The 60,948-nt window shown below is 43.0% G+C and overlaps 2 protein-coding genes across 2 annotated transcripts; both read right to left on the bottom strand.

Annotated features, from left to right (window-relative positions):
* Positions 1 to 920: 920 nt before the first annotated feature.
* On the bottom strand, positions 921 to 8,760 carry LOC112246803 (tumor necrosis factor alpha-induced protein 2-like). Its single transcript, XM_024415340.2, has 12 exons — positions 8,629 to 8,760; positions 7,999 to 8,211; positions 6,509 to 7,157; positions 6,299 to 6,410; positions 5,957 to 6,079; positions 4,839 to 4,933; positions 4,609 to 4,704; positions 2,560 to 2,686; positions 2,236 to 2,358; positions 1,991 to 2,146; positions 1,791 to 1,912; positions 921 to 1,553 (listed from the first exon to the last, which is right to left on the bottom strand). The coding sequence occupies exons 2-12, from the start codon at positions 8,207 to 8,209 to the stop codon at positions 1,403 to 1,405; spliced, it is 1,965 nt and encodes a 654-aa protein (XP_024271108.1). The 5' UTR covers positions 8,210 to 8,211; positions 8,629 to 8,760; the 3' UTR covers positions 921 to 1,402.
* A 4,301-nt stretch (positions 8,761 to 13,061) lies between these two features.
* On the bottom strand, positions 13,062 to 27,625 carry LOC112246808 (exocyst complex component 3-like protein 4). The gene is given in 15 exon segments (XM_024415352.2): positions 13,062 to 14,046; positions 14,737 to 14,858; positions 15,106 to 15,258; positions 17,290 to 17,412; positions 17,704 to 17,827; positions 23,389 to 23,487; positions 23,631 to 23,731; positions 23,890 to 24,018; positions 24,175 to 24,292; positions 24,655 to 24,998; positions 25,000 to 25,289; positions 25,496 to 25,711; positions 25,890 to 26,012; positions 26,540 to 26,911; positions 27,341 to 27,625. Coding segments are annotated over 14 exon segments (2,496 nt in total). The 5' UTR covers positions 26,865 to 26,911; positions 27,341 to 27,625; the 3' UTR covers positions 13,062 to 13,817.
* Between the last annotated feature and the right edge of the window lie 33,323 nt (positions 27,626 to 60,948).

Raw genomic sequence — 60,948 nt, 5'->3', positions numbered from 1 at the left:
TGCTGAGGGTGGGACGCCTCAGGTGGATGACCGCACTAAACATGACCTTCAAGTTCGCAACCGACCGCACAATATTTGGAGCTCTGTTTAAAAAGTTGGCAAAATATGTAAAGGTACTTATTATTTTTAATGTATCAAATATAAATAATAAGATATATCTGAAATTGGATAAAATCAAGTTTTTCGTTTTGAGGTCAAGTGTTTTAATCCTAAAACATGCCTTGTGGAATGACTTGTTCATGTGCAATGAGTGTATAACCAATAGTGCCCTGTAGATGGAGATAGGCAGTAAGGCTATTGGTCATTGCTCTTCTCCTGAGAAGGAGAAGCCCCGAACAGTCTGCTTGGCTTGTGGGAGTAGTTATCTAATATTGTAAATTCCAAAACGTATAGTAATTCACAACACATACAGTAATCAGTAACTCAATTTGAATGCGTTTTGGATGGTCCCATTAGAGACATAGGATGGAATTTAGCTTGTCTTTTTAAATTGAAAAGCCACCAACTGCATGCTTCCTCAATTGAATCCCAGGGGATATTATCATCAAGGTCTGGTGTTTCCCCTTAAATCCTTATCACAACATATTATCAAAACACTGACAGTCTTCCAGGGGAGCTAGAGACATTAACCTGGAAGTATTGGCAGCCTATCCTGTTAATGTTGTTTCCTTCCTCTTTCCAAAGTAATAGGCAGCTTACTGGTAATGTGAGCATTTACCTTGGAACTGATACACAAAACAAATCACAGTCGGCTAGACAAGTACTTAGTGGTGTACACTTCCCTTTGTCGTTGACAAAATAGTAACAATGACTTAGAATGGTTGACTAGCCAATTTGAGGGAAATCCTTGAGTAAGGAAGGAAACACTCAATAAACTCGTACTTCTTGAATCCATGAAGAAGAAATGACAGGGAACTATACAGAGGTGCCTTACAGATGTAATGCGTAGTCCTTTTTATTACATAAATAATTAAACATGCAAAATACAACATACAAATCTATAAGAAGCAATAAGAACACAGTATTCTCATGGAAGAAAAAACTGCAGTAACCTAAAATAACCGTATTGTACAATATAACAAATGTCTACTTTTCACAGCACCCTCAAAGGCTCATAAGACACAGCAATGTGAAATAAGTCCCTTTAAGAATGCCCATATACAAAAGGCAAGCTATTTTGCAACAATCTAATACACTACAGACTTGACTCAAGAATGTTCAACAATCATTTGACCTGTTGTCACTAGTTCCCACAGCCACAAAATCATAAACCATAACCATTTTTACAATTTCTCGTGTCAAAATATGATTTTAAAACTCTAGCCTTAACCTTAACCCTAACCACACTGCTAACCTCATGACTAACCCTAACATTACATTAAGACCAAAATGCTAGTGGTGACTAGTGGAAACCCAATACCTTGGAGAAAAAGGATGGGCCATCCTGGGAGCTGGTGGTGTCTTGGATATCCAGGAGGGTCTTCTTTATCCTCTTCACAGCTGAGGCAGAAAGGTTGGACTTGAGGCTAAGCAGGGCGGTCACCTGGACGTCACTGTGGGTCAAAGGGGAAAAGGGTGAGCTCATCTGTTGTTCAATTCAAACACAGAATCATCTGCAGTGTGTTATTGGCCTTGTGCAATGAACTTTAACTGAATTTAGCATTATGACCTGAATTATTTCTGTATCAATATCAGCCATCACTACATAGTATGCAAAGGAGATACAAAATCACATAGCGACAGTGTTGTGTAATAACAGTTTATGTGAGTAAGAAGTATGACAATTCAACCTGAGATCAGGGTAAGCTTGCCCCAGAGTTACTATTTCCAGCTGTATGGAGGAAATGTCTTGGAGTTTCAGCACTTCAGCAATCCTGGCCAGAATGTCACTCAGCCACTCCTCCCTGGAACCCTGTGAAAACAGTCTTAATGTTATTCTCCTGTGTGTGTGTGTGTGTGTGTGCGCGCGTCCGTGTACGTGTATTCTCACCGCTTCAGTGAAAAGTTGGTTTAGTCTCTGGCCATCCTCCCACACCGACCTGGCAGCCTGCTCCTGCATCTCTTTGTCTCTCAGCTTGATCTTCCTCTTCAGTAGCCTCCTCACGTACTCCACTGTCACCTCCAAGTGCAGCTGGCTCAGCAGCTCCTTCATAACCAGCCATTCAATCAATCAACTTCTCAATCTGTCAATAAATCAGCCATTACATCTTTCAATCGATCTGTCAATCAATTTACCTGATGGCAGGAGTCAGTCAGGCCCATAACATCCTGGGTGTGTTTGTTAATTCCTTCCAACAGCTTCTCAAACACATGTTTCTTCTCCAACCATATGGGCGTTCCCAGACTTCTGTACTGAGACTGTGTGTGTGTGTGGTGTGTGTGTGTGTGTGTGTGTGTGTGTGTGTGTGTGGGGAGAGGAAGAGGCAGATAGACAACAGATCAATATCAAGAACAATGACAGGCTAGTAGGTACATTCCACTTTATATGACTTCCTTTTCTCAGATGCAAAGTCAAACTTTTCACAAAGCCTGGATTTTAGATGTGTAAGTCAGCAATACCTTGAGGTCCTTGTGTATGGGGCTTGTTAAATATCTGTAGCCACAATTTTTCATATCAGCTACTATGGACAAACAGCATTCCTTTATATCCACTGGGAAGAGATCTGCTTTCTTCACAATATAGTCCCTGTGTGGAATCATACAGGTAGAATGACTTAATAAGACGGCTCTGAAGAGAATGGCTGATATTTTACATGCTCCTGACCAATTGTGCTATTTTGTTAGCTTTTTTGCGTTGTTTGTAACTTATTTTTTAACTTGATTTTGTACATAATGTTGCTGCTACCGTCTCTTAGGACCGAAAATATCTTCTGGACTTCAGAACAGCGATTACTCACGACGAACTGGAAGAAGCTTTTTCCTTCAACAAGACCGACGAGAAGGATATACTGCTCTCCCGTGAACAGGCCCAAATCCCTGTCATTTACGTGAAGAAAACACAGAGGAAAAGAGGACGCAGATCGGGCTGCCTTCTGAGATTCCGTAGGCGAGCGAGTAAACTTCTACTGCCTTCCGTTCTACTTGCTAACATGCAATCATGAAATTGATGACCTACGATTACGATTATCCTACCAACGGGACATTAGGAACTGTAATATCTTATGTTTCACTGAGTCGTGGTTGAACGAAGACACGGATAAAGAAGCGAAGGTAACCTGCCTAAATTATTACCACCACGTAGTACTCACGTCGGTAGCCACGACGTGCTTTGAAAGGCTGGTCATGGCTCACATCAACAGCACCCTCCCGGATACACTAGACCCACTCCAATTCACATATCGCTCCCACAATCTCAATTGCACTCCACACTGCCCTTTCCCACCTGGACAAAAGGAATATCTATGTGAGAATACTGTTCATTGTCTACAGCTCAGCGTTCAACACCATAGTGCTCACAAAGCTCATCACTAACCTAAGGACCCTGGGACTAAAAACCTTCTTCTGCATCTGGATCCTGGACTTCCTGACGGGCCGCCCTCAGGTGGTAAGGGTAGGCAACAACACGTCTGCCACGCTGATCATCAACCCTGGGGCCCCTCAGGGGTGTGTACTTAGTCCACTCCTGTACTCCCTGTTCACCCACGACAGCGTGGCCAAACACGACTCCAACACCATCATAAAGTTTGCTGACCATACAACAGTGGTAGGCCTGATCATCAACAACGATGAGAGCCTATAGGGAGGAGGTCAGAGAACTGGCAGTGTGGTGCCAGGACAACAACCTCTCCCTCAATGTGAGCAAGACAAAGGAGCTGATCGGAGACTACAGGAAAAGGCGGGCTGAACAGGTACCCATTAACATCAACAAGGCTGTAGTGGAACGGGTCGAGAGTTTCAAGTTCCTTGGTGTCCACATCACCAATGAACTTTCATGGTCCAAACACACCAAGACAGTCGTGAAGAGGGCACGACAAAACATTTTCCCCCTCAGGAGACTGAAAAGATTTGGCATGGGTCCCCAGATCCTCAAAATGTTCTACAGCTGCACCATCGAGAGCATCATGACCGGTTGCGTAACCGCCTGGTATGGCAACTACTCGGCATCTGACTGTAAAAGCGCTACAGAGGGTAGTGTGTAAGGCCCAGTACATCACTGGGGCCAAGCTTCCTGCTATCTAGGACCTATATAATAGGCGGTGTCAGAGGAAAGCCCATAAAATTGTCAGGGACTCCAGTCACCCAAGTCATATACTTTTTTCTCCGCTACTGCATGGCAAGCGGCACCGGAGTGCCAAGTCTAGGACCAAAAGACTGCTTAACAGCTTCTACCCCCAAGCCAAAAGACTGCTGGACAATTAATAAAATTGCCACCAGGCAATTACATTGACCCCCCAACCCCCATTTATTTTGGCAAATATTTTCATAACTCTTCTTGAACTGTACTGCTGGTTAAGGGCTTGTAAATAAGCATTTCCCGATAATGTCTACACTTGTATTCGGAGCATGTGACAAATAAAGTTTGATTTGATCAAATTAGATGACTAGATTATGTCATGGTGGTCCTATCAATTTGGACATCACATCACATAAAGAGAAAATAAAACATACCTAAATTGTTCAACACAGGAAAGATTGGCCATTATCACAGTTCTGCTGTTTCTATTGTTGCTTCCCTGGAGAACTTTCTCCTGGAATTTCTTGTAGCTGGAAGTGTGTAATTTGGTACATTAGTAATAGATCATCTTGATTTGATAGTATTTGGAGTAGAATACAACACAATGCATTGTTACTTCATGATTCATAACATGCAATTCTGTCCTGCAAATAGCTTATATTACCTATTCAAGAAGTCCTTCAACAGGCACGCAATCATCTGGACTTTGGACGTGTCTCCCAAAACTGTCTCTACTGATTCGAATGCAGCATGAACAAACTAAAGGGTGTTGGGGATGAATCAGAATTAGTTGGGTAACATAGATAAGATGTTTTATTTTCACAATATGCTTGTGAGATATTTGTTATTAGAATGTATCTCTTTGGACTATAGGGTTGGCAGTTTGCAGTTATCCCTTCCCAGCTAGGGCTCAGTTACTTGGGGCCCAGAGAGGGGAGAGGTCAGGCTTGTCTTATCTGTGAATGTGTGTAACTATTCCTAAACCATGTGAAGGGATGGCGTGATTAATGGGGAACCAGTTAGTTGGCTCCACAATGTCTGTACACCAGTCACTCCATACTTTTCCCATTTGGGGGAAGAGTATGGCAGTGTCTGGAACCATTGTATGTCCCCTCTGATGTTGCCCTTCTCTTGACCTAGTATAAGACCTAGAGGCTCACTCTCCTCTGTGAGCTTGTCCAGGAGGGGGTGTATTTGAGATGGGTGTATCTAGAATTGACAATTAATATGCCATTGGATGAGGTAATGTTTTGGTAATATGAAGTACCAAGAACGAGATTAGAACCTTATCTTAGAGAGAAAACTAAACGATAATGTATAAATAATGCTGTCTGGATATGGGATACTCCTCTCTCAAGTAAAAGTCTTCCTTTGTGCAGTTTTCCTAAGACCTGTGGTTTGTCATGTCGACTAGGGGGTGGATCTTTGCTATAAAAGATCTCAGTTGCCATTATGTTGACACTCAGAATTCATTTATAGACACTGAATTGATCTGAGAGTAAAAGGGCTATGGTGAAGCTCATATTATTCAAAGATGAAGTTTAAAGTATAACTCTGACTTGTGTGTGGTTTGTAAACTCTCCAATCACTTTGTAATACAGGAAATTACCACGACAAGGGACAGAGAAATAGAAAGTGAGCTGGTTAATTAAAGATGGAGAATAAGTGACCTTTCCATTTGAAATTCATCTCTGTTGAAATAAACAACGTAATTTGTGACTAACTGAATAGTAAGAGCAATATAGGCATGAAGATGCCAAATATTTCCTATATCATATCTACCTGAATGACATCGATGGCCAAGGGGCTAAAGTAACAGTTGTCTCTGAGCTCTGGCACAGATCCCTCCCTCCAGGCTTGCTCCTCTACATGCAGCACTTTGTTGATCAATGTCTGCACCTCTGTCTGAAAATAGAGCATAAACAAAACCATGCATTATCTAACAAGGGATATATTTATCTCTGGGATAATTACTGAAAATGTAACTTTAAAAAAAATTATCTACAATCAATTATTCACATCTAGGTGGGTAAAGCTAATATTTTTCTGTTCGAAAACATAAACACATGGGTCAGAAAGCTGTGCTCCAATTTGCAGGACACATTTATATTAAATAATATTTACCTCTTGGTGAGTAAGATATTGATTCTCCAGGTGTGTTGTTAACTCTTCAGTCAACAGCTTTCCCAACGCTTCAGGGTTTATCGCCTTGGTCAGTTCCAGATTTTGTAGAATCCTAAGACAAAAACCAGGAGTTACTATGTTAGTCAGTCATATCTCCTAACCTCCTTATATAGTATTTGAATAAGCAAACAAAAATAAGATATCACTCACTCTGGGTAGGCAACATTCACCCAATGCAGGAGGTAAGAACAGTCAATCATGTCCAGTCCATACTCTGCAATCTTTCTCATCCCTGCACTGAAGGCTTGGTGGTACATTTTTCCATACAGGTTGCAGATATCCATGTCCTCTGGATAACAGCCCTTCACATCCTTCACCACCATCAGCAGGTCCTCCTGCAGGCGTCTGCCCTTCCCACAGATGTCCCTCTGCAGGGAGGAGCGTAGCTTGTTGCTCTCTTTGGGGGGCAATTCGGCATTGACCATACACTCCTCCACCAGGCTCTGGATGACAGTGTCGTGGTGACGTCTACACTCACTGGGCCTCCAGAAAGGCTGTTTACTCTCCTGCTTCAGCCATCGCCTATCCTGCTCCTCCTCCTGTAGGATAGCCTTCACTGCAGACTTCAGAGCTTCCAGACGGTCTTTGTCCGGACTGAGAGAACTCTTCACAGCCAGGTCTATGTGGCTGAGGAGGGCTTTGCGATCTCTGGCGAGCTGCTCTTTCTCCTTCTCCCTCTCTGTGGTCGGCTGAACTACTTCTGAGATCCGTCCATATAGATGCTCCTCTCTGTCTATCAGCTGTTGGCCAGCAGCAGAGAGGCGATTTCTCTCAAGGTTCTGCTCAAAAGTCAGCAACTCTGAGGGAAAAGACAACAAAAACAGTGTTGTGTTTACAGTGTCTAAACTATTTGCCATAAAACATGTACATACGAATGTATGACGTGTTAGAACCAGTGGTGGAAAAAGTACCCAATTGTCATACTTGAGTAAAAGTATAGATACCTTAATATAAGGTTACTCAAGTAAAAGTGAAAGTCACCCAGCAAAATACTTACTTACTTGAGTAAAAGTCTAAAAGTATTTGTTTTAAACTATACTTAAGTATCAAAAGTAAATGTAATTGCTAAAATATACTTAGGTATCAGAAGTTAAAGTTGAAGCATAAATAATTTCAAAGTCCTTATATTAAGCAAAGCAGATGGCTCCATTTTCTTGTACACTCCAACCCTCAGACATTATTTACAAACAATGCACTTATATTTAGTAGGTATGACAGACCAGAGGCAGTAGGGATGACCACCTGTATTCTTGATAAGGGCATGAATTTGACAATTTTCCTGTCCTGATAAGCATTAATCATGTAACAAGTATTTTTGGGTGTCAGGGAAAATGTATGGAGTAAAAAGTACATTTTCTTTAGGAATGTAGTGAATTCCAAGTAAAAATGGTCAAAAAATATAAATAGTAAAGTAAAGTACAGCTACCCCAAAAAACTACTTAAGTAGTACTTTAAAGTACTTTTACATCATTGGTTAGAACTATCTACAGATGTGGTATACACAAATAAATCAGTAATGAGAAAAATGTACATTTAATATCTGGGATTTTTATGATAACCTAAGAATTATAACATGTTTTTTTTAAAAGACATGGAATTACAAATAGAGAAGGGGAGAACTCGTTGTAGGTTTCACTCACCCTTCTGGGGGGCAGCTATAAGACTAGATGTGTTGGGTACATCTGGAAAGGAGACGTGGCTGTTGCTCTTGGAATTCCGTCTAAGGATAGGGGGCAGTGTAAATTGTTTAAACTTTCTTCCAGCTGATGTTGTCTTTCCACTGTGTTCCACTGGAGATTCTGGTTTAGTGGATCCTATTCCTGGGGTGTTGCTGGTCCACAGGGTCCTCATTGCTACAAAGAGACAGATGGTCACTTACTACATTTGCAATGTGTTCTAAACTGATTGTGTTCAATCTGCTGCATTGTTAAATATTGTAGCGATATTAACCCAACACCTAGCGATCTCAGCAAGAGGTTTGGACCTCTTAGCATAACGGTTGAAGTATTGGTTTGACTATCGCTTGACCATGGTTCGAGTCTTGGTCTGGCCACATCCCGCCGGGTACTCTACAATATTTAAAGGCGTTTAATTGTCACATTATCTCTATCTACCATTAACAAAAATTGGGTAAAAGGTTAGAAATACAGTCGGCATTTATGTATATATATATATAAAATTGCCAAGTATATTTTGTAAATGAAAACATTTGACATCATAAGTAAACTTTCAGTATGCAGAGGCAAAATAAAGCATGCATAAAGACCTACCTGCTGAAGCCAGATAGAAAAATATGTGTGAACTGAAAGGAATCGATCTACTCTCATGACAGTACAGATCACGTCTGCATATCGTAAAAACACTTCCATTTATAGGCTGCAGCAGGACAGGGTGGGCTCGCGTGGCAGCCTGGTCTCATAGACTAGACGTAACAGTACACTTAAATCCAGGATACTCACATCATTATGATATGTTATGTTTGGTATGGTTGCATAAGACCACGGCCGACCCGCTCATTAGGCAGGATTAGGCGGACACATTGTCTGAGGTAAACTGAATAAGACGCACCTCCAACAACAAAACATAAAACCTTACACAATTCTGCCCCAAAACAATGACAATTTCTCTCAACCAGTGGCATATGGGGGTTTTAGGTGAGCGCTGATGCCGACCTGAGATAAGCAGTACCCACTTTGTAAAAGACAGGGGCGCAAAATATTTTGCTTGTCCATTCCCAGTGCTCTCACCAGGGTGCTGTTGGAGTGGCAAAGCTAAAATACCACCTCTGCAAAATGAACAACTTGACCCTGCCTACCCAATAGCAGTCAGTTATCCCTTGTCATTCATCCCCCAGATCTGATTGATGCCACTCTGCTTTACCACTGAGCTAGTTTACAGCTAGGGACTGTTCCTCAAACTCAACAGTAAGGGCCATATGGTAAAGTGGGCTATCCTCAGTGCCTAGTGCCTATGCTGCCTCGCTCTCATTCCACCAGGATCGTCCAGGCCAGAGCTTCCACCGTAGCCCACTATGAGAGGCCACTATTTCGTGGATTGACTAAGCCCAGAATCACCCCTCTTATGACGCTGACCAATGCACTCAGTACCTATAGTTCGGTCTCAGGTTCTTTTATTCCAGCAACTCGGGGTCACAATGGACAAATTAACCAATGCTAAAAATCCTCATTCAATCAAGTCAATCTCAGAAACCTAGAGTAAAACAACATGCACTTGTAAGACTATTTGATGACATAGGGTTTCAGAACAATAAAGCAAGTTTATTCAAAATTCCAGAAACAGGCATAAAAAGTCCCAGTTCAATCAATCAATATTGTGATAAGCAAAAGTTAGATACCTGGGTTTCACATGACTGAATAGATATGCATCTGTTAGTCACAGATACCTTAAAAAATGTAGCGGGGTGGATTAGAAAACCAGTCAGTATCTGGTGTGACCATTTGCCTCACGCAGCACGACAAGCTGTTGAATGTTATCCCACTCCTCTAAAATGTCTGGGCGAAATTGCTGGATATTGGCAGGAACTGGAACACGCTGTCGTACACATCATTCCAGAACATCCCAAACTGGCTCAATGTGTGACATGTCTGGTGAGTATTTAGGCCATGGTGTCACGTTCTGACCTTAGTTCTGTTATTATATCTTTGTTTTAGTATGGTGAGTTGGGTGGGTTGTCTATGTTCTTTTTTCTATAATTTGGGATTTCTGTGTTCGGCCTAGTATGGTTCTCAATCAGGGGCAGCTGTCAATCGTTGTCCCTGATTGAGAATCATACTTAGGTAGCCTGGTTTCACTTTTGAGTTGTGGGTGTTTATTTTCCGTGTCAGTGTTTGTGCCACACGGGACTGTTTAGTTTGTGTCGTTGAGTCATGTTTATTGTTTTGTATTTCCGTGTTAATTTTGATTAAACATTATGGACACTTACCACGCTGCGCATTGGTCCTCTGATCCTTCTCACTACTCCTCCTCAGAAGAGGAGGACGAGAACCCTTACAGAAACACCCACCAACCAAGGACCAAGCAGCGTGGTAGCGGGCAGCAGCGATCTCCGGACTCCTGGACATGGGAGGAGATACTTGACGGCAAGGGACACTGGGCACAGGCTGGGGAATATCGCCGGCAGAGCTGGAGGCAGCGAAAGCTGACTGTCGGCGATATGAGGAGGCAGCATGGCAGTGCGACAGGCACGAGAGGCAGCACCAACATTTTTTTGGGAGGGGGCACACGGGGAGTGGGGCAGAGTAAGGTTGGAGACCTGAGCCCACTCCTCGTGCTTATCGGAAGAAGCGCATTACTGGTCAGGCACCGTATTATGCGGTCAAATGTACGGTGTCGCCAGTACGCGCTCATAGCCCGGCGGGCTATAGGCCAGCCCCCCACAAGTGCCATGCGAGAGTAGGCATCCAGCCAGGGCGTGTTGTGCCAGCCCAGCGTGTTTGGTCTCCAGTACGCCGTTTCGGTCCAGGGTATCCTGCGCCGGCGCTGCGTGCTGTGTCTCCAAGGCGCTGGGAGGGTGCAGTGCGTTCTATGCCTGCGCTCCACCCGTGCCGGGCGAATGTGGGTATTGAGCCGAAGGGAGAGGTGTGAGTGGTATGCACCAGATCTCCAGTGCTTACCCACAGCCCGGTTCAACCTGTGCCTGCACTCGGGAGGGTCCGGGCTAAAGTGGTCATCCAGCCTGGAGGAGTGGTGCCAAGGCTGCGCACCAGAGCTCCAGTGCTCCCCCCACAGCCCGGTCCATCCGGTGCCTCCTCCATGCACCAGGCCTCCTGTAGGTCTCCCCAGCCTGGTGGGCCCCGTGGCAGCCCAACGCACCAGGCTGTCTCTCTGTCTCCTCCCTACAGGTGCTCCCGCCTGTCCGGCGCTGCCGGAGTCGTCCTTCACTCCGGTGCTGCCGGAGTCTCACGCCTCTCCGGCGCTGTCGGAATCTCCCGTCCATTCGGGACCCGTGGCGAGGGTCCCCAGTCCGAGGTCGGCGGCGAGGGGCGCCGCTCTTAAGAGGCCAATAGAATAGAGAGGTGGAGAAGGACTATGGTGGAGTGGGGTCCACGTCCCATGCCAGAGCCGCCACCGCGGACAGACACCCACCCAGACCCTCCCCTATAGGTTTAGGTTTTGCGGCCGGAGTCCGCACCTTTGGGGGGAGGGGGGGTACTGTCACGTTCTGACCTTAGTCCTGTTATTATATCTTTGTTTTAGTATGGTCAGGGCGTGAGTTGGGTGGGTTGTCTATGTTCGTTTTTCTATAATTTGGGATTTCTGTGTTCGGCCTAGTATGGTTCTCAGAGGCAGCTGTCAATCGTTGTCCCTGATTGAGAATCATACTTAGGTAGTCTGGTTTCACTTTTGAGTTGTGGGTGTTTATTTTCCGTGTCAGTGTTTGTGCCACACGGGACTGTTTAGTTTGTGTCGTTGATTCACGTTTATTGTTTTGTATTTCAGTGTTCATTTTGATTAAACATTATGGACACTTACCACGCTGAGTATTGGTCCTCCGATCCTTCTCGCTACTCCTCCTCAGAAGAGGAGGACGAGAATCCTTACACATGGATGAACTAGGACATTTTCAGCTTCCAGGAATTGTGTTCAGATCCTTGCGACATGGGGCCATGCATTATCATGCTGAAACATGAGGTGACGGCGGCAGATGAAATACACGACAAATGGGCCTCAGGATCTCATCATGGTATCTCTATGCATTCAAATTGCCCTTGATAAAATGCAATTGTGTTCGATGTCTGTAGCTTATGCCTGTTCATACCACAACAAAAATGTTCACAACATTTACATCAACAAACCGCTTGCCCAATAGATGCCATAGAGTTGAACCCGGGATTCATCCATGGGCTTCCGAGAGACACAGCAGTCTGAAGCACTGCATTTCAGTGCAAGAGGCGTCACTACAGTCCCTGGTTTGAATCCAGGCAGTATCACATCCGGCCGTGATTGGGAGTCCCATAGGGCGACACCCAATTGGCCCAGCGTCATCCGGGTTTAGCCTGGGATAGGCGTCATTGTAAATAAGAATTTGTTCTTTAGTGACTTGCCTAGTTAAATAAAAAACTTCAAAATCAATGAAGAGCACACTTCTCCAGCGTGCCAGTGGCCATTGAAGGTGAGCATTTGCCCACTGAAGTTGTTTACGATACTGAACTGCAGTCAGGTCAAGGCTCTGGTGAGGATGACGAGCATGTAGATGAGCTTTCCTGAGATGGTCTCTGACAGTTTGAGCAGAAATTCTTTGGCTGTGCAAAATCCAGTTTCCTCAGCTGTCTGGGTGGCTGGTCTCAGACGATCCCACAGGTGAAGAAACCGGATGTGGAGGTCCTGGGCTGGCGTGGTTACACGTGAGGCCGGTTAGACGTACTGACAAAATTCTCTAAAACGACATTGGAGGAGGCTTATGGTAGAGAAATTAACATTACATTCTCTGGCAACAGCTCTGGTGGACATTCCTGCAGTAACATGCAAATAGTGCGCTCCCTTAAAACTTGAGACTTCAGTGGCGTTGTGTGACAAAACTGCACATCTTAGAGAGGCCTTTTATTGTCCCCAGCACAAGGTGCTGTGTGATGATTATGCTGTTTAATCAGCTTCTTGATATGCCACACCTATCAGGTGGATGGATTATCTTGGCAAAGGAGAAATGCTCACTAACTGTAAGGACAGACGCTGGAGACGAGAAGCAAGTACAGGGAGCGAACATTTAATGAAAACACAGACATTAAACAGAACACGGACAGCGTCTGGACAGGGGAAACGTAAACGACAATAATGCTGACACGGGGAACGAACGGAAGAACAGACAGATATAAGGAAGGAGTCCAGTCCTGTCAAAGTGTCCAAAAATGATTCGAGGGGAACAAAAACTCTCACTTCCCTAACAACGGGAGAAACTTGTATTCGTTTGTGGTTTAATGACATTATCAGATGTGATATTTTGAAACCTTGTTCTGACCACAAAACAACAGGACCGTGGACTGTGGGACTTTCTAAGGGAGTCTTTTCTATGTTGACAAGTAATATGTGCACTACAGCGACACATTTGAATAGCTTGAAAATAGGTAAATCAATGGTAAAGTTCATTCAACACTGAACATACAGTTTGAGCCCTACCATGGAGTTCATTTAGCATCAGGCCCATTATTAATTATGTTCTCAGCTTTCTTTTGCAACAACAGTGGGCTAAAGTGACAATATATAAAAAATAAAAAAAGAAGGCTTAATCAATGAGGTGTCTTAAATAACCTCTGACTGCATGAACAAGATTTACCAGGTAAAGGTCCATTCACATTTAAATAATCATTAGACTGTTTGCTTTTTGCGTAGTGATCATACTGGTAATCATACAGTATGTCCTTCATAAGCCTCCTCAGGCCTTCTCAGACAGCTTGGTTAGGTTACCATCTCTGTGGTAGGCTTCTGTATCTAGGCCTGTAGATTAGCTGTCTGGGAGAAGAGAAGAGAGGCAGGAGAAAGGCATATTAGCCAGACAGTTTGTATTGGCGATGGTGACCTGCATATCAATGAAGAGGCCTCTTTTTTTATCTCCAGTGTTCCCTGCAGTTCCTAGTTTCTTCTTCAGCTCAGTGAGACACTGCAGGATTACCCGCTTCTCCCTGCCCCGCACCAAGCCCCTGAAGTACAGCACGGCCGATAGGTGCTTCTTACTGCAGACAGAGGGGAGAGAGGGTACAGAATATCACTCTTGGAGAATCTGCAGGAGAAATGAACCGTCAAAAGTTTTGTGAAATTAATTGGTCTAAAATTCCAGAATCTCAACACCCAGAACCAAATCAGATAGCTACTCAATTTTGTTAATGGGGCTGTCATGACAAATAATAATATATATATATTTTTTAAGATAACATTTTTAAAAATAAATAAAAATAATAATATTCTGTCAATCTTGATTTGGAGAAGTTAACTAGAGTTCAAATAAAAAATCGAATTAAATGGTTCACAAAAACCCAGACCAGGGAAATTGCCTGGGAAAGAACAGCACTTAAAGCCCTATTCCGAGAAACCAGGCGCAAGTGTTCACACCTCATCGGGGGTCTCCCACCTCTGTCTCTCTATCTCTCCCGGCTGGTCCTACCCCTCCTACATCCTGCTGTTGAACACGGCTCTCTATCATATTTGGAGCAGCACTATCTGGCTCTCAATCTGTCAGTGCCTAGTCAACACCCTTCCCCTGTCTGATGAACACTGCTGTCTTTATCTTTCACTGCTGTTCTTCTCAGTGCCATAACAGTCAGAGTAGAATTCATATGATGTGTTTTTACTCTGATTATATTTTGTAAAAAAAATCACCAAAATCAACAGTTACAAAATGTGGCCACAGGAAGATGCAGGATTACCTGATGTCTGGGTAGTCCGCTACTAAATGTTTCAGGTGGTTCTTGATGTCTCTCTTGTTCTTTTCCCCAATTATGTTACTCAGGTGGTCTCCTACTGGGTGGAGCCAGTCATGGGTTGTCTTCTACAAGAGGAAATTATTATGAGTGTGTCTACTAGTCATGAATGGTAATAACACATGTAATTTGTTTATGACAGCACTGAATTTTCAAAGTAGCATTCCTCAAAGCACAAAGGCATAACGCTGAGCCAAATTTATGTACTGTAGTATTTACAATTTTAGACAATGTTGAATGAACATGAAAAGTACAATTTGTGTGGATGTAAATTGGCCAAAATTCAGTTTGTAGTTCAGGATTAAGAAGTGTTACCATTTCCTCAAACAAATCATTGAGTTCATCCCACTGCACCCTCATCTTGGTGGCTGCTTTGTCATGCTTCCTGTTCTTACAGGAGTAGTTGTTTTTCATCAGCTGGGAGACATACTCTTTCACCACATAGTAGTGCAAGCTGCTCACAAACATCTGATGCAGAGGAACACAGGTCAGGCACAGTGGAGGCCAGAGAAAGGGATTACAAATAGACATGAAAGTCTTCTGTTTATTCTTTCGCTTTCAAGTGACTGCCATGACTAATCATCTGAGTGACACCCATCCTCCCTCTCTTTTCCTGCCATTTACTCCTATTGCCACATCAACTCAAATAATGTTCCATTCTATGTATGATCAAGCTCCAGTATGGTAAGGCCAGCAAATTATCAGGTCTTTTCCAGTAACTCCAACTTCCTATGGATCATCAGGGGCATGATTTCCTTCGCTTCCTTGAGTGTACAGTACCGGTCAAATGTTTGGACACATCCTACTCATTCAAGGGTTTTTCTTTATTTTTTACTATTTTCTACATTGTAGAATAATATCGAAGACATCAAAACTATGAAATAACACATATGGAATCATTTAGTAATAAAAAAAGTGTTAAACAAATCAAAGTATATTTTATATTTGAGATTCTTCAAAGTAGCTACCCTTTGCCTTGATGACAGCATTGCACACTCTTGGCATTCTCTCAACCAGCTTCACCTGCAATGCTTTTCCAACAGTCTTGAAGGAGTTTTCACATATGCTGAGCATTTACTGGCTGTTTATCCTTCACTCTGCGATCCAACTCATCCCAAACCAACTCAATTGGGTTGAGGTCGGGTGAATGTTGAGGCCAGGTCATCTGATGCAGGACTCCATCACTCTCCTTCTTGGTCAAATAGCCCTTACACAGCCTGGAAGTGTGTTGGGTCATTGTCCTGTTGAAAAACAAATGATAGTCCGACAAAGCACAAACCAGATGGGATGTTGTATCGCTGCAGTATGCTGTGATGGCCATGCTAGTTAAGTGTGCCTTGAATTCTAAATAAATCACAGACAGTGTCACCAGCAAAGCACCGCCACACCATCACACCTCCTCCATGCTTAATGGTACCAGCAAAGCACCGCCACACCATCACACCTCCTCCATGCTTAACGGTACCAGCAAAGCACCGCCACACCATCACACCTCCTCCATGCTTAACGGTACCAGCAAAGCACCGCCACACCATCACACCTCCTCCATGCTTAACGGTGGGAACCACACATGTGGAGATCATCCGTTCACCTACTCTGATTCCTACCAAGACGCGGCGGTTGGAACCAAAAATCTCAAATTTGAACTCATCAGACCAAAGGACAGATTTCCACCGGTCTAATGTCCATTGCTCATGTTTCTTGGCCCAAGCAAGTCTCTTCTTATTGGTGTCCTTTAGTAGTGGTTTCTTTGCAGCAATTTGACCATGAAGGCCTGATTCATGCAGTCTCCGCTTAACAGTTGATGTTGAGATGTGTCTGCTACTTAAACTCTGTGAAACATTTATTTGGGCTGCCATTTCTGAGGCTGGTAACTCTAATGAACTTATCCTCTGCAGCAGAGGTAACTCTGGGTCTTTTGCGACTGCACTTGAAGAAACTTTCAACGTTCTTGAAATTGTCCGTATTGATTGACCTTCATGTCTTAAAGTAATGATGAACTATCATTTCTCTTTGCTTATTTGAGCTGTTCTTGTCACAATATGGACTTGGTCTTTTACCAAATAGGGCTATCTTCTGTATACCACCCTTACTTTGTCACAACACAGCTGATTGGCTCAAACGCATTAAGAAGGAAAGAATTTCCACAAATTAACTTTTAACAAGGCACACCTGTAAATGGAACTGCATTCCAGGTGACTACCTCATGAAGCTGGTTGAGAGAATGCCAAGAGTGTGCAAAACTATTATCAAGGCAATGGCTGGCTATTTTGAAGAGTCTCAAATATAACATATATTTTTATTTGTTTAACACTTTTTTTGGTTACTACATGATTCCATGTGTTATTTCATAGTTTTGATGTCTTCACTATTATTCTACAATGTAGAAAATAGGGAAAAAAAGAAAAACCTTTGAATGAGTAGGTGTTCTAAAACTTTTGACTGGTATAGTATATCCTGCATTTAAAACAATATGAACAGCACTTACCCATTACTTACCTGTACATATGGATGTCTCATTTGTGAACAGCGCTGGGACAGCTTCTCTGTCCTGCTCAACAGCTGTTGGAAGTCCTCATCTGTGGAGAGCCACTTCCTCGTCATCATTCTCCTGAGGTAAGGCTGGAAAAAGCAACAGACACATATTAACCCATCTATTCACTCACTAATTTGTTCATTCATTAATTAATTTGTTTGTTCACCCATCCATAACATTGACAGCAGGAGCGATTGAGAGAAAGCCTTTACAGAAATGTGTGCAAAGAAATCAGTAGACTACCAAACTAAGTAACTTCCAGGTCACCCGAGACAAGTAGGAAATATGTCAATCACCTTAACACACTGCTCAACATAGGGGCATTTGTAGAATGAGGACAAGACCAAAGGTCAATCAAACTTCTCCCCCTCACGTACCCTGACATCATTCTTAAACTGGTCCTCCAGGCCCTGGACCAGTCTATGGACCAAGCCATCCACCTCTCTGCTGAGATGGTCCACCTGTGTCGGGCAGCACTCCCTATAACCTTCCATGTGCTCCCTGGAGGAAGAGAAAAGAGGGAAATAAAACAGGTCTGAGGTTAGGTCAGGTTAGTTAGGTCAGGTTATCATGCCATAACATGGAAATAGCTGTTCTATCATTCAGCCTACAGTAGCAGCCAATGTGTGGTGTTCAATGTAGGCTTACATTCCATGAGACTTTTGAAATAAACATGCAGGGCTTGACATTAACCTGTTCATCCACTTGTCCTTTGGAAAATTAGGTGATGTTTGATGCTAGAATCCACTTTACAAAATAAAATGCATTATTTTTTTATTTTTACCATCCCATTATTACAGAGAATCAGACCAATTGTGCTACCCTCTGCCTAATGGCTACTTAGCTTATTGAAGCCTGTCTCAAAGTACATCTTGACCTGACTCGCTTTTCAAAGATGTCTAGAAATGTAAACGTTTTGTGCTCTTGTTAGAAGCAATCACTCCCCCATTGCTGACTATAAATGATCTATAACTGGGCTAATAACTCACTAACTAGCAAAGAATATGTACAAATGTGCACACGTGGCTACATACTAATATTGCGTTGATTCAATCACAATTCCCACAGAAAAAGGGAAACGTTGATTGTGTAAACTAAGGGGGCAATTCTAGAAAGTTGAGTAAAGTTCAATCTCGAGCTTCTCTGCACAGGCTGATATTTCTTCTTGCGAGGCAGTCCCGGGGGAGCTACGCACCTGAGCACGTGCGCAGTTTAGATGGAACATTGGTTGTAAGAATGTTAACAATTTCTGATGTTTTGCTTGTGTAACTACAGTTGAAGTCGGAAGTTTACATACACCTTAGCTAAATACATTTAAACTCAGATTTTCACAATTCCTGACATTTAATCCTAGTAATAATTCCCTGTCTTAAGTCAGTTAGGATCACCACTTTATTTTAAGAATGGGAAATGTCAGAATAATAGTAGAGAGAATTATTTATTTCAGCTTGTATTTCTTTCATCACATTCCCAGTGGGTCATCATTTTTTCCCCTCATGATGCCATCTATTTTGTGAAGTGCACCAGGCCCTCCTGCAGAAAAGCACCCCCACAACATGATGCTGCCAACCCCGTGCTTCACTGTTGGGATGTTGTTCTTTGGCTTGCAAGCCTCCCCCTTTTTCCTCCAAACATAACGATGGTCATTATGGCCAAACAGTTCTATTCTTGTTTCATCAGACCAGAGGACATTTCTCCAAAAAGTACGATCTTTGTTCCCATGTGCAGTTGCAAACTGTAGTCTGGCTTTTTTATGGCGGTTTTGGAGCTGTGTCTCCTTCCTTGCTGAGCAGACTTTCAGGTTATGTCGATATAGGACTTGTTTTACTGTGGATATAGATACTTTTGTACCGGTTTTCTCCAGCATCTTCACAAGGTCCTTTGCTGTTGTTCTGGGATTGATATGCACTTTTCGCACCAAAGTACGTTCATTTCTCGGAGACAGAACACGTCTCATTCCTGAGAGGTATGACGGCTGCGTGGTCCCATGGTGTTTATACTTGCGTACTATTGTTTGTACAGATGAACGTGGTAGCTTCAGGCATTTGGAAATTGCTCCCAAGGATGAACTAGACTTGTGGAGGTCTTGGCTGATTTCTTTTGATTTTCCCATGATGTCAAGCAAAGAGGCACTGAGTTTGAAGTTAGGCTTTGAAATACATCCAAAGGTACACCTCCAATTGACTCAAATGATGTCAATTAGCCTATCAGAAGCTTCTAAAGCCATGACATAATTTTCTGGAATTTTCCAAGCTGTTTAAAGGCATAGTCAACTTAGTGAATGAAAACTTCTGACCCACTGAAATTGTGATACAATGAAATATAGGTGAAATAATCTGTCTGTAAACAATTGTTGGAAAAATTACTTGTGTCATGCACAAAGTAGATGTCCCAACCGACTTGCCAAACTATAGTTTGTTAACAAGAAATTTGTGGAGTGGTTGAAAAACAAGTTTTAATGACTCCAACCTAAGTGTTTGTAAAATTCTGACTTCAACTGTATGTGATTTTTTTTTTTTTGGAAATAAGGACAGACAGTATAAAGTTATATCTGACCATCATTATTTTGAGTCTCCTGTCTCCTTGAATATGAATAACTAAATCTGCAGGAGCGAATTTTGACTGTTTCTGCCCATCTCTAATATTGTGTTCCTCGTTTCTTTTACTGACAGAGACATGCTGTTGTTTGTTTCAGTGAAATTACAAGCTCTTTGAATATGGAGAGAGGGGGACATTCTATTTTTAGAGCTTGAACTACTCAGGCAATTCTCTTACACTAGCACAGTTTCCCGGAAACCACGTGGTGTTTCTCTCTTTAGACAGGCACTGCTATACTCCAGAGATGCCTGTTGACTGGAAACAGCTTCCCAGCTAGCACATTTGGTTCCTTGGAAGTTGTGGGAACGTACGTTTTTGGTTTGCCATTGGTTCTGAGAACGAAGCCATGCATTTCTTGACCAGTAGAACTGAAGATTTCTTTTTTTTGAGAATGTAATGTACATTTTTTGTTGCAGGGTGGTTTTGAGAACGTTTTTACTATGGTTCCCTGAATGTTTTTCTGGGAGATTTTTTTTTTTTTTTTTTTAGTTATTTAGAGTTTTATTAATAACTTCCTTAACTTTTATTGAATGTTTCAATAAGACATTTAAGAACACTGCTAGCTTCGTTTGGGTTAACTGTTTTGAACTCCAAGCACATATAGGACCCATGGAAATACATTTTCTTAGGCATTAATCATGCAAACACATTTATTTTCATTGTGGGACAGTGTCATTGATCTTCTGTTTTCTATCCATTGAATTAGTCTACTGCACCAACAGGATGGAGCTAGCAAGCTTTGTTTGGTTTTTTAACTCATACAAATCTGTTAATTTTAATCTATTCAAACAGATCCCATATCAAAGGAAACAAGTACTTATTAAGATCAGACATGGCCAATTAGTCGGTGCGGCCAAGACACTTGAACACACTTAACAAGATAAAGGATAGAGAGTTTTGTTGACGCTGAAAACGGATATGTATATGTTTTTCAATTGTTTTACAATAACATTTACTACTGTTAATGTTTTTTATTTTTTTTATTTTTTTATAGAATGTTTTCTTAAATGTTACTTTAAATAGTACCATGAGGAAACCTGGTGGAAACATTATGCTGAAGTATTAAAATTCCCACAGGAGAACATTGTTTCTTAACGTTCTCTGAACTATTTGAGAGCCTTCCCAATGTCAAACCAGTTGGAGAACGTTCCGAAAACATTACCAAAAGGTTTATTAAATTAAATAATGTTTGGATGTTTCTGTCAAAGTAATGAAATAGCAGGTAAATATTGTTATTTTGCCAAGTTTCTTAAATGTGCTGAGAAGTTTCCAAAGCCAAGCAACTATCCTGTACCATTTCCAGAACATTGTGGGAAGTTGTATATAAAATCAAATCTAATTTTATTGGTCACATACACATGTTTAGCAGATTTTATTGCGGGTGTATCGAAATAATTAGGTTTCTAGCTCCAACAGTGCAGTAGTATTAAACAAGTAATATCTAACAATTTCACAACAATACACACAAATCTAAAGGAATGGAATTAAGAATATATCAATATTTGGACAAGCAATGTCGGAGCAGCATTGACTAAAATACAGTAGAATAGAATACAGTGGGGCAAAAAAGTATTTAGTCAGCCACCAATTGTGCAAGTTCTCCCACTTAAAAAGATGAGAGAGGCCTGTAATTTTCATCATAGGTACACTTCAACTATGACAGACAAAATGAGGGAAAAAAATCCAGAAAATCACATTGTAGGATTTTTTATGAATTTATTTGCAAATTATGGTGGAAAATAAGCATCGTCTGTGGATCTATTGGGGTGGTAAGCAAATTGAAGTGAGTCTAGGTTGTCAGGTAATGTAGAGGTGATATGATCCTTGACTAGTCTCTCAAAGCACTTCATGATGACAGAAGTGAGTGCTACAGGGTGATGGTCATTTAGTTCAGTTACTTTCTCTTTCTTGGGAACAGGAACAATGGTGGACATCTTGAAGCATGTGGGGACAGTAGACTGTGATAGGGAAAGATTGAATGTCCGTAAACGCTCCAGCCAACTGGTCTGCGCATGCTCTGAGGACGCGGCTAGGGATGCCGTCTGGGCAGTCAGCCTTGTTAGGGTTAACATACTTAAATGTCTTACTCACGTCGGCCACAGAGAAGGAGAGTCCACAATCCTAGGTAGCTGGTCGCGTCAGTGGCACCGTGTCTTCCTCAAAGCGAGCGAAAAAGGTGTTTAGCTTATCCGGAAGCAAAACGTCGGTATCAGCGCCGTGGCTGGTTTTCCCTCTGTAGTCCGTGATTGTTTGTAGATCCTGCCACATACGTCTCGTGTCTGAGCCTTTGAATTGAGACTTCCCTTTGTCTCTGTACTGATGTTTTGCCTGTTTGATTGTCTTACGGAGGGAATAACTACACTGTTTGTATTCAGCTATATTCCCAGTCACCTTGCCATGGTTAAATACGGTGGTTTGCATAAATGTATTTATTTTATTTAACCTTTATTTAACTAGGCAAGACACTTAAGAACAAATTCGTATTTACAATAACGGCCTACACTGGCCAAACCCGGACGATGTTGGGCCAATTGTGCGCCGCCCTATGGGACTCCCAATCATGGCTGGTTGTGATACAGCCTGGATTCAAACCAGGGTGTGCGAATGCTACCATCTATCCATGGTTTCTGGTTTGGGTAGGTTTTAATAGTCACAGTAGGTAGAACATCTCCTATACATTTCCTGATAAACTCAGTTACCGTATCCGTTTATTCATCAATATTATTCTCAGAGGCTACCCGGAACATTTCCCAGTCCGCGTAATCAAAACAATCTTGAAGCATGGAAACACATGGTTCTGAGAATGTTATGTGCTAGCTGGGTTTGGTCTTCAATAGTTTCACTGTAATTTATACAGTAATATGATATAGTGTGTCACTGTGCCTGCATGTTAGTGTGTTTGCGTATGTTTGTAAGATAGATAAGATGCATATTTAATCATAATTCAACATTTATTGGTGTGCGTTTTTTTAATGTTTATCTTGAACAGAATCTTGCAGGCAGGCTAAATGATCTAGTATGGGTTCCAGGAAATGCCTGTGAAATAAATAGTAATTTCCTAGTCCCAGTTTTCCATCCCACTACTGTTAAATATGGTGCAACTTCAAATCAGACTGAGTGAAGTTAAGCATTTAGGTCAATGTTTGACATTATGCCACTAAAATACAGTTGCTCAAGTCCAAACAAAAAAGTGCATCAAATTACTGAGATACAATAATTAGTTTAATGCTGAGACTTTGTCTTTTGAGCCAAGACTTCTGTTCTCAGGTCAATATTTTAGACAGCGGCCTTATTTTTTTATTTATTCACACCATCCATTGGTAAATGTACCCCAAAGTGTCTGGAAAGCTGAACTGACTGTCTATCAACTGTTGTCTAGGACATTCCCGTCTACAGTGTGTTGAGGGCAGAGGAAAGGGGGAGGGTTGTTGAACAGGTGTAGTGAAGAGAGGAATCTGACTTACTTAAGAGCTTTAAAGCTGTTGATGTAGGTTATCTGATAGTCAGCCCAAAGTGAAGGGTTTTCCATACTGTTACAGCAGTACCTAAATTCGTTCTCAAATCTATGGACATGTAGAGAGAGTGAAGGAGAGATAATGTCATGGAGTTATTAACAAGCAAAGGACAATGTCCAGTTTTATGTTCCAGTGAATAATGGTTAGGATAGAGATAGAAAGAGCAGACTCTGGACTGTTGCAGAACATACTGCTTGGGAAACTGCTGTAACTCTTCTAAGCAGGAACAGACTACTCCCATCTCCAGGTCTGCATCAATCCTCTTGGAGTTTACAGCATTGCTCTTAACTTTCTACACAGAGAACAACAGCAGTTTCAAGTCCAGATTTACAGATTTATAGTAGCCTTAGTAGCCTGCCGCTATAATTAAAATGTAACTAAGTAGGCAATGTTGCCCTCTAATGGAGATATGATGCAATTGCATTATATAAAATCATGACAAAACAATACCGTCCAGATATCCATGTGTATGTCAGAGTTAAAGAAGTGTTCATCATCAGTCGCTGGTGCCTGTTTCTTTATCCACATGTCCTCATTTTCAAGCTCTAATATTTTATCCAGTGAAGCTCTCATTTCCTCCTGGAAAAGACATGGAAAGCAAAATAATAAAGGCTAAAGGACTAGAAGAGTTTAAAAAAACGTATATTATTCTCATCAGTGTGGTACCTGCATTCAACCTGAATTCTTCCTAAATATCTATCCATCTGTCTCTTAGTGGAGTGTTCAATCCCTCACCTTTGCCCGCATGCAGTATTTCCCCTTGAGCTGGTCCAGGAAACCCTCCTCCAGGGAGAGGCCTATGTTCTCAGCTTCCATCTCTGGTCTCAATGAAGGACTACTCATTATCTTCTCACTGTTCAACAGGGATGGTGTCTCTCAGATACAATACTATTATCTTCTCACTGTTCAACAGGGATGTTGTCTCTCAGATACAATACTATTATCTTCTTGACTGTTCAACAGGGATGTTGTCTCTCAGATACAATACTACTCATCATCTTGAGTCAAGAAGTGTGTGTGTGTGTATATATATATATATATATATATATATATATATATATATATATATATATATATATATATATGTATATATGTATACACACACACACACATACATATATATATATATATATATATATATATATATATATATATATATATATATATATACACACACACTTCTTACTCAAGACAATGACTTTAAGTCTTCCTCACCTCTCATAGTGATTGATGATCCAGTCCAGCAAGGTGTAGTAGTCCTTCAGATCTGTCACCTGCTGCTGAAGCCTCTTCAGGTGCTGGCTGACAGCACCATGGTAACAGCTCACATAGGTGCTGAACACATCAAAGCTGGGTGGGTAAGAGCCTTGCAGCTCTCCCTTCACCTTCTTCAAGTCCTCCACGATGGCCTTGCCCAGCATACCCAGGTGGATAGCCAGCCAGGAGGCATTCTGCTCGGGCCTGTCCAAGTGAACACTCTTCAGCGTGGCCTGTACACCCTCGCTCACAGCCTCTCTCCAGGCCCCCCGCCAACCCCCCGACCCCAACCACGCCCCCGACCCCAGGCTCTGCCTCCCTCTTCTCCTCCTCCTGGATGACACGGGCCACATGCACCAAGAGATCCTTGTTGCGAGAGGGAAAGGAGTTGGAGTCCCGCACTATTTCCTTCACCTTGTCCAGCAGGGCATTGTACAGGAGCCTCAGGTCCTTCTCCTTCTTGGCCAGCTCCATAGAGGAGGCCTCCTCCGTGCACTCCTCCCTCTCCCGCTGGAACTCCTGGCACAGGGAGAGGAGGTTCAGATAGGCCTCCTCCAGCACCTCCATCCCAATCAGCTTATTGATCTGCATCACTGGAGTGTAAGGGCAAACAGAGTAAAGGCCTTAATGCATAGAAGCTTATGCTGTTATACCTAATACACACATACTGCACAGACACAGACACAACCATAGTGATTTACATCACAAGTAATATATTTTGTGATCTCTACTGCTAAAACAAATAAAAATGGACAAGAGGATGAGGGAGAGACAAAGACAGAGAGAGAATGAAACTCACCTGAGAGGGGTGTGAGGGGTATCTCTGGGAGTATGTATGACTCTTTTATCTCTACCCTCTCCTTCTCCCTCTCTCTCTTCTCATCCACAGTGATCTCAGTGACAGGCTGGAGCTGCTCTTGTTTGAGGGCCTTGTCTTTCTTATTTCCCACAAGTCGCAAACTCCGTCGAATGGAAGCCCCCTTCTTTAGAAGAGAGTCCCCAATTGCAGATGGGTCTATAGATGGACAATACAGATTACAGATTACGAAGACTTTACAAAGACTCAGAATATCCCAACGAGCTCTCTAGAATTCTCTCAGTAAATTATATGTATTTGTGCTTGTCTTTGAACAGTATTTATTGTCAACCATTGATTGAACAAGCTCTGGTTGGTTGGGTAAACAGTGGTGTACCTGAGCGTGTTCTGGTGTGCTTTTTCTGGAGTGAATCTTCTGCACTCTCTCCTCCCTCCTTCCTCTGGAAGGACCCACCTAGACCCTTCAGGGGAGAGGCCATAGGAGACCCAGCACTCAAACCTGAGCAAGATAAAGTTGCTGATCTCTATGACATTGAATAATGCTAGTAATTAAACTACTTTGCAGTGTAATAGTAGGTGTGCTGACCGTACACACACAATCACATGGACAGTCGCACAGCCACACAAACGCATACGCACACACAGAATAAGTCAGACAACCTTGACAACTAGTTAAGCAGCTTCTGTCAGATTCGTCATAAAAACAATCTGTGTTATTGTACAAAGGTTAATTATGTTAGTGTATATCCTGCTTGGTTGGCAGCTGTTTCCGAGTTTAGTATAAACTTCATTAAGATAGGAATGTCAGTAATTGAGTAATGATGAAAGCCCCCTGCTCAGACTGGCTCATGTCCAGCTGAAATTCCCAATACAGTGCATAAGAGAGTCCTTCCTGCCATTTCTACTGTCATTCTGTGTCTCCTGAGACGTCCTCTTCCCATGACCTTGAGAAGTCATTTCTTGACTCAAGAGCATATTTCATAACTCACTTAATTAGACAGAGGGACAAATCTGAAGAAAACTTACATGGTGAGGGAGGGGGTGGCAGCTGATGGGTTGGAGAGGTCACTTCAGGGTCAATACTGTGTCCCCCCTGTTCTGAATTGGATTTGTCCTTTGACTCTTTGCTGTTTGAGGCCAGATGACTCCTCTCTCCAACCCGCTTGATGCTCTCCCTGAATTGCTTCATCATCCCCAGTTTCTTCTCCTTCACTGGGCTGTCAGGTTGTGTCTTCACGTTCCTCTCCATGGTGGATTTGAGGGAGGATCTGTCCCCCTCTAGACACTGAGCTTCATTCACCTCCATGTCCCCAGGTTCCCCAATCTCTGCCATCTGATCTCTGCTTAGCATCGAATGTCCCTTGTTTCAGGCAAGGAGTTGTCTGAAACCAACCTGACCTGGCAAAGTACCTCAAATTAAAAATAAGGGTAGCATTCCGATATGCATAAGAATCATATTATGGCTACATTGTGTATAACCTGTAATTACCATGAGTCACTGATAAGAATGGATTTTCCACTTCTGACATGAATGTGTAAGAGAGGTACAGATGTAGGATCTTAATTTGATCACCCTGTTGCAGGAGAACTTTCCTGCAATGCAGAAAATATCAATATTTGAGTTTTAAAAGGTTTCTGAAGTTTGTAATTTCCACCTTGACATTTCAGACTTAATTGTTCCTTACGAAAATGATAATTTAATTATAATCCACATAATAAGTCACATTTCCTGTACCTGCAGGATTATTTTCCTGCTGTAGCAAACTGGTTAAAATTAAGTTCCTAGATCTGTAACCTGAGAATCAAAATCTAAAAAACAACCCATACCCTGTGAGAGGGACTAGCTTTTGGGGCCAGTGGCTGTTTGGTTTTGAAGGACTGAGTACAGACAACCAGGGTTGGATTACAGTTTGTTTACACTAAAATACCATTGTTATTGGTATGCACTGGTCCGAGGGCCTATAACAGAAACAGGAAGGTACTGTCCAGAGGAAGAAGTATCTGACAGACAGTGTGACAAGGGCAAAGAACAGTCAAATGAGGCAGCAGGCAATGGTTAATTAGTAAAACACATGAAGGCCTACTCCCTCTCTATTGATTTCTTTAGACACGTGTAAATGTCTGTATAAAATGATTTTGTAATGGTAATCATTGAATATTTTCTCTACCACCTAATTGATTTGGCTTTTGAATATTCTTAACAAACTAATGAATAAAACAAACGTACATTTTCCCAAGAGAGCCTATTTGCAGTAACATGCTCAAATTGCCTGTATTATTTAAAAAGAGAAGTTAACTTTATCTATTGAACTATGTCTCTGCTTAGCCCTATACATCACCATTTTTAGAGCAATACTTAGCACGCAGAGGCTAAACAGTTCAATTGCGTGACAAATGCACCATGATGCATGAAGCCCAGTCTGTAAAAACAATCTAGCGTAATCCTCTGCTCTTATTTTAGACATATAGACAGACACATTTAGTTTACAAGAATATACCCTTTCACAATTCAAAAGACACCACAAGATTTCAGGTAATATAGCCTCACTCACCTGAGCAACTCTACTGCCTGGAGAAGTGAGTGACTAGCCTACCAGACCAGGGGTTTTCACATGGGTTTACAGCTGTTTTCATGTTCACCTCGCCAGGTATCTAGAGAGCAGTCATGTGGTCACGAGACAACCTGCGCGAAGTTGGAAGTTGAGAAGACTGCAAGAAACATGACAAATAAAATCCCCTTTAGGCCGCATGCCAAGCAGCATGAGAGAAGCAAAAATCACCATGTGACTCAGAGACTCGAGCGGTTTATTGTTAGAAAATAAGTTACTCATTACACTGTATTTGTTGGTGTAAAATATTTGTTGTAGGCCTACGTCCATGGCAAATGAAATGACACCGATGGTGATAAACCGGACTGCACTATTTTCAGTCATTTCAACGTCTACACTACGCAAAATAGGCGACAGGTCTATCTCTAAATAGTAAAACAATGCTTAGAAAAGAGAACTAGCCAAGCAATATTCGCCTGTCATTCCTGTTGCTTGTCACTGGAGGGCGACTGTAGACAATATTTAGACAACTTCCACAACGACCACATGTCAATTAGGCCTACTTGTTTGTTGATCTCATCTAAACTGGAAATTACAGTATATATGGTATCACTTGTTGCTGACCTTAAGGCTCAGGGGGGATTACTATTTTAGCTTACTTTAGGTGGAATTCTCCTAAATGTTCAACATCTATCTATGATTGTGCCACTGACACGGCCTGCAACGAAAACATGCGTTCTCTCCTTCACTGCAGCCGAAGTGAGTAAGACATTTAAACGTGTTAACCCTCGCAAGGCTGCAGGCCCAGACGGCATCCCCAGCCGCGCCCTCAGAGCATGCGCAGACCAGCTGGCCGGTGTGTTTACGGACATATTCAACCAATCCCTATACCAGTCTGCTGTTCCCACATGCTTCAAGAGGGCCACCATTGTTCCTGTTCCCAAGAAAGCTAAGGTAACTGAGCTAAACGACTACCGCCCGTAGCACTCACATCCGTCATCATGAAGTGCTTTGAGAGACTAGTCAAGGACCATATCACCTCCACCCTACCTGACACCCTTGACCCACTCCAATTTGCTTACCGCCCAAATAGGTCCACAGACGATGCAATCTCAACCACACTGCACACTGCCCTAACCCATCTGGACAAGAGGAATACCTATGTGAGAATGCTGTTCATCGACTACAGCTCGGCATTCAACACCATAGTACCCTCCAAGCTCGTCATCAAGCTCGAGACCCTGGGTCTCGACCCCGCCCTGTGCAACTGGGTACTGGACTTCCTGACGGGCCGCCCCCAGGTGGTGAGGGTAGGCAACAACATCTCCTCCCCGCTGATCCTCAACACTGGGGCCCCACAAGGGTGCGTTCTGAGCCCTCTCCTGTACTCCCTGTTCACCCACGACTGCGTGGCCACGCACGCCTCCAACTCAATCATCAAGTTTGCGGACGACACAACAGTGGTAGGCTTGATTACCAACAACGACGAGACGGCCTACAGGGAGGAGGTGAGGGCCCTCGGAGTGTGGTGTCAGGAAAATAACCTCACACTCAACGTCAACAAAACTAAGGAGATGATTGTGGACTTCAGGAAACAGCAGAGGGAACACCCCCATCCACATCGATGGAACAGTAGTGGAGAGGGTAGCAAGTTTTAAGTTCCTCGGCATACACATCACAGACAAACTGAATTGGTCCACTCACACAGACAGCATCGTGAGGAAGGCGCAGCAGCGCCTCTTCAACCTCAGGAGGCTGAAGAAATTCGGCTTGTCACCAAAAGCACTCACAAACTTCTACAGATGCACAATCGAGAGCATCCTGGCGGGCTGTATCACCGCCTGGTATGGCAACTGCACCGCCCTCAACCGTAAGGCTCTCCAGAGGGTAGTGAGGTCTGCACAACGCATCACCGGGGGCAAACTACCTGCCCTCCAGGACACCTACACCACCCGATGCTACAGGAAGGCCATAAAGATCATCAAGGACATCAACCACCCGAGCCACTGCCTGTTCACCCCGCTGTCATCCAGAAGGCGAGGTCAGTACAGGTGCATCAAAGCTGGGACCGAGAGACTGAAAAACAACTTCTATCTCAAGGCCATCAGACTGTTAAACAGCCACCACTAACATTGAGTGGCTACTGCCAACACACTGTCAATGACACTGACTCTACTCCAGCCACTTTAATCATGGGAATTGATGGGAAATGATGTAAATATATCACTAGCCACTTTAAACAATGCTACCTTATATAATGTTACTTACCCCACATTATTCATCTCATATGCATACGTAGATACTGTACTCTATATCATCGACTGCATCCTTATGTAATACATGTATCACTAGCCACTTTAACTATGCCACTTGGTTTACATACTCATCTCATATGTATATACTGTACTCGATATCATCTACTGTATCTTGCCTATGCTGCTCTGTACCATCACTCATTCATATATCCTTATGTACATATTCTTTATCCCCTTACACTGTGTATAAGACAGTAGTTTTTTTTTTTTTTTTTTTTTTGAATTGTTAGTTAGATTACTTGTTCGTTATTACTGCATTGTCGGAACTAGAAGCACAAGCATTTCGCAACACTCGCATTGACATCTGCTAACCATGTGTATGTGACAAATAAAATTTGATTTGATTTGATTGGCCCTATAGCAGGGATCATCAACTACATTCAGCCCCAGGGTGATTATTTCTTGAATGGATGGTGAGGGGGCCAGAACATAAAACAAAACAATTTGTAGGCTGTAAATTGAACGCAATAAGCCCAAACAGATATAATATTGCATCTTGCCTATGCTACTCTGTCATTGCTCATCCATATATTTATATGGATATATTCTTATTCCATTCCTTTACTTAGATGTGTGTATAAGGTAGTTGTTGTGGAATTGTTAGATTACATGTTAGATATTGCTGCATTGTAGGATCTAGAAGCACAACCATTTCGCTACACTCCCAATAACATCTGCTAACCATGCGTATGTGACCAATATAATTTGATTTGATCTTTGACTAAAACATAATAATTTTAAACCTTGCATACATTTGTATACGTTGACATATTATTATATTATGCGTGGGAATACTTTGGAACAGATTTCCAAAATTAAAACCGCATGGAGCTGATTTGCTGGTGTTTTTACAGTCTTTTATGTCCAACAATCAAAATAAAAGTGTTTTATTTATTTTTGCTCAGAAAACTTGTGGCCCATGAACCACAAGTTGGGGAACCCTGCCCTATAGCCTTGGTATTTGCTCTGATAGGGTGAAGTGTATCCTATTCTATGCCTTTAACACAACATGTAAATATAGCATGAATCTTTTACAAAAAATATATATATATATATATTTGGAGTATGTACGGTGCATTCGGAAAGTATTCAGACCCCAAGACTTTTCCACATTTTGTTACGTTACAGCCATATTCAATATTGATTCAATCGTTTTTTCCCTTCATCAATTTACACACAATACCCCATACTGACAAAGCAAAAACAGGTTTTTAGAAGTTTTTGTAAATATATTAACAATAAAAAAGGAAATATCACAATTACATAAGTATTCAGACCCTTTACTCAGTACTTTGTTGAAGTACCTTTGGCAGCGATTACAACCTCGAGTCTTCTTGGGTATGACGCTACAAGCTTGGCACACCTGTATTTGGGGTGTTTCTCTCATTCTTCTCTGCAGATCCTCTCACGCTCTGTCAGGTAAGATGGGGAGCGTCGCTGCACAGCTATTTTCAGATCTCTCCAGAGATGTTCGATCGGGTTCAAGTCGGGCTCTGGCTGGGCCACTCAAGGACATTCAGAGACTTGTCCCGAAGCCACTCCTGCGTTGTCTTTGCTGTGTGCTTAGTGTCATTGTCCTTTTGGAAGGTGAACCTTCTCCCCATTATAAGGTTCTGAACCCTCTGGAACAGGTTTTCATCAAAGATCTCTCTGTACTTTGCTCTGTTTATCTTTCCTCTCGATCCTGACTAGTCTCCCAGTGCCTGCCGCTGAAAAAACATCCCCACAGCATGATGCCACCACCACCATGCCTTAGCGTAGGGATGGTGCCAGGTTTCCTCCAGACTTGACACTTGCCATTCAGGCCAAAGAGTTCAATCTTGGTTTCATCAGACGAGAGAATATTGTCTCTCATGGTCTGAGAGTCCTTTAGGTGCCTTTTGGCAAACTCCAAGCGGGCTGTCATGTGCCTTTGACTGAGGAGTGGCTTCCGTCTGGCCACTCTACCATAAAGGCCTGATTGGTGGAGTGCTGCAGACGTGGTTGTCCTTCTGGAAGGTTCTCCCATCTCCACAGAGAAACTCTGGAGCTCTGTCAGAGTAACCATTGGGTTCTTGGTCAGCTCCCTGACCAAGGCCCTTCTCCCCAGATTATTCTTGGCGGCCAGCTCTAAAAAGAGTATCGGTGGTTCCAAACTTATTTAATTTAAGAATAATGGAGGCCAATGTGTTCTTGGGGACCTTCAATGCTCTAGAAATGTTTTGGTACCCTTCCCCAGATCTGTGCCTCGACACAATCCTGTCTTCGAGCTCTACGGACAATTCCTTCGACCTCATGTCTTGGTTTTTGGTCTGACATGCACTGTCAACTGTGGGACAGGTGTGTGCCTTTCCAAATCATGTCTAATCAATTGAATTTACTACAGGTGGACTCCAATCAAGTTGTAGAGACATCTCAAGGATGGTCAATGGAAACAGGATGCACCTGAGCTCAATTTCGAGTCTCATAGCAAATGGTCTGAATACTTATGTAAATAGGGTATTTCTGTTTCTCATTTTTAAAACATTTTCAAACATTCTAAAAATTCGATTTTCGCTTTGTCATTATGGGATATTGTGTGTAGATTGATGAGGATTTGTATTTATTTAATCCATTTTAGAATAATGCTGTAATGTAACAAAATGTGGAAAAAGGGAAGGGGTCTGAATACTTTCTGAATGCAAGTGTCTCCTTTACAGGCCATACAAAGTACGTGGACAACACTTCAAATTAGTGGATTCGGCTTTTTCAGCCACACCTGTTGCTGAAAGGCGTATAAAATTGAGCACACAGCCATGCAATCTCCAAAGACAAACATTGTCAGTAGAATGGCCTTACTGAAGAGCTCAGGAACTTTCAACGTGGCATTGTCATAGGACGCCACCTTTCCAACTAGTCGGTCAACTGTAAGTGCTGTTATTGTGAAGCAGAAACGTCTAGGAGAAACAACGGCTCAACCACTTAAGCTCACAGAATGGGACTGCCAAGTGCTGAAATGTCTGTCCTTGGTTGCAACACTCACTACCGAGTTCCAAACTGCCTCTGGAAGCAACATCATCACAAGAACTGTTCGTCAGAATCTCTATGAAATGGGTTTCCTTGGCCGAGCAGCCACACACAAGCCTAAGATCACCATGCGCAATGCCAAGCGTAGGCTGGAGTGGTGTAAAGCTCGCCGCAATTGGACTCTTGGAGCAGTGGAAATGCTTTCTCTGGTGTGATGAGTCATGCTTCACCATCTGGAAGTCCGACTGACAAATCTGGGTTTGGTGGATGTCAGGAGAACGCTACCTGCCCAAATGCATAGTGCCAACTGCAGTCCCTGGTTCGAATCCAGGCTGTATCACATCCGGCTGTGATTGGGAGTCCCATAGGGCGGCGCACAATTGGCCCATCATTGTCCAGGTTTGGCCAGGGTAGGCCGTCATTATAAATAAGAATTTGTTCTGAACTGACTTGCCTAGTTAAATAAAGGTTAAATAAAAAATATATACAAAAAAAACTGTCAAGTTTAGTGGAGGAGGAATAATGGTTGTTTTTGTGATTGTTTATCATTGTTCGGGCTCCTTGATTCCATTGAAGGGAAATCTTAGCGCTACAGCATACAATGACATTCTAGTTGATTCTGTGCTTCCAACTTTGTGTCAACAGATTGGGGATGGCCCTTTCCTACATAAGGGACTCAGCATGACAATGCCCCCTATGTACAAAGCAAGATCCATACAGAAATGGTTTGTCAAGATCGGTGTGGAAGAACTTAACTGGCCTGCACAGAGCCCTGACCTCAACCCCATTGAATACCTTTGGGATGAATTGGATCGCCCAAAATCAGTGCACAACCTCACTAATGCTCTTGTGGCTGAATGGAAGCAAGTGCCTGCAGCAATGTTCCAACATGTAGTGGAAAGCCTTCCTAGAAGAGTGGAGACTTTTATAGCAGCAAAGGGGGTACCAACTCCATATTAATGCCCATGAGTTTGGAATGAGATGTTCGACAAGCAGGCGTCCACATACCTTTGGCCATGTACTGTATATTTTCAAATAATTTGTTATCATAGGCTATATGATAGTCACTCTCCCATAAGGATATTGCAACAACACATCATCAGTAGGGTAAAACTAACCTGTCTCATGACGGTCTAAACCGTCTAAACCCAGCTCATGTTCCCTATTAGTGGGTGAACAATCCAACGCTTGGTGAATTCTGCTTCACAATGATAGGGCAACATCCCTTGATTGTGGGCAAAAGGTTTTGTCCTACAGCCAAGGACATAAGTAAACATTTCTAGTCAAGATGTGAAAAAGGGGGATACCTAGTCAGTTGTACAGGTGAAATGTGTCTCCTGCATTTAACCCAACCGCTCTAATTCAGAGAATAGCATCCAAGGTTTTGGCATGGGTCTGTAACCATGGTCTGTAGTAGAGGTCGACCGATTAATCGGAATGGACGATTAATTAGGGCCGATTTCAAGTTTTCATAACAATCGGAAATCTGTATTTTTGGGCTCCGATTTCCGTTTTTTAAATTTTTTTTGTTATACATTTATTTAACTAGGCAAGTCAGTTAAGAACACATTCTTATTTTCAATGACGGCCTAGGAACAATGGGTTAACTGCCTTGTTCAGGGGCAGAACGACAGATTTTCACCTTGTCAGTTCAGGGAATCCAATTTTGCAACCGTACAGTTAACTAGTCCAAGCTCTCCACGAGGAGCCTGCCTGTTACGCGAATGCAGTAGAAGCCAAGGTAATTTGCTAGCTAGCATTAAACTTATCTTATAAAAAACAATCAATCATAATCACTACTTATTAACCAGGTGAAATTGTGTAATTTCTCTTGCGTTCATTGCATGCAGAGTCAAGGTATATGCAACAGTTTGGACTGCCTGGCTCATTGCGAACTAATTTGCCAAGATTTTACGTAATTATGACATAACATTGAAGGTTGTGCAATGTAACAATAATATTTAGACTTAGGGATGCCACCCGTTAGATAAAATACCGAACGGTTCCGTATTTCACTGAAATAATAAACCATTTGTTTTCGAAATGATAGTTTCCGGATTCGACCACCACTAGGCTACCCTGCCGCCCATATTAATGACAAAAGGCTCGTAATTCTGTGTGTTATTATGTTATAATTAAGTCTGATTTGATAGAGCAGTCTGACTGAGCAGTAGCAGGTCCGTAATCATTCATTCAAACAGCACTTTTGTGCCTTTTGCCAGCAGCTCTTCGCTGCTGACTTCAAGCCTATCAGCCTAATGGCTGGTGTAACCAATGTGAAATGGCTAGCTAGTTAGCTGGGTGTGTGCTAATACCGTTTCAAACGTCACTCGCTTTTAGATTTGGAGTAGTTATTCCCCTTGCGCTGCAAGGGCCGCGGCTTTTGTGGAGCGATGGGTGACGCTGCTTCGAGGGTGGCTGTTGTCGTTGTGTTCCTGGTTCGAGCCCAGGTAGGGGCGAGGAGAGGGATGGAAGCTGTACTGTTACACTGGCAATACTATAGTGCCTATAAGAACATCCAATAGTCCTCCAATAATCGGTATCGGTATCGGCATTGAAAAAAATCATAATCGGTGGACCTCTAGTCTGTAGTGACAGCCTTAGACCACTGCGCCACTCAAAAGCGTACCACAGGAGCGTACCTCATCTCTGCTGTCACATCCAACCTGGATCGATATTTGGTTTTAATGCAGATGAGAGAACTGAATCCAGCTTCACACAGATATGAGCTGGCGAAGGGTAGCCTACCATGAGTTTTATGGTGCTTTCAATACAATGAGGTCAAATACGAGATCAAATCAAGACGTCAGTGATCTTTAGGTCGGAAAGTCGGAGCTCTAGAAAGAATTCAGAGTTGGATGACCGTTCAAAACTATTTTTTCCCAGTCGGAGCTCGTTTCTTTCCAAGTTCCCACTTGTCTCAAACGCACTGAAGTAAGAAGTCAGAGATTTCCGAGTTTCCAGTTGTTTTGAACACGGCAACACGGCATTAACGCTCAGAGGGAGACGCAAGGGGATTCCCTTTGAGTCAGGAACCAAAACTCCTCTGTAGTGACCTGTGAATGCGTTTTCTGCAACATTCGGTTCGTTCAGCTGTTTGTTTTCACTTACCAGCATGTCAACTGAGCCAGGATCACAGTCAAATGGATTGGTAAGTAGGTCCCAATGTGCTCTTGCAAGCATTGGAGGTGAGCAGTCATAACTTGTTTGGGACACTTACTGATGCAGTTTTCTATTATTTTCTTGTCATTACACAGAAAGTCAACCGTCTTTTTTATTTTCTGTTAGACATCCATTGTGAATGACAACAGTTCCTCTCTCAATGCGAAAAATCTTTCCAATAGTCTCCCTCGATAGCTTTACTATCGAAGTTGCCTGCTGCGGTATATCTCAGAGTTCTGTGATTTGATTTGATGAGGTAGTCACCTTGTTAAAAGTTCATTTGTGGAATTTCTTTCCTTCTTAATGTGTTTGAGCCAATCAGTTGTGTTGTGACAACGTAGGGGTGGTATACAGAAGATAGCCCTATTTGATAAAAGACCAAGTCCATATTATTGCAAGAACAGCTCAAATAAGCAAAGAGAAACTACAGTCCATCATTACTTCAAGACATAAAGGTCAGTCAATGCAGAAAATTTCAAGAACTTTGAAAGTTTCTTCAAGTGTAGTCGAAAAAACCATCAAGCGCTATGATGAAACTGACTCTCATGAGGACCGCCACAGGAAAGGAAGTGCCAGAGTTACCTCTGCTGCAGAGGATAAGTTCATTAGAGTTACCAGCCTCAGAAATTGCAGCCCAAAAAATGCTTCACAGAGTTCAAGTAACAGATACATCTCAACCTCAACTGTTCAGAGGAGACTGAATTGGGTCGACTTTCATGGTCGAATCGCTGAATAGAAACCACTAGTAAAGGACACCAATAAGAAGAATAGACTTGCTTGGGTCTAGAAACATGAGCAATGGACATTAGACTGTGGAAATCTGTCCTTTAGTCTGATAAGTCCAATTTTTGCTTTTTGGTTCCACCTGCTGTATCTTTGTGAGACGCAGAGTAGGTGAACGGATGATCTCCGCATGTGTTGTTCCCACCGTGAAGCATGGAGGAGGAGGAGTGGCGGTGTGGGTCTGCTTTGCTGTTGACACTGTCAGTGATTTATTTAGAATTCAAGGCACACTTAACCGGCATGGCTACCACAGCATTCTGCAGCAATACGCCATCCCATCTGGTTTGTACTTAGTGGAACTATCATTTGGTTTTCAACAGGACAATGACCCAAAACACACTTGCAGGCTGTGTAAGGGCTATTTGACCAAGAAGGAGAGTGATGGAGTCCTTCATCAGATGACCTGGCTTCCACAATCACCTGACCTCAACCCAATTGAGATGGTTTGGAATGTGTTGGACCGCGGAGTAAAGGAAAGGAGCCAACAAGTGCTCAGCATATGTGGGAACTCTTTCAAGACGGTTGGAAAAGCATTCCAGGTGAAGCTGGTTGAGAGAATGCCAAGAGTGTGCAAAGCTGTCAAGGCAAAGGGTGGTTACTTTGAAGAATATAAAATATAAAATATGTAATTATGTGTTTAAGACTTTTTTTGTTACTACATTATTCCATATGTGTTATTTCATAGTTTTGATGTCTTCACATTTATTCTACAATGTAGAAAATTGTAAAAATAAAGAAAAACCCTTGAATGAGTCGGTGTGTCCAAACTTTTGACTGGTATTGTACATCCACTGGAGGACAGGTGACATACGACTAACTAGCCATTGTAGGCCCATACTCTGACCCTGCACTAGCCATGCTAACGCGACTAAGGAACTAATATCTTGACTAGAAACGCGTCTTCACCCTGCTTCCAAAAAAATGACAATTATTATTCCTGTATTTTAACATTATGAACAATGATGCGTGACATATTCTCACAAGGACAATATAGTTTGAATAGTATTTTATTTACAGTACATGGCACAATTAGCTTTTACCAACTAGCTGCGTCTGTACAGCCTCGGTACTCGGTGTCCCTTGCTCCTGTCTTTTCTGTAGTCCCTGTTTTCTAGTTTCCCGGTTTGGACCTTTCCTGCCTGTCTGCCCTGAGCCTGCCTGCCGTCCTGTACCTTTGCCTCTAATCTTGATTACCAACCTCTGCCTGACCTGACCCTGAGCCTGCTATTCCGGTGTCTTACACCCTCTCTGGATTATTGACCCCCGCCTGCCTTGACTTGTTGTTTGCCTGCCCTCGTTTAAAGAATACACTTTTGTTTCTTCAACACTGTCTGCACCTGGGTCATAACTTAAAATGTGATATAGTTGAAACCTAAGGCTAAAGGCTACCTCTCTTTACATGCCTTAATAGGATACCCTACTAACATACTTTCATGTTTAATACCTACAAGTTTATACTCCCAAAGGACCACGTGTTTTACTCTTTACTATTTGACTGGTTGGTCCGTCTTGGTGCTTAGTGGCTGCTGGCATGGGACCACAGGTTGTACAGCCGAGCGAACACTGCAGGACGGGTATTTAATTACCAAATGTTTGACAGTGTAGTAAGATTCAATCTTAATCCTGTATTGATGCTTTGCTTGTTTGATGGTTCGTCTGAGGGCATAGCGGGATTTCTTATTTGCGTCCGGATTAGTGTCCCGCTCCTTGAAAGCGGCAGCTCTAGCCTTTAGCTCAATGCGCATGTTGCCTGTATTCCATGGCTTCTGGTTCGGATATGTACGTACAGTCACTGTGGGGATGACGTCATCTATGCACTTATTAATGAAGCCAATGACTGAGGTGGTTTATTTCTCAATGCCATTGGATGAATCCCGGAACATATTCCAGTCTGTGTTAGCAAAACAGTCCTGTAGTGTAGCATCCGTGTCATCTGACCACTTCCGTATCCGTATTGAACGAGTCACTGGTACTTCCTGCTTTAGTTTTTGCTTCTAAGCAGGAATCAGAGGATAGAATTGTGGTCAGATTCGCCAAATGGAGGGTGGGGGAGAACTTTGTATGCATCTCTGTGTGTGGAGTAAAGGCGGTCTAGAATTTTTTTCCTCCTTGTTGCACATGTGACATGCTGGTAAAAATTTGGTAAAACTGATTTAAGTTTGCCTGCATTAAAGTCCCCGGCCACTGGGAGCGCCCCTTCTGGGTTAGCATTTTCTTCTTCGCTTATGGCCTTATAGAGTTGGTTGAGAGCGGTCTTAGTGCCAGCTTTGCTTTGTGGTGGTAAATAGACAGCTACGAATAATACAGATGAGAACTCTCTTGGTAGATAGTGTGGTTGACAACTTATCATAAGGTACTCTACCTCAGGCGAGAAATACCTCGATACTTCTTTAAAATTAGACATCGCGCACCAGCTGTTATTGACAAAAATATACACACCCCCACCCCTCGTCTCACCAGACGTAGCTTCTCTGTTCTGCCGGTGCATGGAAAATCCCGCCAGCTCTATGTTGTCAGTTTCTTTGTTCAGCCACGTCTCAGTGAAACATAAGATGTTACAATTTTTTATGTCCCATTGGTAGGGCAATCTTAATAATAGGTCATCAATTTAATTTTCTAACAATTGCAATTTAGCAGGGAGAATGGAAGGCATTGGGAGTTTACTTGCTCACCTTCGGCTTCTCAGAAGGATCCCCGATCTGCGTCCCCTTTGGATCTGGGCCTGTTCCAGTGAAAGCAAGATATCCTCGTCGGACTCGTTAAAGGAAAAGGTTTCTTCCAGTCCGTGGTGAGTAATTGCTTTTCTGATATCCAGAAGTTATTTTCGGTCATAAGAGATGGTAGAAGCAACATTATGTACACAATACGTTTTTTTTTTAAGTTACGCAAAAAAAAATTGCACAATTGGTTGGGAGAATGTAAAACATAAGCCATGTTTTTCGGCACCATCTTAATTTGTCTCATTCTACTGTGTGGGAGTTGTTAAAAGCATGTCTAAGGTGCCAAATTATTTAATACACAGCATATGACAAAAAACGCACTAAACGCTTATCGGAGCTATCTCAACCCATTCCAGATGTGGACAACATGGATTCCTCAATAAGTGATGATGAAGCTACTCTGGCAATCCAGTCCATGTAGAATGGCAAAGCTTCTGGGCCTGATGGCTGCCCTATTGAATTTTATAAAGCATTCTCCTCTAAACGATCCCCTATCCTCAGCTCAATGTACAATGAAATCCTTTCTAGTCAGAAGACTGTGGCTCATACCGCCCTATAAGCCTTTTGTGCTTCATTATAAAAATGTGCTCTCCCAACTCAACAGCCAGAGGTTGTCATCTCTCTTGATGTTGAGATGGTGTTCGACCGGGTTGAGTGGGAATATCTATTTACAGTACTAGAGATATTTGGGTTTGACCCGTCGTGGATTAAGATTTTGTACTCGTCCCCAGAGGCTTGTGTTCGCAACAACAATGTTACCTCCAGCTACTTCCCTCCCCACAGGGGGCCAGGCAGGTTTACTGTTTATCCCCTTTCCTATTTGATATGGCTATGGAGCCTCTTGCTGTCGCCCTGCATGCGGAGGAAAGGATTTAGGGAATACAAAGGGGCGACATAATTCACAAGGTGTCCTTATATAAGAAACAAAGAGATCTTCTGTTGAATCTGACAATTAATCTTAATGGTTGTACAGTCGTCTCAAATAAAACTGTAAAGGACCTCGGCGTTACTCTGGACCCTGATCTCTCTTTTGAAGAACATATCAAGACCATTTCAAGGACAGCTTTTTTCCATCTACGTGACATTGCAAAAATCAGAAACTTTCTGTCCAAAAATGATGCAGAAAAATTATGCCTCCTAATTATCCCTAGAATTTCTAAGCAAACAGCTGGAGGCAGGGCTTTCTCCTATAGAGCTCCATTTTTATGGAACGGTCTGCCTACCCATGTCAGAGACGCAAACTCGGTCTCAACCTTTAAGTCTTTACTGAAGACTCATCTCTTCAGTGGGTCATATGATTGAGTGTAGTCTGGCTCTGGAGTGCGAAGGTGAACGGAAAGGCTCTGGAGCAACTAACCGCCCTTGCTGTCTCTGCCTGGCCGGTTCCCCTCTTTCCACTGGGATTCTCTGCCTCTAACCCTATTACAGGGGCTGAGTCACTGGCTTACTGGGGCTCTCTCATGCCGTCCCTGGAAGGGGTGCGTCACCTGAGTGGGTTGATTCACTGATGTGGTCATCCTGTCTGGGTTGGCGCCCCCCTTGGGTTGTGCCATGGCAGAGATCTTTGTGGGCTATACTCAGCCTTGTCTCAGGATGGTAAGTTGGTGGTTGAAGATATCCCTCTAGTGGTGTGGGGGCTGTGCTTTGGCAAAGTGGGTGGGGTTATATCCTTCCTGTTTGGCCCTGTCCGGGGGTGTCCTCGGATGGGGCCACAGTGTCTCCTGACCCCTCCTGTCTCAGCCTCCAGTATTTATGCTGCAGTAGTGTATGTGTCGGGGGGCTAGGGTCAGTTTGTTATATCTGGAGTACTTCTCCTGTCCTATTCGGTGTCCTGTGTGAATCTAAGTGTGCGATCTCTAATTCTCTCCTTCTCTCTTTCTTTCTCTCTCTCTCTCGGAGGACCTGAGCCCTAGGACCAGTTTGTTATATCTGGAGTACTTCTCCTGTCCTATTCGGTGTCCTGTGTGAATCTAAGTGTGCGTTCTCTAATTCTCTCCTTCTCTCTTTCTTTCTCTCTCTCGGAGGACCTGAGCCCTAGGACCATGCCCCAGGACTACCTGACATGATGACTCCTTGCTGTCCCCAGTCCACCTGGCCGTGCTGCTGCTCCAGTTTCAACTGTTCTGCCTTATTATTATTCGACCATGCTGGTCATTTATGAACATTTGAACATCTTGGCCATGTTCTGTTTTAATCTCCACCCGGCACAGCCAGAAGAGGACTGGCCACCCCATATATGCTCTCTCTAATTCTCTCTTTCTTTCTCTCTCTCGGAGGACCTGTGCCCTAGGACCATGCCCCAGGACTACCTGACATGATGACTCCTTGCTGTCCCCAGTCCATCTGACCGTGCTGCTGCTCCAGTTTCAACTGTTCTGCCTTATTATTATTCGACCATGCTGGTCATTTATGAACATTTGAACATCTTGGCCATGTTCTGTTATAATCTCCACCCGGCACAGCCAGAAGAGGACTGGCCACCCCACATAGCCTGGTTCCTCTCTAGGTTTCTTCCTAGGTTTTGGCCTTTCTAGGGAGTTTTTCCTAGCCACCGTGCTTCTACACCTGCATTGCTTGCTGTTTGGGGTTTTAGGCTGGGTTTCTGTACAGCACTTTGAGATATCAGCTGATGTACGAAGGGCTATATAAATAAATTTGATTTGATTTGATATGCAGAATATCTTATTTTATACATCTCTAACCCTGTGGAGCCTATACCCCATCTCTTGGACATGCTACAAGGTTTTGGGACATTCTCTGGTTATAAGTTAAACCTAACAAAAAGTGTGCTCCTCCCCATTAATCAGTTAGCAGAAGGAATTGGGTATGCCAATTTCCTATTTAAGTTGGAGCATCAGGTCTTTACTTATTTGGGGATAAAGGTCACATGCTCATTTAAGGCTCTGTTTAACCTCTCTGGGATAAGTGGAACGGTAGCGTCCCACCTCGCCAACAGCCAGTGAAAGTGCAGGGTGCCAAATTCAAAACAACAAAAATCTCATAATTAAAATTCCTCAAGCATACAAGTATTTTACACCATTTTAAAGATAAAATTCTTGTTAAATCAGCCACAGTGCCTGATTTCAAAAATGCTTTACAGCGAAAGCACCACAAACGATTATGTTAGGTCACCACCAACTCACAGATAAACACAGCCATTTTTCCAGCCAAAGAGAGGAGTCACAAAAAGCAGAAATAGAGATAAAATTAATCACTAACCTTTGATGATCTTCATCAGATGACACTCATAGGACTTCATGTTACACAATACATGTATGTTTTGTTCGATAAAGTGCATATTTATATCAAAATATCTCATTTTACATTGGCGAGTTACGTTCAGTAGTTCTAAAACATGCGGTGATTGTGCAGAGAGTCACATCTATTTACAGAAATACTCATTATAAATGTTGATGAAAATGCAAGTGTTATACATGGAATTAGAGATATACTTCTCCTCCAACCGCTGTGTCAGATTTCAAAAAAACTTTACGGAAAAAGCAAACCATGCAATAATCTGAGTACAGCGTTCAGACAGCAAAGCAGCCAAAAAGATATCCGCCATATTGGGTGGTCAACATTAGTCAGAAATAGCATTATAAATATTCACTTACCTAAGATGATCTTCATCAGAATGCACTCCCAGGAATCACAGTTCTACAATAAATGTTTGTTTTGTTCGATAATGTCCATAATTTATGTCCAAATAGCTTCTTTTGTTAGGGCGTTAGGTACACAAATCCAAAAGTGCGTTCAGGTCCAGCCGAACGTCGGACAAAAAGTTCAAAAGTTCTGTTACAGCCCGTAGAAACTTGTCAAACTAAGTATAGAATCAATCTTTAGGATGTTTTATCATACATCTTCAATATTGTTCCACCTGGAGAATTCCTATGTCTGTAGAAAAGCAATGGAATGAGAGCTAACTCTCTCATGACCGCGCCTCAGTGCCTGTGGCACTCTGCCAGACACCTGGCTCATTCCTCTCTCATTCGGGCCCACTTCCCAATAGAAGCCTCAAACAAAGTTCTAAAGACGGCTGACATCTAGTGGAAGCCTTAGGAAGTGACATAACCAATATCCCACTGTATCTACAATAGGGGCTGAGTTAAAAAACTACAAGCCTCAGATTTCCCACTTCCTGGTTGGATTTTTCTCAGGTTTTCACCTGACATATGAGTTTTGTTATACTCACAGACTTCATTCAAACAGTTTTAGAAACTTCAGTGTTTTCTATCCAATACTACTAATAATATGCAAATATTAGCATCTGGGACAGAGTAGCAGGCAGTTTACTCTGGGCACCTTATTCATCCAAGCAACTCAATACTGCCCCCCTGTCACCAAGAAGCTTTAAACATAACTTCAAATCACCCCTGGAGCGCACTAAGCAGAATTTCATTTCATTAGCAGGTCGCATTAATTCTGTCAAGATGACTGTACTACCTAGGTTTTTATACTTATTCCAAATTATTCCTATTTTTCTGCCAAAGTCTATGTTCAAACAACTGGACAGCTACATTTCCAACTTCATTTGGAGTAAGTCAAATCCACGAATGATAAAGGTATATTTAGAGAGACCTAAGCCCCAATTTTCTACACTACTATTGGTCAGCAAGTATATCTAAATGTGTTTATTGGGTTTCTACATTTGACAACAAGGATGGTCCAACTTCAGCCATCATAGAGTTACAGTCAAGCCTTCCAACTTCTCCTGTCTCGCTCCTGTGCTCCCCACTGCCCATGAACCTTGGCACCCATGTATTGAATCCCATTGTCAAGAACTCCCTTAAAATCTGGTCCCAATTCCAAAATCACTTTAGGTTTAAACAAGCAAGCGGCTTCTCTCTATTAACATTTAATGATCTCTTACCAACATCACAGATTGACACAACGTTCTGGTATAGGAATGGTCTGGTGTTTTTTTGTGACCTATTTGTTGATAACACATTTGTCTCATTCGATACTCTGAAGGTTGACCATAATATTCCCAATACCCACTTTTGTAGATATCTGCAAACTCGCAGCTTTGCCAAAAAACATTTCCATTCATTTCCACTTGAGCCCACTTAGTGTTCAATTGATAGGTGCTTAGATCTTAACCCGTATCTGAAGGACACAATCTCCAGATTATATGACATAATACAGAACATTAATCCGCCTTCCTTGGCAGGTACAAAATCTGCATGGGAGCAAGACATTGGTGTTGTCCTACCCAATGATACTGTATATGACAACAAAGTATTGAGCATATCCACACCTCATTATTTTGCACAAGGCATGGGCTCATTCAGTTTAAGGTTTTGCACCACCTTCATTACTCAAATGACAGATTGTCAAAAATATATCCAAATGTTGACCCCAAGTGTTTGAGATGCCACCAGTCCAGCGACTGTGGGACACATGTTTTGGTCATGCCAAACTTTGAGTGGCTTCTGGGATCCCATTTTTGAGGCATTCTCACATATATGTCAATCAACTGTTAGCCACAACCCGATCGCCGTTTTTGGAGAGCCTGTCTTTTACTTTGTTTTTTGAACTTTTTCCATTGTTTTTGTTTGTATTAGTGTTTGCTTCTGTCATATTTAATTTACTTTTCTAGCATATGATGCCTTGGTGGGTGGGTTGGAGGGATGGATGGATGGGAGGGAGGGAGAGATGGGAAAATGAGGTGTTGGGGTACTGTTTCTGTTCTAATCTGAAAATCTATAAATAAAGTTATAATTTTTTTTTAAAGAAGTAAAACATTCACATCACTATACCCTTGTCCTAACACAGTTAAACTAGGCTGCATCTAATAGTCAGTATATCGGTGGAAACCTAACATTTATTCTCCCTTTTTTCTCCCTTTTAAAATTGAAATCAGCTCCTTTGCATTCAGGCTACAAAGCCCTACATCCATTGTAAAATAAAACTTCCATACCTCATCACCACCACCCAGACAGAGCCCAGACAGAGCCCAGACATAGTATGTCAGGTCTGGTTTTAGCTTCAGAGAGATAAACCTGCCCAACCAGGGAGATGGAGGTCACTGAGGAAAGGTCCATCCTCTCCACAGTCACTCATGAACAGCACAGCAACCAGGAGAGGAATAGAGACACAATTTGTCACTTTAGTGCTGCCTACTTTGTGTTAAATTATACATTCCCAGTACAGTAGAGAGCGAGATAGATTATCGACTGTCATCCCCAAAGCTAAGAGCTTTAAATAGCCTTGTCAGCTCTCTCAGAGGAGGCTTTTAGGATTGGGACTTTGCAGTGTTTAATGCTTAGTGATATTAATGTTTTCCTATGTTGACACTGTGAGACCAGAATCACCTATTGTATGTGATAGTTACAGTTTTAGGTTGCCTGTCTTTATTTTAGGTACTACTCTTTATTTTGCTCACTACTTGGTGATGTAATTAATTGTAAAATAAAAATGTGTGATGCACCTGTCAGGTATTTCCCCCCTCCCCCTGCTCCCCCTCTCCAGCGCTCGATGTCGCCGGTCTACTAACCAACGTCCCTTACACACACCTGGACTTCATCATCACCTTGATTACTTTCCCTTTATTTAGCCCTAAGTAGCCTCAGTCATCAGGCAGTATTGGTTTATCTTCATGTACAATACGCTGCCTTGCATCATCATCATCATCATCATCATCATCAGTATTAAAGTTTCTTTCTGCACCTGCCTCCTGACTCCCTGCATATACAGTATGTGATAGAATACTACCTCAGAATATGGAAGCAACAGAGGATAAAACCATTTTCCAGACGTTCAAGGAACAGGGTCATCTACTCCATCAACACCACGACCAGCTGGTGCAACGGTACGGCCATGGAGGAGCTCCTCCACATTTTCCACTGCCTTGACACCACCAGCGAGGCTCTCCCTACCCCTATCAGAGGGCATCCTACCACTGGTCATCACAGTGAGCCAGTCCCCCAGCCTACCCAGCCATCTGCCCAGGTCGGCGATGTCCGACTATCCCTTTCAGATAAGTATGACGGTACTCGATCGATATACCATTGCTTCCTACTCCGGTGCTCCCTCTATTTTGCCCATCAGAAGGGAGCTCCCACTACCGAGAGGTCCAAGGTTGCCACAGTCATTTCCCTGCTGACCGGGCGGGCGTTGGAGTGGGCTGCCGCCGTCTGGGATAGAGGAGAGGAAGAGCTAGGTTCCAATGAGAGGTTCATGGCTCTATTCAGGGAGGTCTTCGACCATCCTGCAGTTGGCAGAGAGGGAGGTGAACGACTTCTCCAATTCCAGCAGGGTGCCTAGAACACTGCGGAGTATGCCCTCACCTTTCAGACTGTGTCAGCCCCCAGCGGATGGAATGAGCCGGTGCTCCGCACTCTATTCCGGAGAGCACTGCGCGAAGCGGTCCAGATGGAGATGACGTGTCGGGATCACAACACATCCTTGGACAAACTCATCCCGATGGCCATCCATCTGGATAACCTTCTTCGGGAGTGCCCGCACCTACCGCTGTCCTCACCCTTCTCCTTCAGCTGTCCTGAGGCATAGCCTGAACCCATGGAGGTAGGGACCTCTCTGTCCCTATTGCGGCCAGGAGGGGCACCAGCTTCTGTGGTCACCCAAGCATCCTAACCTGGGGTCCAATAGGGCAGAGGGGCGGACTTCGTTACTGATCTTCCCTCGTCTGATGGTTTCACCACTGTTATGGTTGTTGTGGACAGATTCTCCAAATCCTACCGTGTTATCCCTCTCTCTGCTCTCCTTACAGCTCCTAATGAGTCACTGCCAGGACCGACAGGGGGAGTGCGCCCGGTTACTTTACTGGACGGAGTATGCCCAGAACTCACTCCATCACTCCTCCCCCTTGGACTCCAAGTCAGAACGAGGCCCCTGCAGTGGACGAGTGGTTCCGGCATGTGGAATGCAGCCCACGTGAGGTTCCAGCGCACTGTCTACCATCAGAAGGATCAGGCAGACCGTCACCGCAGTGAGGCTCCCGTGTTCCGTCCTGGTGATCGCGTCTGACTCTCCACCAGGAACTTCCCGCACCGCCCGCCCTGCTGAAAGCTGAGACCCTGGTCTGTGGGGCACTTCAAGGTCCTCTGGAGGGCCAATGAGGTAATTTACCATTTACAACTCCCCACCAACTACCGGATCTCACCCTCTTTTCATATTTCCTTCCTTAGGCCGGTGGTTCATGGTCCCTTGGCTGATGCCGCACACCGCGACACCACTCCACCTCCCCTGGACATCGTTGGGAGCCCTGCCAATGCTGTCAGGTCCCTACTGGACTCCCAACGTCGTAGGGGTTGGCTTCAGTACCTGGTGGACTGGGAGGGGTACTGCCCAGAGGAGCACTGTTGGGTTTCAGCGGCCGTCATTCTGGACCACAACATCATCCGGGATTTCCAACTCCGCTGTCCGGACTGGCCCGCTCCTCGCCCTCGGGGCCGTCCTCCTGGTCGGTGTCCTCCTACAACTGTAGCTGCGTTTCAGGGGGAATATTGTCATGCCTATTTCTGCTCCCCCACTCCAGCGCTCGACGACGCCGGTCTACTAACCACTGGCCCTGGAAACCATTATTACGCACAGCTGCTCCCCATCATTACACACACCTGGACTTCATCATCACCTTGATTACCTTCCCTTTATTTAGCCCTCAGTAGCCTCAGTCATCAGGCAGTATTGATTTATTTTCACATTCAGTACGCTACCCTTTTGTTCATCTACCTAGCATCATCATTATTAAACTCTCTTTCTGCACCTGCTTCTTGACTCCTTTGTGTATACGTGATAGAGGTGAATCACACAAAGTGCTTTTTAATGTAATTCTGTCTATCAATGTTCTGCTCATGTATGTGTCTAACTTCAGCATGATATGAAAATTATCCCCCTCCCTCCTTCAGCAGTACAGGAGTGTCAGGAAACCTGAATTATGCAACAAATATGTCTGTTTAATTCCTCCAGTCTCTCTGTGCCATGACTCATCCTGTTCCCTCTCTCTCACTGAGGAAGGAGGACACCCAGGTGAAATGTGTTTCTCTCCAGCCCAATGTTGTCAGAGTAGCTTTTATGAAAATGTGTGTGAGTGAGAGAAAGGGCAAAAAGAGCTGGAGAAGAGGGGTGAAATGTTTTCTCTCTCTCTCTCTCCCTCTCTCTCTCTCTCGGTTGTCAGAAGAGCTTTGTGGGATGTGTTCGAGCCATGTTCAGTGGAACTTTCCTCAGACAATTCAGACCGTTGGGCTTTTACACCAGCCATGGTCTCAGATACAGTTGAAGACAGAAGTTTACATACACCTTAGCCAAATACATTTAATCTCAGTTTTCATAATCCCTGACATGTAATCCTTGTAAAAATTCCCTGTCTTGGGTCAGTTAGGATCACCACTTTATTTTAAGAATGTGAAATGTCAGAATAATAGTAGAGGGAATGATTTATTTCAGCTTTTATTTCTTTTATCACATTCCCAGTGGGTCAGAAGCTTACATACACTCAATTAGTATTTGGTAGCATTGCCTTTAAATTGTTTAACTTGGGTCAATTGTTTCAGGTAGCCTTCCACAAGCTTCTCAAAATAAGTTGGGTGAATTTTGGCCCATTCCTCCTGACCGAGCTGGTGTAACCGAGTTAGGTTTGTAGGCCTCATTGCTCGCGCACGCTTTTTCAGTTCTGCCCACAATTTTTGTATTGAAATGTTGCTTCAATATTTCCACATAATTTCCCTCCCTCATGATGCCATCTATTTTGTGAAGTGCACCAGGCCCTCCTGCAGCAAAGCACCCCCACAACATGATGCTGCCACCCCAATGCTTCACGGTTGGGATGGTGTTCTTCGCCTTGCAAGCATCCCCCTTTTTCCTCCAAACATAACGATGGCCATTATGGCCAAACAGTTCTAGTTTTGTTTCATCAGACCAGAGGACATTTCTCCAAAAAGTACAATCTTTGTCCCCATGTGCAGTTGCAAACTGTAGTCTGGCTTTTTTTTATGGCGGTTTTGGAGCAGTGGCTTCTTGCTTGCTGAGCAGCCTTTCAGGTTATGTCAATATAGGACTCGTTTTACTGTGGATATAGATACTTTTGTACCCGTTTTCTCCAGCATCTTCACAAGGTCCTTTGCTGTTGTTCTGGGATTGATTTGCACTTTTTGAACCAAAGTACATTCATCTCTAGGAGACAGAACGCGTCTCCTTCCTGAGCGGTATGACGGCTGCGTGGTCCCATGGTGTTTATACCTGCATACTATTGTTTGTACAGATGAACGTGGTAGCTTCAGGCATTTGGAAATTGCTCCCAAGGATGAACCAGACTTGTGGAGGTCTACAATTATTTTTCTTGGCTGATTTCTTGTCAAGCAAAGAGGCACCGAGTTTGAAGGTAGGCCTTGAAATACATCCACAGGTACACCTCCAATTGAGTCAAATGATGTCAATTAGCCTATCAGAAGCTTCCAACGCCATAACATAATTTTCTGGAATTTTCCAAGCTGTTTAAAGGCACAGTCAACTTAGTGTATCCCAACCGACTTGCCAAAACTATAGTTTGTTAAGAAGAAATTTGTGGAGTGGTTGAAAAACAAGCTTTAATGACTCCAACCTAAGTGTAGGTAAACTTCCGACTTCCACTGTATCAGCTGGTGGCTGGAGCATGTGAGCAACAGCCTTAATGGTTGCCCTATAATCCACTGAGAGCTTTACCATTTGAAAAGAATACATTTACTTTAACAAGAGCATTTTCACAGCAGTTTAAATGGTGTGTGTTGTGAGAAAGGTCACATAAGTAAACAGACTTATGGAGGCAAAAATGTAGGTGTATTATGTACGATATCAGCGTAGGCTACTGTCAATCATCTATAAATGTACTGTTTGATCAGTACATTTAGCGTATGATAAAATTATACCAGGTAGTGGTAGTGACATTTGCTCAATGTATTTTATAATATCTTGTTATGCTGTCTATTTCAATGATACATATATTTTTTTATACTATCGATACATTGTGTGACCATGATACTCTAGAGTAGGTTTCAGAAGCCTCCTTTGTTACCTGGCACTAACATGTGCCCTTCGTCCTGATCTGGTCCACATTCTGATTGTGCCCACATTTACAGAAATATATCTACACATGGTAATAAACCGTTTTTCATATCCATTCACTGTGTCAGTATTGTGACCCGATTTACTGGTCCCTCCCTGTATGCAAATTATTTGTCAGCTATTCTTTCAAAATAATATTTATTTATTTTATACACATATTGATTTTATATATTTTTTATATTTTTTTCACCTTTATTTAACCAGGTAGGCAAGTTGAGAACAAATTCTCATTTACAATTGCGACCTGGCCAAGATAAAGCAAAGCAGTTCAACACATACAACAACACAGAGTTACACATGGAGTAAAACAAACATACAGTCAATAATACAGTAGAAAAATAAGTCAATATACAATGTGAGCAAATGAGGTGAGATAAGGGAGGTAAAGGCAAAAAAAGGCCACGGTGGCGAGGTAAATACAGTATAGCAAGTATAACACTGGAATGGTAGATTTGCAGTGGAAGAATGTGCAAAGTAGAAATATAAATAATGGGGTGCAAAAGAGCAAAATAAATAAATACAGTAAGGGAAGAGGTAGTTGTTTGGGCTAAATTATAGATGAGCTATGTACAGATGCAGTAATCTGTGAGCTGCTCTGACAGCTGGTGCTTAAAGCTAGTGAGGGAGATAAGTGTTGCCAGTTTCAGAGATTTTTCTAGTTTGTTCCAGTCATTGGCAGCAGAGAACTGGAAGGAGAGGCGGCCAAAGTAGGAATTAGCTTTGGGGGTGACCAGAGAGATATACCTGCTGGAGCGCGTGCTACAGGTGGGTGCTGCTAGGGTGACCAGCGAGCTGAGATAAGGGGGGACTTTACCTGATAAGGGGGGACTTTGTCTTTTAGATGACCTGGAGCCAGTGGGTTTGGCGACGAGTATGAAGCGAGGGCCAACCAACGAGAGTGTACAGGTCGCAGTGGTGGGTAGTATATGTGGCTTTGGTGACAAAACAGATGGCACTGTGATAGACTGCATCCAATTTATTGAGTAGGGTATTGGAGGCTATTTTGTAAATGACATTGCAGTTTTAGGAGGGTATGTTTGGCAGCATGAGTGAAGGATGCTTTGTTTCGAAATAGGAAGCAGATTTAACTTTGGATTGTGTTTGATGTGAGTTTGGAAGGAGAGTTTACAGTCTAACACACCTTATTTGTAGTTGTCCAGTCAGAACCATCCAGAGTAGTGATTCTGATGCAGGCAGCGATGTGCCTGAAAGAGCAGTTGGAGGCCACGGAAGGAGAGTTGTATGGCATTGAAAGCCATAGTCAGGAAGAAGGTCACTGTCCAGATCAGTCAACTCCCTGACTACTTACGAAAGTAGTCAGGAAGATCTGATCACAATCCACTCCTTGCTCCCCTCCTGGCACTGAGGATGTCAAATGGTAGTAGCCCAGCTGTGAGATGTGCCACCAGAGAGGAGGATCATCTCACTTCCTGTATGAGATGGACATGCCAGCCATTCTGATTGCATTTGACAAGCAAACTGGCTGTAATATGCCTGGATGGGCTCAGTGAGTAAGTTCTCTCTCCGTGAGAGAAACATGTGAAAGTGACACAGGGGAAAGAGGGCACAAGAGCAAATAGGAGATGAGGAATAACCGTAGACTTAAACCATAGACTTAGCTAGAAGACTCATATTTTTATTTGTCCCATTAGGTGTCTGTGAGAGCAAGGACAGTGCCATTGATGACTGAAACAAATATTGTGTGTCATTCATTTGTTGTTGCCACCAGTGGTGTAAACAACTTTTTCTTTACGTCACTGTATTCCTAAAGAAATGTATGTACTTTTTTACTTATACATTTTCCCTGACAGCCAAAAGTACTTGTTACAGGTGGAGGGTGACAGGAAAATGGTCCAATTCACGTACTTATCAAGAGAACATCCCTGGTCACCTCTACTGCCTCTGATCTGGCGGACTCACTAAACAAAAATGCTTCATTTGTAAATGATGTCTGAGTGTTGGAGTGTGCCCCTGGCTATCAGTAAATTAAACAAAACAAGAAATCTGTGCTGTCTGGTTAGCTAAATATAACTATTTTGAAATGATTTATACTTTTACTTTTGATAGTTAAGTATATTGTAGCATATATAATTACTTTTGATACTTAAGTATATTTAAAACCCAATACTTTTAGATTTTTACTCAAGTAGTATGTTACTGGGTGACTTCCACTTTTACTTTTACTTTTATGTTAAGGTATCTTTACTTTTACTCAGGTATGACAATTGGGTTATTTTTACACCACTGGTTGCCACTAGATGGCGGTGATATAGCTTAAAGCCACTTACAAACAATAGCACCCAATTTGAAGAAGAAGACAATGCTCTGATCATTGGCTGACTGCTCCCAACCCATAGGAATCCCCAGCCCACTATTTTAAAATGGTGGAAGCCCTCAATGGTAATGTCCTTGGGAAAAGGGGTTATTTCTAAGGAGAGATCCCTTTCCATCTCTATATGACTAAGATAGAGGAATGGATTTAGCTTTGAGGAAACAAAAATTATAACAAAATATTGTATGAAAATATGGTGTATTTAGGGGCATCGTAGTAAATCTTTCAGCACTGAAAATCATATGCTCCAACAACACGAGTCACGAAGCAAAAACAAAAACTGCTGTTCAAATGTCATCTAATACCCAAAGATCGATAAACTCACATCAGAGGGATTCCAGCCTAGCCTGAGGCCATCCGGTAGCAGGAAGGTGGTCTGTTTTCCAGGCTATTCTGCAGCAACTATCCACCCTGATCGGTCAGTGTCACTGACATAGGTGGCTGGCTGGTTTCATAATCAATCCACTCAAGTTAAGCTGTCTGTTTGTGACACACACAATTTATTTGTATTCACCAGCTATGTGGAGACAGAAACATACAGCTGTGTTTGGAGGTTGAAAATAAACTTTGGAATATCTACCAACCTTGTGTGACAGCATATTGAAAGTCAAGAGCCATCTGTTGTAAGTGATGACAGGTAAGCTCTGACATGCCAGATACAGGTATGATAGTGTACCTCTGCCCCCTCTCACCGTTGTAGTGCCAGGGAAAGGGTGGTAATATGAGCCAACCACAGGGGCTGTGAGCGTCTGGGGGCAGGAGGATGGGGGCTCATAAAGCTATACTGTAACATTGGCTCTGTTTAGTGTGTGAGTACCAGAGATGCCCCAGGGTTTGCCCATGAAACTGGGGAATGTTAGAAAAAACACCAGTAAAACCACTGGAAACACAGGCATCACATCGGCAACAAAAATGTTTTTCAAACACTCCACCTGGAGATGCCTCATACTCCCATTGTGCAACCCAACGAAGGGGAACTCAACTACCTACATCCAGAGGTCAGAAAAGTTTTTCTCTAGAGATGCTGATTGCTTGTTTGTTTGTATTTGGAACCCAATTCAGTGACTGGTTTGTGTCTGGAAAGATAAATGATATCAAATATTTACAACCTTTCTTTCTCTTCATCGTTCATGTCGAGAGATTTGTCTGTAAGGGGATGTTTTATCATTCTCTCCTGCTCCATCATGGAGTGCAATGGTAAATATAGCACTCCTACCCCTTGGGATTGGCTGTTTGCCAATAATTAATCACTCTGAGTGGGAAAGTGTGTGTGTGTGTGTGTGTGTGTGTGTGTGTGTGTGTGTGTGTGTGTGTGTGTGTGTGTGTGTGTGTGTGTGTGTGTGTGTGTGTGTGTGTGTGTGTGAGGAGGAACTGACCCATTTCTAAGTGTACAGTTGGTACAGATGAAGATCTATGCACAGTAATTTGAATATTTGTAATATATACTCAAATTATATGATTTCAATGATTTATTCTGATTTGTAATACAGCGCATTCGGAAAGTATTCATACCCTTTGACTTTTTCCACATTTTGTTACCTTACAGCCTTATTAAGCCAAGCCATGAGGTCGAAGGAATTGTCCATAGAGCTCCGTGACAGGATTGTGTCGAGGCACAGATCTGGGGAATGGTACCAAAAAATGTCTGCAGCATTGAAGGTCCCCAAGAACACAGTGGCCTCCATCATTCTAAAATGGAATACATTTGGTACATCCAAGAATCTTCCTAGAGCTGGCCGCTCAGCCAAACCTAGCAATCTGGAGAGAAGGTCTTTGGTCAGGGAGGTGACCAAGAACCAGATGGTGACTCTGACAGAGCGTCAGAGTTGCTCTGTGGAGATGGGAGAACCTTCCAGAAGGACAACCATCTCTGTAGCACTCCACCAATCAGGCCTTTATGGTAGAGTGGCCAGACAGAAGCCACTCCTCAGTAAAAGGCACATGACAGCACGCTTGGAGTTTGCCAAAAGGCACCTAAAGACTCTCAGAAACAAGATTCTCTGGCCTGATGAAAACAAGATTGAACTCTTTAGCTTGAATGCCAAGCGTCACGCCTGGAGGAGACCTGGCACCATCCCTGCGGCGAAGCATCGTGGTGGCAGCATCATGCTGTGGGGATGTTTTTCAGCAGCAGGGACTGGGAGACTAGTTAGGATCGAGGGAAAGATGAACGGAGCAAAGTACAAAGAGATTCTTGATAAAAACCTGCTCTAGAGCGCTCAGGACCTCAGACTGGGGCAAAAGTTCACCTTCCAAAAGGACAGCAACCCTCAGCACACAGCCAAGACAATGCAGGAGTGGCTTGGAACAAGTCTGAATATCCTTGAGTGGCCCAGCCAGAGCCCGGACTTGAACCCGATTGAACATCTCTGGAGACACCTGAAAATAATTCTGCACCGACGCTCCCCATCTAACCTGACAGAGCTTGAGAGGATCTGCAGAGACGAATGGGAGAAACTCCACACATACAGGTGTGCCAAACTTGTAGCGTTATACCCTAGAAGACTCAAGGCTTTAATCTCTGCCAAAGGTGTGTTGTGTCTTTGGCATCATGGAAAATCTTCAGATTACAAAGTTATAATTTTCCTAATATAATTCTTCTAATTAATGAATGATTCTTTACCTCACGTTAGTCTCATTCCAAACGTCGTAAATTGTTGGTTATCTGCACGAACCCAGCCTTTACTATGAATCATCCATACACCAATTGTCTTAATCATTTATTTACTAACTAAATAATCACAGAAATGCATAAACAAACAAACAGTAGATATGGTTACTAGGAAATGATAGGGGAGGTTCCCTAGTGGGCTAAGCTGATATGACGGCTTGGTGGACAATGGGAAGTGGGTGTGGACGGAGAATGGCGGGAAAGACAAAAGACACACTACACAGTTGATAATTATATTAATTGAAATGCTAATCCTTTGCACATGAACTCTCACTCATTTGGGAATAATTGTAATCAATATATATTTACGCTCAGTGTGTCGTCGTGATCTCTGTTGGAATCGTCCGTCTCTCTGTTGAAAAGTTCATCCAAGCGTCTCTCTGCTTCCCTGGAGCCTTTCGTGGTTTGAATGGATACTTCAGAGTACCATTCAGAAATGTTCTTATAGAATAGATGTTTCGGTGGTTGTCGGTCTTCGCATCTCAGGTTCACATAATTTCTAGCTGCAGACTAGTAATTAGTATTGAAGATTTTCTCTTATTCTGTCGGGATCGATAGTCTCAGACTTGAACCATTTCCACCCATGTAGCCAATGCTCCATGTGGTATGGTTAGGGATTCAAAAACCATTACAACCTTAGCTTATAATGAGGTTTTTGTGGTCTCTACTCAACCTTCGCCCCCTCAGCTGACCGAGGTACGTGTGGTCTGAAGAGGATTTCTTCAGGTGGGGGTTTTATTCGTAACAGTAGAAAAGGGATGTCCCATGAGCCAGATCATGTCTGTGCTCATGGGGGCGGGCCAATGACTTAGTTGTCTGTGCCTCGACCTGAGTTGGGCAAAACTAAACATGGCGGTGTTCGCCTTAGCAATCTCACTAGGATAAAGACCTCCTCCATTCCTGTCATTATTGAAAGAGATCGTGATACCTCACATCTCAAAATAGGGCTACTTAATGTTAGATCCCTTACTTCAAAGGCAAATATAGTCAATGAACTAATCACTGATCATAACCTTGATGTGATTGGCCTGACTGAAACATGGCTTAAGCCTGATGAATTTACTGTGTTAAATGAGGCCTCACATCCTGGTTACACTAGTGACCATATCCCCCGTGCATCCCGCAAAGGCGTAGGTGTTGCTAACATTTACGATAGCAAATTTCAATTTACAATTTTTTTTGAGCTTCTAGTCATGAAATCTATGCAGCCTACTCAATCACTTTTTATAGCTACTGTTTACAGGCATCCTGGGCCATATACAGCGTTCCTCATTGAGTTCCCTGACTTCCTATCGGACCTTGTAGTCATAGCAGATAATATTCAAATTTTTGGTGACTTTTATATTTACATGGAAAGGTCCACAGACCCACTCCAAAAGGCTTTCGGAGCCATAATCGACTCAGTGGGTTTTGTCCAACATGTCTCTGGACCTACTCACTGTCACAGTCATACTCTGGACCTAGTTTTGTCCCATGGAATAAATGTTGTGGATCTTAATGTTTTTCCACATAATCCTGGACTATCGGACCAAGTGCAACAAATAATCTGCTCAGACCCCAACCAAGGAGCAAATTCACAGACAACACTTCCTTGATGCCCTTCCAGACTCCCTCTGCCTACCCAAGGACGTCAGAGGACAAAAATCAGTTAACCACCTAACTGAGGAACTCAATTTAACCTTGCACAATACCCTAGATGCAGTTGCACCCCTAAAAACTAAAAACATTTCTCATAAGAAACTAGCTCCCTGGTATACAGAAAATAACCGAGCTCTGAAGCAAGCTTCCAGAAAGTTGGAACGGAAATGGCGCCACACCAAACTGGAAGTCTTCCGACTAACTTGGAAAGACAGTACCGTGCAGTATCGAAGAGCCCTTACTGCTGCTCGATCATCCTATTTTTCCAATTTAATTGAGGAAAATAAGAACAATCCGAAATGTATTTTTGAAACTAGCAAAGCTAATTAAAAAGCAGCATTCCCCAAGTGAGGATGGCTTTCACATCAGCAGTAATAAATTCATGAACTTCTTTGAGGAAAAGATCATGATTATTAGAAAGCAAATTACGGACTCCTCTTTAAATCTGCATATTCCTTCAAAGCTCAGTTGTCCTGAGTCTGCACAACTCTGCCAGGACCTAGGATCAAGAGAGACACTCAAGTGTTTTAGTACTATATCTCTTGACACGATGAAAATAATCATGGCCTCTAAACCTTCAAGCTGCATACTGGACCCTATTCCAACTAAACTACTGAAAGAGCTGCTTCCTGTGCTTGGCCCTCCTATGTTGAACATAATAAATGGCTCTCTATCCACCGGATGTGTACCAAACTCACTAAAAGTGGCAGTAATAAAGCCTCTCTTGAAAAAGCCAAACCTTGACCCATAAAATATAAAAAACTATCGGCCTATATCGAATCTTCCATTCCTCTCAAATATTTTAGAAAAGGCTGTTGCGCAGCCACTCACTGCCTTCCTGAAGACAAACAATGTATATGAAATGCTTCAGTCTGGTTTTAGACCCCATCGTAGCACTGAGACTGCACTTGTGAAGGTGGTAAATGTCCTTTTAATGGCATCAGAACAAGGCTCTGCATCTGTCCTCGTGCTCCTAGACCTTAGTGCTGCTTTTGATACCATCGATCACCACATTCTTTTGGAGAGATTGGAAACCCGAATTGGTCTACACGGACAGGTTCTCGCCTGGTTTAGATCTTATCTGTTGGAAAGATATCAGTTTGTCTCTGTGAATGGTTTGTCGTCTGACAAATCAACTGTAAATTTCGGTGTTCCTCAAGGTTCCGTTTTAGGACCACTGTTGTTTTCACTATATATTTTACCTCTTGGATGTCAATCGAAAACATAATGTTAACTTTCACTGCTATGCGGATGACACACAGCTGTACATTTCAATTAAACATGGTGAAGCCCCCAAATTGCCCTCGCTAGAAGCCTGTGTTTCAGACATAATTTTACCTTTATTTAACTAGGCAAGTCAGTTAAGAACAAATCTTTATTTTCAATGACAGCCTAGGAACAGTGGGTTAACTGCCTGTTCAGGTGCAGAACAACAGATTTGTACCTTGTCAGCTCAGGGATTTGAACTTGCAACCGTTCGGTTACTAGTCCAACACTCTAACCACTAGACTACCCTGCCAACCAAAGGAAGTGAGGAAGTGGATGGCTGCAAACTTTCTACTTTTAAACTCGGACAAAACAGAGATGCTTGTTCTAGGTCCCAAGAAACAAAGAGATCTTCTGTTGAATCTGACAATTACTCATAATGGTTGTACAGTCGTCTCAAATAAAACTGTGAAGGACCTCGGCGTTACTCTGGACCCTGATCTCTCTTTTGACGAACATATCAAGACTGTTTCAAGGACAGCTTTTTTCCATCTACGTAACATTGCAAAAATCAGAAACTTTCTGTCCAAAACTGATGCAGAAAAATTAATCCATGCTTTTGTTACTTCTAGGTTAGACTACTGCAATGCTCTACTTTCCGGCTACCCGGATAAAGCACTAAGTAAACTTCAGTTAGTGCTAAATACGGCTGCTAGAATCCTGACTAGAACCAATAAATGTGATCATATTACCCCAGTGCTAGCCTCCCTACACTGGCTTCCTGTCAAGGCAATGGCTGATTTCAAGGTTTTACTGCTAACCTACAAAGCTTTCCATGGGCTTGCTCCTACCTATCTCTCTGATTTGGTCGTGCCGTACATACCTACACATACGCTACGGTCACAAGACGCAGGCCTCCTAATTATCCCTAGAATTTATAAGCAAACAGCTGGAGGCAGGGCTTTCTCCTATAGAGCTCTATTTTTATGGAATGGTCTGCCTACCCATGTGAGAAACGCAGACTCTGTCTCAACCTCTAAGTCTTTACTGAAGACTCATCTCTTCAGTGGGTCATATGATTGAGTGTAGTCTGGCCCAGGAGTGTGAAGGTGAACGGAAAGGCTCAGGAGCAACGAATCGCCCTTGCTGTCTCTGCCTGGCCGGTTCCCCTCTTTCCACTGGGATTCTCTGCCTCTAACCCTATTACAGGGGCTGAATCACTGGCCTACTGGTGCTCTTCCACGCTGTCCCTAGGAAGGGTGCGTCACTTGAGTGTGTTGAGTCACTGACGTGGTCTTCCTGTCTGGGTTGGTGCCCCCCCTTGGGTTGTGCCGTGGCGGAGATCTTTGTGGGCTATATTCAGCCTTGTCTCGGGATGGTAAGTTGGTGGTTGAAGATATCCCTCTAGTGGTGTGGGGGCTGTGCTTTGGCAAAGTGGGAGGGGTTATATCCTTCATGTTTGGCCCTGCCCGGGGTATCATCGGATGGGGCCACAGTGTCTCCTGACCCCTCCTGTCTCAGCCTCCAGTATTTATGCTGCAGTAGTTTATGTGTCGGGGGGCTAGGGTCAGTCTGTTATATCTGGAGTACTTCTCCTCTCTGATCCGGTGTCCTATGTGAATTTAAGTATGCTCTCTCTAATTCTCTCTCTCTTTCTCTCTTTCTTTCTCTCTCTCGGAGGACCTGAGTCGTAGGACCATGCCTCAGGACTACCTGGCATGATGACTCCTTACTGTCCCCAGTCCACCTGGCCGTGCTGCTGCTCCAGTTTCAACTGTTCTGCCTTCGGCTATGGAATCCTGACCTGTTCACCGGACGTGCTACGTGTCCCAGACCTATTATTTGAACATGCTGGGCATTTATGAACATTTGAACATCTTGGCCATGTTCTGTTATAATCTCCACCCGGCACAGCCAGAAGAGGACTGGCCACCCCTCATAGTCTGGTTCCTCTGTAGGTTTCTTCCTAGGTTTTGGCCTTTCTAGGGAGTTTTTCCTAGCCAACGTGCTTCA

This window comes from Oncorhynchus tshawytscha, linkage group LG08 (genome assembly GCF_018296145.1).
Source record: "Oncorhynchus tshawytscha isolate Ot180627B linkage group LG08, Otsh_v2.0, whole genome shotgun sequence".
NCBI lineage: Eukaryota > Metazoa > Chordata > Actinopteri > Salmoniformes > Salmonidae > Oncorhynchus > Oncorhynchus tshawytscha.
This window is presented reverse-complemented; position numbering and strand designations above follow the sequence as displayed.

What these genes read in the sequence shown, in the direction of transcription:
- LOC112246803 (XM_024415340.2), bottom strand. Translation starts at nt 8,209, where the DNA reads ATGAGGACCCTGTGGACCAGCAACACCCCAGGAATAGGATCCACTAAA. An exon ending in GTGAATGTTGCCTACCCAGA is followed by an intron (nt 6,411 to 6,508) that starts GTGAGTGATATC and finishes TTTTTGTCTTAG; the next exon opens with GATTCTACAAAATCTGGAAC. An exon ending in TGGCCATCGATGTCATTCAG is followed by an intron (nt 4,934 to 5,956) that starts GTAGATATGATA and finishes AACACCCTTTAG; the next exon opens with TTTGTTCATGCTGCATTCGA.